Here is a 66,497-nt window from a genome sequence, read left to right as displayed (position 1 = left end):
TCTTATTCTTATTCTTATTCTTATTCTTACTCTGTTTGACACACAAGCTTTTCTAGCAGAAGGACTGCCTCTGGGTTGCACTATAGCAAAGTCTCGCCCTTTTTGTTTTGCGCCACAACGGTAGCTTAGCACTCTTTCGTACAAAAATAGCAATGCGCCTCTGCTGTTTGAACAATCTTTTCTACATTATCAGCCTGTTTTCAACCCCTGTGAAGGAAAGTTGGGTAGTTAAAGGGTGGGTGTCTGGTGCTAACGAGAAAGACTTCCCTAGAGCTCTTCTTCAGTAGGTGTGCTATGGCAAAGATTGCAATTTCAGGTTCCTTAACTCCCATGGGATTTTTTCCATGATCTGAATTATTTGTCTACCTTTCCAATGACTTTCTGTCCCGCCCCGCCTGACATATTACATATCTCAGCCACACGTTACACCGGCATCATTAGAAAATAGTCTCCAACTTCATATTTACAGAATATATTACATATGTTAAACAGAAATGTTCAACCTACAAGTCGCTCCGCTGCAGCCGGTAGAATTACGCCACGGGCGAACGTAGCCTGCCGATGCTTTCGCCTCGTGACTGCCATGTATCGAAGTACTTGTCCTGTGGATTAACTCATTAGTATTTACTATGAATAGCTGACTGAACTATGGAAAATACCAGTTCTCTCTACTTCTGTGCAATAGCAATTTTTCATTTCAGGGTTTTTCCAAAGACACACCCTATTTACTAGTCATCATCTCTTAACTATTAGCAACATTTTCCTTCCATGGCACATGAATAATAAGTATATCGCAATGGTAGGAAGGCATTATTATATACCTTAAACTCACGACTGGGCAGGAACTGGGTAGCACATTGTGATCAAGCTTGACTGGCATCTCTCCTTAAATTCTACTTTTCTGTGGGAGTGCTCTTAGACAAATTATTTTTGAGATTAAATTGCCCCCATGCTCATTCTGGAAGATTTTTACGTACAGAACGTTTTAGTCACATCTTTTCAGTGACAGATGAGTTGTTTTATCTGAAAGTACAAGTACCGCCCCCCCCCCCAATAATGCTGTGGTTAGATGAAAAATGAGAAGGACTGAAATGAACAGTATCAGAGCTGGCACACCTTAAAAACCTACTTAGGAAAAAAAGCAACTTAGCGAGGAGATGGATCGGGGAAATGAAGATGACAAATAATTGCCATTTGAGATAAAAGGTTCCAAATATCCTGAAACAGTTCCTCGAGTAAATGCCATTTTCAGAAATGACTGAAGCACGTAAATGTCTAAGTCAGACTGGAAGCCAGTGGAATCTATGTGGCTAAGAGAGTTCATAGGTTATGAATTTAAGATATGAGTAGTATTTGGTGGTAAAACTTGCCGAGGGCATTTATTCTGAAATACGAATGACTTGTTCCAGCTCATCCTTACCACTTTGCAAGTGAGAAAAGGCCAGTGTTCACATCTCTTGTAACACCGGTACAATTATTAATATTACAGTCATACCATTCTAGTTTGGCTTCACGTTTCCCTGTTCAGACAAGCAAAGCGTCACTTTCAAAAAAGTAATGTTTTTACAGGACTATTAGATGTGGACATTAAAGTTTAGCATCTTTTTGGAACTTTGGGAGATCTACTAACTGCACCATCAAAATCTTAGGTTGGCTCAGCATTTGAGGGTGCTGCTGCCTGAAGCTTTAGATAATCCTCTCGAAGGGTACCGTTCAAAGAGGGCCAGATTCATTAAAATTCTACGTAATGGCTAACAGCTTAGAGAAATAGTTATCATCTCATGCCTGAGCACCTACAGAGAATTAAAAACCTATGAATATATTTTTAGAACTCAAGTACAAACAATAAATGAAACCAATTTTTTTTATTCCCTCGCAGAGGGGACCAGGGCACCCCATGCACTAAAGACAGGGCCAGGAACGAGACTGGGGACGTGACGTAACGATGCACAAGGCTGCTGTACTGACACAGCGCGTATGCTTCAAATTCAGGAAAAAAACATCATGTTGTAAATATCTCATGGTTTCAGACATTAAGAATGTGTTTCCTGTCTGGCTAAGTTCATGCAGAGCAGAATAAATCACACCAATATTAGTCTTATCTTTACAGCTGCCTAAAACCCTTTGCCTGACATTCGGGTCAGCTGAAGCAGCTGCAATTCAGATTGATTTCCTTCATACCGCTAAAACATAGATAAGAGAGCGGCATAAAAAATCTTAAGGTTTTAACCATATAAGGAAGGGGAAAAGACTTTTTCCCCATAACAGCAAACATTAAGTTGTGTCTATATTCAGAACGGTAAAAAAATGTTAAGTCGTCGTGTAACTCAAATTGTAACGTGAAAGCAGATTTTTTAAAAAGCATTCTTTCTCCCAAGACAGCTTATTTTATACTGGGAACTGTCTAAGACAAGGAACCCTGTGTCGTCAGGGAAAGTTGCAGCTTTGATGAAGGGTTCACTGGAGCAAGCCGCAGCAAAGAGCACAGATCCGCAAGGAGCGGTTTTTTTTCTGCCAGCACATCTATCTCACTTACTGGAAGCCCTCTAGTTAAAAGCTTGTCTGCATGTTAGAGCTTATGCCCCCCATAATTATCCTGCTAGAACTGACTCGCGGTGCAGTTGTGTCTGCCCTTGCCTTCTCCAAAGGAAAACAAAAGGATTTTGCAAGTACCTTTGACAGCCCATTCTTCAAAGCTGTGCCACTACCAAAAAACCGATTTAAGGTGATTTAAAGGTGATTTAAAATAATACCGCTAGTGTAACCTGAAGTAGATTAAAAGAGCTACCGTACCGTCTGCTGGCAGAGCTATTGGGCGATGACATTCTCAGCTGCTCTTTGAGACCCAGAACGCCGGCACAGGTTGGAAGGAAGGCTGAGGTAGGAACGAGAACAGGCGCGGCAATGCTGTTGCCCCCCTGGCTAACACGGGTATGCCATCTAACCCCCCAGGCAATGACACGGCTGGAGCCACCTTCATGAGTTTCTAGGGACAGGGGTCAACTGTTATTGATATTCTTAAACAGCTTAATCAGTGTGACCTGAATATTTTTTTTCTGCAATCTGTCAGGAAATTAGAAATAAAATCGAATGGCGAATTCTTACCTAACTAGCTCGTAGGGTAGCTATTCTAAATAAGCCCAAGTTTGCTGTTGCACGTTAATGGTTTAAACCCGTATCAGACGCACGCACTGAACGGAGAACACAGATGCTCAGGGTCAAAGTCACGGATAACAAAACAAACAAGTTTTCGAACATTAAGAAAAGCGCACCCAGTTATAGCACAGCTGGCTGGAGCTGAACATGGTTTAGGTGATCGATACCTGTGTTTTTTGGAAATACCCACTGTGGTCAGACTGTGGTCAGTAATTTCAGAATGTTTCTAATTCATTCTCAGAAGGGATTTAAAATAAATGGGTCATGTTATAAACAGTTCTCTCCACAAGTGATATTTTTAAACCACACAGAGAACGCACACCCATGTCAATGTGCCTGTTCATTATTTTTTACGCAAACTTATTAACCTTTATGAATATGAATTCCACTGAGTTTAGTTAATCTACCCCAACATACAACCTTGCCCCGAATTTACCGTTACAGCTCATATTTCGTAGTGTCGCCGGGCCTCAATTCTGACAAGCCGAGCGCTTTGTGTTTAAGCCCACAAATGGCACCAAATCACATGGTTGACCCTAATAGTAAAGATAACTCTTTCCCTGTATGGCAGCACAGTCTTAAAGGAGCTCAGCCAGTCTCCACAGCAAATTCCCCGCTGTGTTTCATGGATTATTCGCACTCACACAAGCCAGTAACCACGCACAGCAAAAGAAAAGATTCACATAACTGCTTACGTCCAAATACGGTCCAATAATTTGTCGATATTCCTTGTAATAATAAAAAAAAATATCCAAAATTCTATTTTCCACCTCACACCGAGACTCAAACTTAGAAAACAGAATACGCTAACACGACTTATGTTCCCAGCTTTTGCCTCAACAACCGTCTTTATCCTTGACATTCGTACTTCCTAAGTTTGTAGCAGCGACAAAGTATCCTGGCATAAGTTTTATGCATCATCCCACAAATCTTTCTTCGTACACAGGCAGTAGTTAAGTGAATAGCAACGTACAGTTCCCATATTTCAGCATCAGCTGCCTACTGAATGGCATCTAATAATAACATTGTCAGATTACAGGCTGCCATTGATTAGGAAATCATTATTTAAATAAAACCATGACAGTATATATTCAGAACTACAGCTTTATTACCCTTTCTGCTCCAGCTGCACCTACAACACCGAGGTGAGGATGGAGGTACGGTCCTAGAGTACACAATCGGGTCCCATGAATAACACCAATGTTTTGCAAAGAGCTGAGCACCCATCAGTTCTTTCCAAAGTCATAAGAATCACGTGAGAGCTAACATTCAGGCGCGTCACTTCAAACCTTGGCTGAAGTGACAAACCCTCTTGAAAGTTTGACAGGCCCTCTGCATTTTGAACCTCCTTCAGAGAGAAAATCAGGACTGGATGAGCATTAAGGAAAGTTCCTGACAAATACAGCCATACAGAAACAATTACGAAATAAAATATATGCTCCTACTCTTTGTGTATCTTGCTATTTACTTATTTCTCATTTGGTTTGCCCTTGACTGGTTTGCTTGAAAGTATTTGGGGTGTAATACAGATCAGTTTTTCCGCACGGATACGCTATGATAGGGGCTCCACAGGGCACGCCAGAGGGATGAATGTCCTCTTGGTTTATCGCGTGAGGGGCAGAAAGGCCCAAAATCCAGCACTTTAGGTTAGAGTTACAAATAAGGCTCTCCTAAGAGAGCACTGGGACACTCCTAAGAGACCCGAGAAGGAAGTGCATCCTATTTAGAGCAATGCTACATGAAGATATTTATACTGAAAAGCCGCTGTACCAAGTGACCCACGTTTAATCTCTTGTGCGCTAATGCTTCAGGATTGTACAGACATAGTCAACTGCCCGACTGCAGCGAACGGACTGGACGCCAAAGGAAGACGGTTAATCACGTAACTTGTAGCTAAGTCATAGCGAAGGATGTTGTCAATATTAGGAGCTTACAAGAATCTCCTATGGATAGTGTGCAGACATAAGGCAAAAAAACCCCAAGACCGCTGCCTAGCTCAGGCAGTCCGTGAAACACAAATCATTGGCAGTACAGGAGCAATTCTGGGAAACCACTGCCACATCCCGAGTCTGTTCCTGTCTTTCCTAGAAGTAAGTTTTTGGCTACCGTCCGGGACAGAAAGCTGGGCTAGATGGATCTTCAGTCTCATCCGGGGCAGCTGCTCTTATGAAAACCACGTGTACTTCACTCTGTAGTCTACCGCTATTAGGAGAAGTTGGATTTATCCCTTACCTTCCTCATCTCTCTTGTGGAAAACAGGCACATGGATAGGCGGTGTCTTACTGCGCTGCAATGACAAAGCACCCTGCGTTTTGATGAACCAGGACAGAGCAAACTAAGGTATACGAAAAACCGTCTCCTTCACCAGCACGAGGGAATTGCTGTAGGTAAGCAACCTCTGTCCCCGACCTTGGCACTGCCAAAACACACCCACGGATAGACCGTATGAAACGTGTTCTTCCCTTCCTGCCATTCACAGGTGACCTGAAATTACCGCTCCCTCTCCACAACCTTGAGAAGGTCCTGCCTGCACTGGCCACCACTCAAGGGACTTCAGTGCATCTGCACACACGACAGTTTTCCTCCAGGGGACGGTGTCTGTCCGAAACCACTGTCAGCACATTGTCCGGTTGCAACACGTCCGTCTCGGGAATAGCATGGATTCCAGAGAGAGCTACATCTGGCTTCACTTGACCACAGCAGCAGATAATTGCAAAATCCCAAGGGTCCAAGGCAGAATTTTCACTTTCACTTGCCGGTGCACACCAAGGACTGGGACTAGAAGATGGACAACAACCAGTTTCCCTCATGAGCCGAAAGATGTAATTTACCGCCTGGAATAGATGCTTATCTTTTATATCATTTTTGAAAACTGTGGATCAGTGAAGACTGCACAATTCTTCCCTCCCGCTCCATGTCATATGTTTTCCTTCAGATGCAAGTTAATCTACTAAAACAGCAATGGAAATATCTTCTTGTGCAACTCTGGATTTTTGCCTCCCACCCAATTTCCAGCATGGAAGTATATTGCCCAACAAGAAATGCTAGTAAAACAAGACACATCAAAAGCCTCTCATTTTTTTAAAGTCCTCATGGGACTTAGGACTTTTTGTCATCGGTTCTTTGAAATTCACAAAATACTAAGCATGAAGAAAGCTAAGCTTGACAGTACCCCAAGAGCTTCAGATAAATGCCTATAGACAGTCAAATGTACACAGTCACTTTAAGCCTACACTTGCAACTTAAAACTGGATGTAACCCTTGCAACTGTTTTTCTTGGTGTAAAAAGCGGAACCGCAAAGAGGGTTTCCGTGCAAAGTTCCAGCTTCGAGTGATTAGCATAATTGCCTTTGCGCCGCATTGTAATAGACTTGATGAACAGGAAGCAGAACGCTTTCATGAAGAAATTAGAAGTTGCTTATTCTACAAGAGTACTCAAAGATGACGACTATTACCATCTGAATAACATGTCAGTCGTTTGCAATGACCTCTGTGGGAAGCCAGGAAAATTTCTTGAAAAGTGTACTCTATTTAGCATTAAAAATAGAGGAACACCTACTTCAGCAAAGACACAGCCAAGCGTCTCGCTCCATGGATACGAATTCACCGTCTTCTTCCACACAGAAAGAGCGCACTCAGAAACTCACTTGCCAAGCTAGCAACAATTATTACAGGGTTTGGGGTTTTTTTTTGCCAGTACTATTTGAATGAAGTAGCCGAACACATTGTCAGCGAAGGCGCTGTATTTCAAGGGGTTTCCACAGTCAGGCTAAATAAAAAGCAGGTTCTTACGCCCTGAGCAGAAAGGCTTTGCGCAAAAAAGAAACAGCATTCGGGTTTTCTACGTGAAACATCTGGTATCGTAAATAAAGCTCACCTACTGACTTAAGAGATTTATCCCGAGGATAAATTTGTCCTTATCATTCCTGACTTGCGCGTCAGCATAAATCTGACTTTTCACCTCAGCCCAGAATTTCCTTCGTACTCTTACCTGCTAGCAGCACAGCTTCGCTTCTGATACCCACACTAAATATGTAATCTCAGTTAAGACGCTGTACCTCGTACCTACATTTGATGCCTCTCTTCAATGGCTTGTCAATATCTCCAACATCTGTTTTTAGGATGTCTTGCATATGTACTTCTGTAACTTTTGTTATATGAGTGACCTTTCAATGAAGTGCTGATTTCCTGTCGGTTTCCAGAACGACACTGTTTCTGTACTATCCCGACAAGAAATAGAATACACCCCGCAGCAATTATTTTTATTTCAACGAGCTTGCAAGTCCTCTCTTCCTCATTCAATATTACCTTTAAATTCCATCTATAATTAAATCCAAATTAAAGTCAGAAAGTGTCCGGTTTGCACAGCAAGGAAAATATAATTATGGTAACGAAGTTTTTAAAAACTACAGGGAAAGCAAAAAATTCAGATTCAGAGAAATGCAATGAACATGAGCTTGCTTTTTAAAGGCCTATTTATTCTTTGTCAAACCGTATTCATTCAACATACCAGATTTTTCTAACTTGCACTTGCACTTTCATTTTGACCAGCATCTTCTGCTTTCCAGGAACACTGCACTGCTCATCATAAGCGCATTAAACTAGATTTTTACTACTACACCATCATGTAAAATGGACCCTTTTTCTTTCTACACTTAGAACAAACTTAGAACATTTTGAGACATTTCTGTGTAAGTTTTCTCCCACGCCCTCCTCTCCAGGGGACAAGACCCAAAATCAACTACGCATTTTCATAGATTCATTTAAGCGTTTTTTCTCTAATTCTCCTGCTGATCCTAGACGGCTGCCAGCACACAGGCTCTCCAACAGTGACACACCCAAATCCCTTAGACCCTGGATACCAAATTACCAACCCTCATCAGCACATAAAGGTGTCTTCGAAAAAAGAAGAGTGCTCAGAGCAACCTCACGCAAATCTATCTCTGTCTTTCGCCAAGCCCAGCCCATCACGGTATTTGTAGGTTCTCTCCAGGTGATTTTCAGCCCTTTACAGCTCTGCTCGTAACATTCAATCAGCTGCTCACCTCAGCCATAAACGCCAGCATTCCGCTGTTCACTCGAAACGAAACACCTCTTCAGGCCCAGATGAAAAATTGGAGTAGGAACCATCTGTCCCTGCCTGAAAGAAAAAACATAGAACAAAAAGTCAGCGATGGAAAGGTAGAGAATTTCAGCTCTCTGTCGGACAGAAGCTTTGTGCCATAAAAAAAAAAAAACCAAACGAACCGATAGGAAGAGTTGGGAACTTTGCACCGGTGGCACATTTCTGCTGCTATGTCTCTAATTTCCCGCAAAGAAGGATGGTGAAATTGTGAAGATATATAAGGGAACAGCAACTGTAATATGTAGATGACAGCTATTTTGGAGTCGACATAATTTTCGGGAAGATTTGGGGCAATGCACATGTTTTCAATGAAGAAAATGCCACGAGCTTAGGGAGTCCCACATAGATAACACTAGCAATACAACATCTTTTCTGAATTTTTAACATGAAAACCACATTGAGAATTGTGACCTGACTTTATATAATTTCCAGGTTTTTCAGTTATGTGACTGAACTGGAGAGAAGTTACTTTCTGGGATTGTCTACAAAGGAGCGTTTTACCGAAAATTTTACTCATCTAGTCAGTAGATCTATCAAAAACAAAGACAGCCGAAGAACGGTTTGGCAAGCGACAAGAACGAAGATAACTAGCATGGGTTTGTTGGGAACTTCAGTGTGGATGTGCTTTGTTTTAATCTCATAAAGACATCTTCTGACTTCAGTAGCAGTGCTCGTTGTATCTGCATACCAAAGTAAAAGCAACATAAAATGCTGGTTTTATATTTTGCTGATATATGTTATCAGAAAAACACTTTTCATTCGTGGTTTTCTTTTTGTAATAGAATAAGCTTTAACCTAAGATCCACAGGAAGATCCCTTTATCAGTCATAATTTGTAGCGTGTGGTTAAATGGCATGCTAAACGTATTGGCAATGTTTATAATTCTTAATGATTATTTTAGAATATCCGAAAAGGGAATATAAATGCAATTAAGATATGTCAACCAAGCTTAAGAGAAGCTTCCCAATGCTGAAAATCCACGTTCCCTGCTGTTGTACTCGTAGCAGAGAGCTCAAACACCAACCGGATACCTCGTTTTCGTTTGTGCAGAGTTCTCGCACGAGTCACAGTATTCAAAAAGAGTTGTGGCAGAGCAAATATACCTGACTATCACAAATTTAACTTATCTAAACTCGACTGGGAAATGACACAGTTTGAGTAGAAGCGGCCTCAACTCACAGCACATTTTACATTCCTTGCAATTCAAATAGGCTACTTGGTTTGTCTGACTAATAACGAAAAACAATGTAAAAGTGACAATATTACATACTTACGCAAATATATTACAGAATTTGGAGCTTGTTACTATTTAGGAATAGCTGTTACTATTAATAATAGTAAGAGCCATTACTGTCTACCAATGATTTTGTAACGACACAAACCGTTGTTTCATTTGAAATCAAATCAAAATAATTTCCTTGTTTCTCCATGGAAACATGCATTTAAAAGATCCAATAATATTTGTGAAAGGCATTATAAATGTTGCTCTCTGTGGTTAATGATTCCTATTTTATTTACTTTTTAAAAATAATTCCAGAACCTTTGCTCCAAATTTGATCCCACACCAAATGCTAGAATTTTCCTTTTTCACATAAAAAGGTACTTTTCTATTGTTTCCACTGTAAGGTTCCTTAGAATGCAATCGTAACACAGGGTGCAGAGAAAAGGAAAACCTTAATTTATTTTAATCGTGTTAGAGAAAGCCGAGAAAAAAACCACGTTCAATATTTAGGACCTATGTAGAAATACAACGCGCTGTTACAGCATGACACAATCTACCTAACTCGCATCAGTGCTTCCAATACTGTGCTCGCTTAAGAAGACATTTCAGAGTCAGGCCGTGCCAGACAAGAAATGCTAGTTATTAATCAAAAATGCATCTACCCGTAAACCGTAGCACTCTGAGAGCACTCGTTTACTGCCTTGACATCTGTAGAAAGGGATGCCAAAATAACTAAAATTAAAAACTCTCATTAAAACAGACTTGGCTGGGTATTTACTTCTTCAGTTCCTGCCTTACAACTGAGTATTTGAGCCAAGATTTTTCTAAACCGACAGTGTCGACTGGTAGCCTGAGGACTCCTAATAGTTGCATGAAAAGCATAGGAAAAGAGTTTTTAAAAGATTGCCTGTGCTTTGATGTCTATATTTCACTTCAAGATGCCTAATACGAATTTCCGTCTTGAATCTAGTTCTCTTTCATTCCCTACAGAACAATTTAATACGTGTTTTCTATTTCAGCTGACAGCTATGGTGAACAGAATTAGTGCTCCTGTTTGTTTCCCTGCCACCATCATCCGGGAGCTGGTCCTAAGGGAAAATAAGATATTAAAACAAGGGAAGTGACTGGAGGCTCTTATTTTACGTCTCAGAACAATGAGTACATAGCAATAGATGTAGTTAAGGCCATTACTCAGGATCGTCGTGACGTTCAAACCACCTTTGGCCTCCCGAGGAGTAGGAGGGATGGGCGGAAGGCGCGACTAGCGCGTGGGCTGAGTGCCTCCTGGTGGCCAGCTTCCCACAGGGCGTCGCCAACCAGGGAAGGCAAGCGCTTGCCTCGGCGTTACCCTGATACAGTCACAGGCTTTCTATAGAAACGCAAGGTGCCGGCAGGGTCCGCGTTACTGACGCGCACCTTGAGACAGTCGCGGCACACAGTAAGACGCATGCACACACGCGGCTGAGGAAGGAGAACCCTTCAGGCCCCAGGCAACGTTCTGTACTGCCGCCTCTTCCCCTGGCCAACCAGCGCTGCTGAACAGAAGTTGAGTGATGTTGGAGCGAGGTGCGAAATACGTATCTGCTAAATAAATCGGTCACGCATCTTTTTCCTTGAGTATCTCTTCCGGCTCCAGCAATAGCCGAGACTCTCGCTTTTGCTCACAGTCCAAAAATTCCCGGTATTCTGCTGCCGGGGCCCAGGTTTTATACACAGTTTCTTGCTGCAGAAAGCAGAGTCTGCAGCAGGTGCGGAAAGTGCCAGATCATGGGATCTCGAGCAGGGTTTCTTAAAATACAGTTACACGTTAATCCCAAATACTGTGTTCATCCCCAATACTGGTGTCCTTCGAAAACAGAGGCTGCGGGTGGGGATAGAACTGCTACAAAGTAAAAAAAGGCCAGCAACTAAATTTTCTTGAAATACAAAGCTTCCCAAGGGTAAAAGTTTTTTTCTTAAACTAAATTTTTCTCGAATTATTTTTTTTCCTAAACTAAGATTCATTTTTTCCTTAAACTAAGACTGCAAAATACGAGGTGGTTCAATTCTCTTCTCAGCCTCTTTGTCTCATACAAATGTACACCTTCCAGCAGCGGGGAAGGAAAAACAGAGAGGAAAAAAGTGGAGGAGTGGACAGAAAGACATAACAGTCTCCCAGGATATAAAAAGAAACTGCTCACACAAGTTTTTGTCAAGCAACATTTCCCGATACAGGTTTTGACAGGATGAGAGAACAATGCTTCTTACCAAACGACCACGTGTGACTTCCTCTTCACACACAAAAAATTATTATGAGATTACTTTCAATTGCTGGGATTGTTAATGCCCAAGACAGTATATTATAACCATAGTCCTTAACCATATGCGCATAAAAATACTCCGAGTATAACAGACTCTGAAACAACCTGTGAAGAACACCCACCTTCCTCACAGCTGTCGATGCCTAACTCTGCCTCAACCGTTACGCAAACCAAATTGCATCTTTTCAGCTTTATCCTTTGTACCGATTTCATCAGTGCGTTTTTGTGGATCATATGCATACTGTTATTTATTACTGGAGCATTTTCAAAAGATTTCCTCTATAATTTATTCAGCAGATCTTCAGCAATAGTCATGTGCTCACTTTTTGTAGGCTATGCTCCGTAAACTGTTAATTATAAATATTGTTATTGTAGCAGTAGTGAGCTTTCAGATTTTTTTTTCCCGGGAATGATACGAAAAGGCAGTATGTTATTTTGGTGTGAATGACTGATACTGGTAGCATTTTTTTATATGTGCATTACGACGCATAGCTTCAAGGCCAAACCTGAGGTTGCCAGTATCGCGCAATTTGATTGGTGTGACAGTTAATTGAAAATGTTGTGGCGTTTTGCTTTTTTTAAAATTTGTGATATTTAAGTTCCACACTCGAACGGGATCTAAAACCTAAGCAGGTAACTCAGGTCAAGAAAAAAGGTTTCATCCTCATATTACTGAAAATCTACTTTTATTTGTCTGTAGGGGTGAGTATGAATAGCAGGATTCCGATTGGTGCAAAAGGTGAGTTTGCATAAAGGATAACGGGTAACTTTTTTTTTGTTGTTGCGTTCAGCATCACTGAGTGTAAGAATATGCTCGCCTACCTTTGTCCAAGATTTTGTTACTGATGTACTTTTGAAGTAAAGCAATTCTTCAGTCACAATTTGCATAGCGAATTTTATCAACAACATTTATAATATAACTACTCTTTTCTAGTGTACTAACTTGGTAGAAAAATATGTGGTGGACCTTCCATTTGAGAAAATTTTAACAACAGCAATTCAAAGTTTTGTAGTCAAGTATACAAACCTTGCATAAAAAAAAAAAAAAGCGTGGACAGCCTTTTTCATCCTAGATAAAAAGAAACTTTTAACAGAATTCTCTTCTCTGTAATATGAATTTTTAGGATTACTGATATTTTTTTCATTTCCCCATCGTGTTTTATGTTATCCTCTTCAGCTTTTCTTTCTTTTAATATCTCGCCTATTCTTTGAGATACATCTACACCTCCTTCACGTAACCTACTCCCTTTTTTAGGATTACTTGCAATTCCTTTTCCCACCACCACATAAAGTGTCGGTCTATCCGTAGTTGAACCTCTCTGTTTTTATGGAGCCATCGATATGACAGTCCTAAAAAAAACATCATTCCAAAAATAGCTAGATTTTATATAAATGAGCTTAAATATTCAATTTACCTTTGTAATCTTCAGTTCTTTAGAAGCTGGATGGGATTGATTAGCATTAGAAGATCTTTGTTCTATCTTAAAGATCTACTATCTGTTCAGGACCGTAATTTTTCACAGGACTCCCTATATCCTCACACGTTCATTTTTCTCCAAACAGGACAGTAACAAGAAATAATCACGGGAGTAAGTGTATGTAACTGTGTCAATGAATCTCGGACACGTGTCCTTTTTTAAAAAAGCTTTATAATTAATGCGGTACGTACATGCTAGATGGTGTGTAAAGTTCGGCGTCGGTACGGTTTGTAAAATAAGAGATGGCAACCTAGAGGGGAAGATTTACATAGTATCTACAATACTGGAAGAGAGTAAGATTCTAGGAGGACAAGTCTTTAAAAATCAGCACGCACACTGTCTGTGGAAGCACCTGAGCCACGTTCCTTACGCAAGCACCTAACCGATTAAAAAATTTGCCAGTACTGTAGCAGAAACTGCAGCCTCAGTAGTCTGTTGCATCTTTTCAAAGCTTTCGCCAGCTTCATAAAAGACTTTGCCAACTGTCAGCAGGCTCAAGATTGCAGGTAAGGTTGCCGTTATGATTTTGGCATGCTTTGCATATGCCATTTCAGATCCCAGTTTTGCTTTTTCCCCTCTGCACCGAGGAATTTTTCCACACTTTTTACTGAAAAATCTGGCATACAACATGACAGAAAGCACTAATATGTGAATCGCAAGAGGGTCCACAAGACCTCCCCGGGAAAACACGAGGCTGCAGCTGAGAATTACGGGGGGCATCGATGCTTGTCGGTGTGGCTCTGACTCGGCGTCGGCTGTCCCCGTACCGCATTTCGGCGGGAACCGAAGTTCACACGAATCGAAGGACGCAAACGAAGGCCGCCTTTTGCACCACCACCCGCAGAGGTTCCCGCCGCAATCCGCCGAGGCACCGCAGGGTGGCATGGGCTGGGGAGGTCTCTCAGCACACAAACCCGCAGGGTTTCCCCGCCCCGGGCACGGTTTGCCAGCCCCCCGCCATCACACGGGTGATGGCCCGCCCACAGGGCTGCCTGCACCGGAGGCGCTGCCGCCTCGCCCCGCTGTTCCTGTCAGGGCCACCGGCAGCTCCGCCCGGCCCGCAGCAACGCGCCCCGCCCCGCCCCGCCCCGCCGCAGCCCCGGGCCCGCTACTTACCCTGGCTCCTCCCCTCGTCGCTTGGTTGCGGCGGTGTTTCCGTCCGTCGGGGCCGCCATGGCGGCGGCGGCTGCGACCGCCTTCCTCTGCTCCTCCGTGCTACGCCCGGGCTTGGCGCCGCTGAGGAGATGGCGAACCCTCTCGCGCCCGGCGCCCCGGGCCGCCAGCAGCACCAGCAGCTCCCCTCGTCGCGCCGCCAGGTACGCCGCACCCCTCGGGGCATCTTCGTCTTCATCCTCCATCCTCCTCCTCCTCCTCCTCCTCCTCGTCCCAGTGCGGCGGGGGGCGTTCTGAGGCCCGGCGGCCGCCGCGCGCCGCCGCCGTTTAACGGTCGCGCTGGCAGCCCGCGAGCGCGCGGCGGGCAGAGCGGGCGGCAAGCGCCTGAGGGGAGAGCGCGGGGCAGAGCCTCCCGCCTCGGTGGGCTCCGGGCGGCCGCCCCTGGACCCCGGCTGCCTTGCGGTTCGCCCCGGGAAAAGGGGGCTCTGCGGGGTCTGTGCCAGCGGGCAGAGGTACCGGGACGGACGGACGGCGGGCGGGCGGGCGGGCTGCGGCGCTGGCGTTGTGGATCCAGTGGTGCGCTGAAATGGGGGAGACCTTGCGCTGTGGCCTTCTCGCCTCCTCCCCGACGGGAGTCTGGCTGTTAAGCGTTTGCTCCTGGTACGTTAAAGAGCCTCGTAGTTGATTTACACGGAGTTACTATATGTATTAATTTTTTTTTGCATCTCTGATTATCTTTGTTAGTGGCTTGTAGTGGGGTCTTTTAATCTTTGCCAAAGAATATTAGTCTGTATGAAGGGACGTGTGATAGCGACAGCCCGTCCCATTGCATCTTGCTTTCCTCAGCAAGGCAGGTGGTGTGATATTGTTGTTTTGAAAAAATAATTAAAATAAAAATAAATTTAAATAATAGAAATAAATAAACCCCGTGTGGTGCTGCTGTATCTCACGTAGCGTTGCAGCAGGCAGGGGTCTGCCAGGGTTAACTGAAGCCCGGATCCCTGGGGTGAGCAGGGGGCACTGGTAAGGCAGCGAGGACCAGTCTGCTGACCCCCTTACCCCCTGTTTTGTTTAGTGTCCTGGCTGGACCGAGCCTCTGTGTTGGTGTTGTGGCACGGCAACTACGAGTGCCTGTCTGGGTATGGATGGGATGTTTCTAGCTGAGCTCTTGCTTGTCAGCCTTTTTATTTTTATTGGAGTTGTCCTAAATACTGACCCGAAAGTTTCCTCACTTCAGCAGGTCACGGGTAGCCTGTGCTGAAAGCATTGTCTTTGCCTTGTGTTTTCAAACATGAAAAGATCAGTAAGCTCTACAGTGACAATTAAAAGAGGCGCCTGACCTCCTAGATACTCGGTACATCCTGTGTAACAGGGGATTCGATTCTGCCGCTTTTGGCACAGATAGATAGCTGTATTTCTGGAACAGTGCGTGCTTACTTCCGTTCGTTGCTGCTAGTGACTGTTTTTTCCACATCTGCAAAAAGCAGATGCTTCTGTAATAATTATCTTACCAAGGTTTTCCTGTGGTATGTATGGGACTGAGAAGATGGCATTGTGATGCCCCGTATGATTTGGGGCTTCTAGTGTATAGGTTGATTGAAAATAGCAGCTGACATCTTTCTTTCTGTAATGTCCTGCAAGTCACTGGATACGCTAACAAGAAAGATTCAGTAAGTAAATTGTTCTGTTGTAAACTCACACAGGGTTCAGAATAAGAGCATCTGTGAGCGGGTAGGATGATAGCGGGACAGGATCGCATAGTAACACGTATTAAGTCTGTTGTTGTACCTGGTCGAGTTTTTCATCTGGATAAAATTTAAAATCATAATTCCCTTCTTGATGTCTGTGTCTTGAATAGCTTGCGGCAGTGTAACCTTCCTGTACAGCTGATGCTTTACTTTTCGTGTAGTTCTTGTATAATATTTATATCCAAGGACTTAATCTAGATTCTAAACCTAAGAAGCATTGTTATATTTTCTATTTTTATATTTCACAGTTGTGAAAAACTTTATTTACTTGAGAATGTTGTATACACAGTCTTTTTAACAAGTAAATTAAGAACTTGGAAGAGCATTACAGTGCAACTAATGAAAATGGCAAGGTATTGGAAATTACTCCTTAGCTATATATTTAAAGCTTGCTTTTTTTTTTTTTTGTCCCGTGAGAGTTCATTTTATAACCGGGTGTTTTTGCTAAGACAGAGTTCTGAAGGTCCGAATGACAAATGTGATAGTATTTACTGAGTTGTAGTAAAGTATTCTTTTTGATATGTATGTTGTGTATGAAAATACTAGTTAATGCATAGAAGGCAAATGGCAGTTGAGTTCAGGAAGTCACAGGTGTTTTCAAGGTGACCTTTGTTTTAATTAAACCGGGTGCTCCGCAGGTTGCTGCAATTGGAAGGTGAGCTGATTTTAAGTATATTCAGGTGTGTGTGTGGTGGTACTTCATCTGTCCCTGATGAAGTCTGACCACTTTACGTATCACACCTGGAGAAAGGCTCAAAGCTTTAATGGCTGTTGAAAATATCCAGAGACTTTAATAATGTGATGTTGAATAAATGGTGACTATGTAGCAGAAAGTAGGTTCTTGATGAAATTTACATCATAGAAAATAGATCAGCTATGTTCCATCAAAAGTGATGTTAGTGCAACTGTTTTTTTTTGTTTTTTTTTTACTTTTGGGAAGGTAATTTCTGGAGTCATGAAGGATAGAGAATAATCTTGGAAAGAAGAGAACTAAAAACTTCTTCATTTGGAATGATAAATGACAACGCATTGCCATCTGTTTCCTTTTTAGTATTTGCATCTGAACCCAGTAATGGTTTCTGCTTTTTAGCCACTGGCATTTATACAAGCTTCTTACAGTAACTTGGTAGGTGGTAGCAAGAAGCCTGTGGTGGTGTTTTGGGTGCAGTTAAAATGTGTAGACAGTTGGGTTTTTTTTCCAAAAGTGCTGGCAGCAGCTGTCTGTTTCCAAATATTATCTTAGTTAAGCCAAGAGTTCCTTGCAAGGAATGGATGAACTATGTTATGAGTGGGATGCTGCTCCTGGCAGTTTGTTCTTAGAAGAACAAAAAAAAAAAAGAGTGTTTTTTGTGGTTTTTTTGTTTTGTTTTGTTTTTTTTCCCCATCTTGAAGACTAGCAGAGGAAAGAAGTTGTTTCAGAACTCACCACTCTGCATTTCTTCCATATGCTGTTAGGGTAATATTTTAAAACCCTTAATGTTGTACAATGCATGTGCCTATGAAGTTTAAACAAGTGTCTTCGAATAAATAGGGTGTCTGCTGGCTTTTACATGTTTTCCCCACGTGCTGAATTGTTAAACAGTTCTCATGTTTGAGTATGCCAATGAACAGACATATAGGCATCTTATTAAATTAATAACAAAACATTAATCATGTTATTTTAGTCCAGTTGTGTAGTTTCTTATAGTAGAGACAAGTGCAAAACTGGCTTTAGATCGTCTCAGAAAGCATAGTGGGTTTTTTGTTGTTGGTTTTATTTTATTTTTTTTCTTCCCCTGAATATTTTTCTAGGTGCTGACTTGTTCATCCCTCAGAGTATGGTACAGAAAAAAAACCCAGCTGATGAGGCTTGCAGCACCTTGAAAACCAGTCCAATATTAATATAAAACCAAATGCTTTCTTGTTTTTGCAAATGACTATGAACTTTTTCATGGCAAAGTAACTCAGCATATATTAAACATCAATGTTAAACGTGTTTGTGTGCAGATATACATTAAAGCTCCAAGCATACGTATCTGCAGAGAGTGTTGAAATGTTTTAGTTCTGGATGTACAGGGTAGTCAGGCAAAGAAATAGATTACTGCTGAAGGATGTCAGGCTTTTATTCTCTTACTACCTAATCAAACATCTTTTAATCTACTAGGGCTTGTAGCTGAACACTAGGTGTAAGAATAAAGTTATTTATTATGGTGATTTATTTATTAAAATCTTTCGTAGGAAAAACAGTATGTTGTCTTGCTGTAATGCTGACCAGCTGAGATAGATCATCATTGAGACTGAAGTAATTCATTTTAGGACATTTCTGGATAGTCTTCACTTGTACCACCTATTGTACCACCTGTTGAAGTGTTGAGGTTAAAATTGGTGTGACTCAAATGTGTGTAGTTAAGTGCAAACACTAAGTATTTGTGTTCTTTTTTTTAATGTAATAAAGTGGACCAGCAGAATAGTAATGCATGAATAGGTGCTAGTTGTGGAATATCCAACCATGTAAAAGAAGAACATAATAATCTTTATTTTTTAAGTTGTGTAGTGTTTGTTTTACCCTTGGTTTTGGCCTTGGACTTGTGAAAATTGAGGTGCTGGCTGATTTAGGGCAAAGCTGTTTGTTATATATGAAGGTGACATAAGCTTTCAAATCTATTTGAAAACTTCTGCTAGGAAATATATAACAAATGATGAATGCTTCAACCTAAGTGGTGGTTCTGCAGTAGCGATATTAACAGCTTGGTTACAGCGGTGGCCTTTTTAATAGAGTTAACCTCGTGGATATGTGGAGTGCTTTTAATAGCTTGAGACTTGTGACAACTGGGACACTTAGTCTCTCAACCACTATAAAAATTGTGAGCTGCCCTCCAAATAAGATTTGTGTTAGTGACATTGCAGTGATATTGGTAAACTAGGGGTGGTTTGAGCCCATGTGGCTCAATGCAGGTGTATGATCATCAGCTATGAGCAGGTGATGGGGGGTGCTCCCTTGGCTTAAACAAAGAGTAAAATTTACAGCAGGGGAAAAAAAAGTCAAGAGATTGGCTGTTCTTTCTTTGCTTATAAGAGAAAACTGTGTGTCTGTAACTTGACAGGCTTTTTATCTGTAACTCTGTAAGATACGAAGCTGATGTTTCACACACTCCATTTTCCGATTAGTTGGTCATTTCAGTTGCACTGTGGTTCATGGTCAGTCTCCAAAGCGAAGGCCAAAAGCTTTATTGAAACATTTCTTTTCCCTGTACTTGGTCTTCATTCAGATTCTTCTTGAGACCTGGAGTCACTTTCATAAACATTAGTTACAAATATACATGCTATTTACCATCTCTCTTCCCAGCATCTTTAAGTTACGAATATGAAAAATAGAATTACTTTTTGCAGTGATACCTTTCTTAATTTCTTCAAAGTATCCATTTAGCTGTTGGAATGACAGAAAAAGGGTAGTTCTTGTAAAGTACGGCCATCCCGGAACTTCTTGCTGAGGTATAATTGTACTTATTTTCTTCCGCATATGAAACTAACCTGGAATCATTTTGATCTTCTTTACCTGGGCAGCCCCAGCATATTAATTTTTCTGAGTAGTCTTAACTCGAAACATTTCTGTTATCAGGCCAGTTATTGTCTTTTACAATTGAATTTTGCTGAGGCTTGTAACCTACTGTTTGTTGTCTTCAAAAAGATCCAGGTGTTGAAGAGCCTTACCACAGGGCTTCCTTGGTAGGATGCATGACAGGCATTTTGTCCTAGCTTACAATGTGTATGTGTGCGAGGGTGTTTTACTTCTATATGTGTGTGTGTATATGGTTTTGCGTTTCTAGCACTGTTTTTCTGTTAATTTGGTTTGGGTTTGATCCTTGGACGACTGAGAAGATTGAATGTAATGGGGTGAGCATGGTCAGATTTAAGTGAGGACAGATCTTGAAAACTTAATGAGTCTGTGGCTAGATTTTAACTAAGAGGCATGCATTTAAAATTGTTTGCTTGAAGATGAGGAAAATTTATCTTTTGGCAGTGCATTTCGAGTAAAAATAACATAGAAATGAGGTACACATATGTATTGAAAATAGGTTTTGGTACTAAAATATGGTTAAGTCCTTTCGTTCTTAAATGTTTATGGCATTGCTACACAGGTGAGCATTAATTATGTACTTGACATAAGGAGTACATGGAAAGAAGTGTCTTGTGCCAAAGGCAAGTGTAGCTAGAACATAAATAATGAAGTCGAGAGAGAGACATCTATGAAAATCAGCACATATAGAGCAAGCCATAGAGGAAAAAAATGAAACTAATCTGTTGGCTTAATTATTTTTCTTTATACATATATATATGTATTTATATAAATATAGATATATTTTTTAAGTTAAACAGTATAGAAACTTGTGTTTGGGAAGTAGCTAAGGCTGGTGTAAAATTGAAGGAAACAAGCTATTAATGTTTTTTATGTGCTTAGTATGTTTCTAATACTTTGCTTTCCTGACATTGGTGTCATTATGACTCATCTGGAGTCCTTGCTAAACTATGTCAGTTACAAATGGTAGTCAGGTTGAATTAATTACTTGAATTCAAAGCAGGGGTTACAATCTGTGTGTGTGTACATGTAAAGCTCTTGATCTCAAAGAAGGAAGCGAAGGATGTTTGCAGAGGGGAAACCCTCTCCTACTCAGGCTTACTTTCTAGGAAGTAAGATGAAGTAATCAGTCGATGGTCTCTGGTTAGGAGGTGATGAACCAGCAGCGTGTTTTTTCTTACGGTGCTGCACAGTTGCGCTCATTGGGAGAGGTGTGAACTTGTCGACTAGTAACTTGAACTTTGTGTCTGTCTCGGTAGTTCTGCTTCTGGGCAGTTGCTGATATTTTACTGCATTTTTACAGATACAATAGTATTTAATTTTTTACTATAATATCCAATTGTGCCAAGAAATGCTGTTAACTACATGTATGTATCACATTAGAATTCTTGGAGTTTCATTGAGAAGATGAGAGATTCAGTTAGTGAAGGAGATGGTGTAGGTGAAAGCTTGAACTGTGGTGGAATATGTTCCGTGGGCATGTACAAGGTGAGGAGCACTGACGGTCGCTCACTGTGAGCAGGCAGGAGGATGGAGAAGACTCCAGAGGCCAGGGGAACAGCCAGGGTAAGGTGAAGCTGGCACTTGGAAGATACGAAGGAAGTAGTACTTAAGTGCTGTTCAGTTGAGAGGCAATTGATCTCTGAGCAGTTATCTGGTGAGGTGAGCATGGGAAGCTGACAAAAGACATGAAGAGGTTTACCAAAGGCCAAGTGTTTAATATTACTGTCACCAAAGTGTCATTAAAGGATGAGGGTAGGGCTCGTAAGATTAAGCAAGGAATTTGACTTGCGTTCTATTCTGCGGCGCCTCTGGAGTGCTGTTAAGGTTTACCTCGCGTGCCGTTTGAAATGAAGTTTATTTTAAAATACATTTTGGGGGTTGTCATGTTATTGCTTAGAAGCTGTTCATTTATTTGAAGGGGTTGAGTAGTAGTACAAGAGTTGGATGCTATTATTTCCAATCGAGAAAAATATGTTTTCTGTTATCTTGCTCTTCCCAATGTAGCAGAGTGCTCATAGAACCGTTCTTCGGTAACCTAAAATGTACACTGGATTTCTTATCAGTCAGATTGAGAAGTTAGGTTTGGATGATGTCTTTCTGTAAGACCATAGATAGTCTGTGATTTTCGATAGTCTTGTGGTTGTCGTGTCCTATGTGGGGTCATTGTCACTGCTGCTGTTGCCCGGCAACCTTCCTTCTTCTACACCCTTGTGCATTTAGCTTCTTTGGTTATGTCTCAAAGACATTAACAACGTTTGAAACTGCACAAATTTCTGAAATACGTACAATGCAACTTACTCTTTTTGGCTGCTCTAAGTTATGGTTTGGAATCTTAAACAAGATCAGTGATGGAATTTCTTGTTCTGTAGCTCTCTGTTGCACCACCAGCACCAAGCAATGAAGTTAGCATTTAAAGGCTGCTGATCTGATACAAAAGGAATTAACATCTTAACATCTGAAAGTTACACATGCTGGAGGCTTCTCGTTTGTTGCGGGTTGGTGGGGGGGGTGTGGGGGGGTTCCACATCTTTGGTTGGGGCGATGATCGCGGCAGTAACACAAGGAAAGAGGGAGGCTGAGGAGTTGTGGGCCAAGTTCAAGGCAGAAGACTCGATCAGTTTTCCTCTGCTTTTCTGCGTGGGTAGGGCAATGGTTGTGGGCCCTTCACCCAAGGAGGATGTTTGTCTGCTGTAGCACAGGTTGAGGGGCAGAGGGACGTTGCTGGAAGGACAGGGAATTGAAATGACAAAAGTGGGGAGGGTGTGACAGAAGATCCGGAGGTAGTCACCACTGGCTTATGGGAGTTACATCATAAGAAAGCTGAGAAATAGTATCATCGAGGCTGGAACAAAAGAATAATGTGAATAATCTCATGTCAAATAGATTTGTGAAGGAAATTTGGGAAGGGAGGTGGGTAAAATACCATAAAACAGAAAAACTTAAGGGCATAACAAGGTTCTCATGTTCTGTGCCCAAATGCAGGACTTAATAGGTATATTCAACCTGGCTGGCTATGTGTCTTGGGAAGGTGGGGTGTGGCAGGTGAACTCCTCTTCTGTATGCACTGATGGCACATTGCTGCTCTTCAAAGAAGAGAGTGGGGGAGCACTGCTTTCCCTGTGTGGATTTGTAGCGCCTTAGTGTTTTCCAAATAATATTTGAAATACTAGCAAATGAACTCATGAAAGCATTTGCAGGTGTTTAACATGTTAGATTGCTGCACATTCAAGTGTCTTGTTTATGAAATATTAGACCTCAATGTTGTGTATCTTTTTGTCTTTATAGTGATGAAGCAACCATTATCTCAGGGACAAAGCTTGCGAAACAAGTTTTGAAAGAAGTTCAAAGGGATGTAGAATCGTGGATATCCTTTGGAAACAAGAGACCTCATCTCACTGTCATATTAGTAGGAGACAATCCAGCTAGTCATATCTATGTCAGAAACAAGACAAAAGCAGCTGCTGCTGTAGGTATGTGGTATGTAACATAAATGATCCTTTGGTAAGCACAAGATGCTGTTGTTTAAAAATAAAAAAAAAAGGGGGGGGGCAACATCTTTGTGTCTTAATTCAATTTTGCATTGTATTCTTCTTCATCTTCTCTGATGAACCCAAAGTTGCATTGACATGTGAAGAAAGTAGTGATAGCGGCACATGAGCGGTAGCTATAAGTTTAATTCCGTATCCTAAAATGCTGTTAGGAAGCAGTTTGCACCCTTACCCTTAGGAACTGGGAACTGAAGGACAATACTGGCGAAGTTTTTTGACAGTTGAATGTCTTAACTGGCTTTGAGAGGCTTGGTGAATAAAGATAGTGAGAGAGAAATTAGGTCAGTTTTCAGTTGTTTCTGCAAGGTGCTTTGATTATTTTTGAATGTGAAATATTTGCTTAACAGCCTGCCTTCTCAGTACCTGTTAGATGCCTTCTTTTATATGTGGTTTTTTCAACCTACCTCCAACTGCGATAGCAAACCCTACTACCCCAGAATTGATGGGAACAGTGCTCAAGTAATCAGTTTCACAGGAAGATATGGAGAGGAGCCTTTTTCTTCATGATGTCGTTAATTTCTTCATAATGCCAAACTTGACGTGCATCTGCTGTATCTCATGGAATACCTGTCCTGTTGAGTGCTTTAGGTCCACAGTAGAGCCAGGCAATCCAGTCTAAAACCAAGGCTTCACAGCTCTGAATGTGAAGGGCAAAATTTCAGACTTAAGGAAATGAAACAGTGAAGCCAAGTGACTGATTACCTGGGATAAAGCCCAGTCACCACAACATCTCATGTCCAAATGAAAAAGTATCGTAGCCTAAACAGGGAACTTGAGTGCTGTTGCTATCGGGGCAACTGCAATCTTTTGGAGTAACTGAAATTTTCTTTTCTAATAATGAGTTTTGTCCCACAGAAGTAGAAAAGCTATGAGATAAACTGCCGGTCATGCTAGTGTAGCTTTATTTGTTCAGTTTTAGTTGTAATTCTCAAGAGCGCGTTTGTCGGAAAGTTAAATGCTTTATTTTACAAATATTTCTAAACTCTTGTTGAGTTTTGGAGTTACTGTGTCCAACTATAGATCCTCCTTGCCCTCCTCGCACCGTATGTTCAGTTGTACGATAGAACCGGACGTGTAGAAATACAGCATTAAAGAGCAGACGTCGAAAACAGAATTTTCAGCAAGTTGTCCGTGGTTATTGAAGACAGTTGTTAAGCATTGGACAGACTTTTAGACCAAATTACTAAGCTGTCTGTAGATAAATTTCCACACTAACATGTGTCTTCTGTTTTTGGTTTTTATCAGGCATTTCTAGTGAGATCATACTGAGGCCTAAAGACATTTCTCAGGAAGAACTCTTAGATCTGACGGTGAAACTCAACAAGGATTCAGCGGTTAGTGGTGTATTAGTTCAGCTGCCTCTCCCAGGTAGGTGACATCTTCTGTCCATTCCTCGTATACTGTCAATGTAAGAGGAAAGAGTTGGTCAGTTCTGGGTCGCAGGTGAGTCTTAGTGACAGTATAAGCTCTTGAAAGAGGACATGCATAACGAAGGATTAGTTGAGGCGTTAAGTCTCTGGTTGTATACTAGCCTGCAGGTCATTATAAACAAAAAAGCAAATGAAATTGAGAGTCATTTTGTATTGTCAGCCTTGCCTTTTTTTAAAGTTGGGTCAGAATGCTAGTTCAAGGAATTTCCCTGTACACACACACTTATTTCATTCAGTTTATTACTTTTTTTGGTTTTCTTTTTTCTTGTTGTTTTTTTTTAACGTGTTGCACTGTTTTGCCTTGAACTCCAAGGCCTTTGCTGTATTTTCAGCCCCTATATCATGCCAAGTTATGCTATCTAGGAGATGATGCTACGTCCTTTCTCACAGTGATGCTAGATTTTCCCTTAAACATCTGTTATTGTTGTCTGTGCTGTCCCTAATGTTTCAAATGAGTTTTGTGCTAACATCCTGAAAGCCTCTACTATATTTTTTCTTTTTAATTTCCCTTCTCCTAATTTGTAATAAAATCTCGCTAAAATATCATTTGGCAGTAGCTGGCAAAATGGTATTTTGGCAGCGATAAAACTAGCACTTTTAATCTAAATCTACCTAAGTCAATTCAGTTAAAGCGCTGTACGCTTCCTAGCGGAGAGGTACTTAAATTACTAGCATCATTGTAATAAATTGATTGCCATGTTGCGTTTCCCCGTCTCTGTGTTTCCAAGTATTGTATTTTATCGTACCTTTATACTGTATGCTCTGAAGGGCAGGAGCTGTCTTTCTGGCATGAGTAGGCATGATTTCTAGCACTAGGTGGGATGCCGGGGATTATTCTTTGTGAGTATCTCCGGAGAAGTTGAAGCTTTGTTTCTAGATAAGCTCTTCGTTGCCACTCTTACTCCTAGTCTCGGTCTTCACTTTGAGATAGTTCTCGCTGCCTTTATTTCATATCTAAGAAACAGGAAAAATTGGGACAGGTGCTGAATGTTACAGAGGAAGAGATGCTTTGTTTGTATTGGTAGGAAACATCAGTGTCTGTGATGAGGAAGTTTCAGGCTTGGTATTAGGTGAAAGCTAACTGAAATAGACCACTTGTTGTTGCAAGAAGTTGGCCACAAGGTGGAAGTATAACACAATTAAGGAGATGTAATTTTAGACACCAAGTGAGCAACTCTGGGAGGTGATGGAATCTGGTAGGTTTACTTTGAACAAACATCTCTCCCCCTGAGAACAGATGACGGGAAACGGGTCATGTAACAAATTATTATTTCAGTAGTAAGAACTTATGCAAAAGATGGAGCGCTGGCAGCCTAGGGGTGGAAATCTTTGTCGGCAGCGTGTAGCAAAGGAAACCGTCATCCACTGGACTCCCAATCCACTGTTGTGTTCCCCAGAAATGTGCGGTGTCATGTGTCACTTGTCTTACTTGTGTGGGTACTCGGTGAAATTGTTAGGTACTGCTTGCAGAAATGCCTTTTTCTCTGAGGAAGATGCAGAGATATCGCTGTCTGCCGTCATTGGTACATGGCTCAACGACAGACTTAAGTCTTGAAACTTAGTGAATTTAAGCCCGTTCAACATTTGAAAAGAAAAAAACCTGAAGATAATTCTAACTGTGTCAATTCAAATGTCTGATGCTAGTACACTTAAATGTTTCAGCCCAGAAGTAATTGGTTGAAGATCCCTCTCAAGAACTACAGTAAGTCTGTCACAGTAACTACATGAAGACTAATTAACCTTCCTCTGACCTATAGAACAGGCTAGTTTGAGGCCTGGCTGTTTCCTGCCTTAGTAAAACCTTGGCGTGATTTAATCTATAGCAGAACTTTTTCAATATTGCATTGTCTTTATAGTAAAGTTAAATATGCAAGTTACCATGAACTGAAAACGTTCAGGAAATTCTTTCCGTAATAGATGTCAGATATAACTCTGATTATTGAATTACTTTTTTTCTCCCAAAGGAACTTCAGAAACAGAAGAGCAGAAAGTTTAGGTTAGCTCATTTTCCAAAAGTCTCTTGTTTTTGCATTCTTATGGAAGGAGACAAAGCCTAGAAGTTGAGAAAACTTTATCAGTGGAGGCTGCTTATTACAGAGTTGAGGTTGCTGTGTGGGGTTTTGGGTTTTTTGCAGTAAACCACACGCGGGTGTGGCTTTTGATCAACATTGGGATAAAAATAGTAGCAGAAAATAGCTTTGTTCTCTTTCGCTTTTGTGAGCTAGAGCAACTTAACTTTGAGGATTGTCATCTTTGCCCGAGGAAAACTTCCATTCTGTGCACCTTTTGAGTGCTGTACTACTGATGCGGTAATGGTTTTGTGGCGAGTTGCCTGTATCTTCTCAAAATTGCCTGGAAGATGGCTATGAACTGTTAGATATTCATTTGAGATAGAATATGGAAAACTCAAAATTTTCATAGTTGTAAGCAGCGAAGAAGTATGAGACAAATGAGTAGAAACGTGATGTCGCTCTGCTGTGAAAGACTCTGCAAGCCTAAGTGTGGCCTGCTCTGGTGGAACTGCCTGTTAAAAGCATAGCAGTGTCTCAGTATAGCTTTCCCAGTTATTTCCAGGGAGCTCATTGCTGCTGCTGAACAGCTTCCTCCTTGCTCCGTGTCTGTGTTTCTTGAGCCATATGGTATGTTTTCGGGTCTCTTCTTTGCTGTGTTTTTATATTCATCAGTCTTCCCTTTTGAAAACTAGTCTTTATTTTTCGTATGTCAATATTAGAGGCACATGTTGTTCACTGTGTAGATAAGACACAAAAATTTTTTAAGTACTGTGTAAATAAGACACTGGTTTACAGAACAAGTCTTACCAAGAGCGGCTGAGGGAGCTGGGGTTGTTGAGTCGGGAGAAGAGGAGGTTCAGGAGAGACCTGATCGCTCTTTGCAACTGCTTGAAAGGAGGCTGTAGCCAAGTGGGAGTCAGTCTCTTTTCCCAGGTAACAAGCGATAGGACGAGAGGAAATGTTTTTAAAGTGTCACTGATGAGGAAGGGAAGGTGTTTGCATCCTTTCTTCTCAGACCTATGTCAGCGTACTTGTTCCCAGCCGTGCAGCTATACTTCTTCCTAGTACTATGTGCCCTGTTCTGAAAATCTGCAAATCAGTTTTGATTGGGGGGAAAAAAATTCCATGTAAAGCATGTTTTTTTTTCCCTTTTACGTGAACATATCTATTATCTGTGTGTTCCTGGGAAGCTGAAGACAGGCAGCAATGAGGAGGTGTTTGTCAAGCAGGGTTCTGTCCTATCCCAGGTGCGAGGAGAAGCACGGCTGCCAAGTTTTGGTTAGATGAACAGCTAAATTGCCTAAGGTTAACAAGTTTTCTTTTGCAAAAACCGTTTGATAGGTTACTCCAAATTTTTCTTTGGTTTTTTTTTTTTTGTTCCCAAAGTTGACATAAAAACAAGATTATGGTTAGCTTCAATCTGGATTAGGCTGGTTTGATTTCTCTGAGGCTCTTTCATCACTGCACTTGACATCTTAATTTCCACAGATCTTTCTCATTAGGATTCAGAAAGAAAGTTCCTCCCATCAGAAAATGGAGAATTAAATTTTAAATTGTAACAGTTTGGTTTAACTCTAGGGTTTTTTTTAATTGGATATCTTTTAACAAGAGATTACCACGTTTTAAGTGTTCTAACATGCGTGATACCTTTTAATTAGCTAGCTCCTTTTAAGGCAAAATCACAAAATACCTCAGTAGAGCCAGTTAACTCCTAAACCCAAACATCCTGTTTATGTTTATAAAATATTTTTACTGGCTGTGTCTGAATTTTATAATCAACACTCATTTGCCTTTATTTGGCTTTTTTAAACATCCCATTGTGCTCCCCGAATTGGACATTGGGATATATTGCCTCACAATCACAGCATTCTGTTCGGGATCTAGCCTAGAATGGGTATTGTATCATTGTATAAAAGATCAAAAAAATAATCATTCTGAGATGGAAATAAAGCTAGAAGTGTAATCCTGGAAGGTGTTTAGGACGTTATTAAACAATGAAGCAATAGACTAAAATGTACCTGTTTATTGCAGGGGGAGTTCGACTAGATGACCTTTAAAGGTCCCTTCTAACCCAAATTATTCTATGATTCTAAAATTGTGACTGAGGTACCACTGGGTAAAAAGATCTATGAAACAAAGTTTGCTTTCTGGGACAGTATGGGGACGTTTTGTATAGCTGTTTCTTTGGAGCGTCTTTACCTATGCAAGCTTTATGCTTGGGTTTGTAACTTTGCGGAGGTAGGACTGGGTAACGGGTATTTTGATCATCAGTGCCAATGTTTAAGCAGTATTAGCTTTAAGCATTTGCAGACCTATCCCATATCAATAGTGCACATGAATGATGTTCACCATGAAGACACTGGAATAATAAATTTTGTGCGGGTATTGTTACTTCAGCCATACTTAGTGTTCTGAGCTCATGAATATCAATTTTATGTGTTAGCACAGTTTTCCAATGTAGTAGGGTATGTTTTGGTCCTGGTGATGAGCAAATTACTAAAAACAGTTGCATTGTTGTAAAATGGAAAATGAAAGCTAGACCTGCCAAGTTATTTCAGCTTAGGGTTTCGAAAGATTTGTTGAAACTTAGGTCGTGTATTCTTTGTGATCTTAGAGACAGGTAACAGGCACAATAACTTTTCTTCTATGTTGGTGGTTTGGTTTTTTTGGTGTTTTTTTTTTTTTTTTTGAGCCACTTGTTAGTTCATACTTCCAGAATGCAGAAGTGACTCTGAAGTGTTTTCCTTAAACATGTATTTTGGTAGTTACTAAGTCGTCTTTCTCAGCTGACTATTGGCCTCTCATATTTTGACTGAATCTGTTGTATTAGCAGTGTCACAAACTGAATCTTTTAATTTTCAGTAGATGACTTTAAAAGATGAAGTTGGAACTGCTGCCTTTCGAAGGGGAGTGTAGTTTATTCATAATGAGTAATAATAATTGCCCTAGCTAGACCAAACTCGTGTGTTTCTCTGTGTAATGATTCAGATAGTATTGATGACACCTGACGAGTGAAAGACCTGTGATTTGAAAGCGATGTGTTTCCTAGATCACATAGATGAACGAACAGTTTGTAACGCTATTGCGCCTGAAAAGGATGTGGATGGATTTCATATTATGAATATTGGACGTCTGTGTCTTGATCAGCCTTCTATAATACCTGCCACTGCTGCTGCCGTGTGGGAAATTATAAAACGGACAGGTAAGAAACTGAACTGTATTGAAACTCTTGTTATCTCGGAAGATGAATGAAGGATCAAGTCAGGTGTGAGTTAAAAGGTGTAGGTTATCTAAATGCATTGGGCTGATGGAGGAACAAATGTTTGGAGGATTCATCTGAATAATGAGGAGGTGCCAAATAGATGAGATCTTTTGCTAGTAGCATAACTATTAATTAAGTGTAGACAGTAGTCCGTGTAGAATACTCGGTGAAACACTTTGGTAATTTATTTTCTGCGTTTTAGAATGCTGCGATGAACTTTGTCTGATATTGCTGGCATCCTGATTATTTATCACATAGAAGATTTGAATGCCTAAGTTCTTGTTTCTTGCCTACGGATTCAATAGTTGTCATGTTATAAGTATAGTATACATTTTCTTCTTGGTAGACATAAGAGCTTCCATTTCGCTTTGTGGTCAGAGAAGAGAAATTAAGTCCCTCCAAAGGGGGATTCAGATCCCGTTAGAAAAACAAAACTGGCAACCTGTCCGGGTTAAAGCCGCAAGTTGTTTTGTGGACTCATCCCTCAGGTTCAGCCTTTCGTGGATTTTCAAGTCACGTTGATGTCAGCAGTCCCCAACAGCAAATAATTATATTTTGGGGATTGAGGAGAAGGGTTTAGGTATATCGAAGTAGTAGAATGCAATTTTTTGGTAATTTTTTTTTTTTCCCCCTGAATAAGGAATACAAACATTTGGAAAAAATGTTGTTGTAGCTGGAAGATCGAAGAATGTTGGAATGCCTATTTCAATGCTTTTACATACCGATGGAGAGCACGAGAGGCCTGGAGGTAAGTCCATGAATGTTGTTTTCATGTTTCCATTTGTGAAACGATTAAAATAAAGCTGACCAGAGGATTTGGATAAAAAGAGAAAGCTTTTGTCTCTTGTACGATATTTGCAACCAGAGCAAGAAAAGAAATTTGCGAATATATTTCCGGACATGTTCTCGGGAGAGAAGTTTCTTGACTCGACGTTTTCTGGTGTTACATCATCACTTTGTCTTCCTTTTGAAACAGCTACTGTTGAAACATGGTTAGCACTGAATGCCATAATAGCTGGTGGTGTGGCCTTAAGGCACTGCAGAGGTTTGTGTGATGTTCGTGCAAAGTAATAGAGCTATATGCCTTATCCTCATGCTTATGTGATATTAATTTCGAGTTTTTCATAACCACACGTATATACGCATACATGCATATACGTGTGTGTGTATATATATAAAAAAATATGACATCATTTCTGTGTTCTGCTACGTTAGTTCCGTGGTGATTATGAAAATATCCAAATGACCAATAAAGTAACTTCTCGGTGTGAGCTCTATGATATTACACGTTGGCCTGGGGGGATTTTTCTGCAGTGCAGGTTATATCCCTCTGGACATTGGGGGTTGTAATGGAAATAGTTTTAGGTAATTCTAATTACAGAAGCATGCGTGTGCTGGTATAATTGTGCTGTAGAAAGAAAACCAAATATGATTTAAATAGAATACTGTCCTTCTGCAGCTTCATTTTGATGTTAGGAACTGCTACGGTGGTGTGCGCATGCGAGGTAAACGTGGATGTTTAATCCCAGGCCTATTTAATAGGAGTGGAGTGAGATCTGTTATTAATATAATAAAACACTAAAAGCGTCTTAGTAATCATAGAGTTGTTTTTTTCCATTCGGCCTCTGTGGGAAAGTTGCTATTTGAAACTTCTCTCAGTGTTGGGATTGTAATTACCATCGGCGCGTAGTTCTGATCTCATCCTCGTTCCCATGAAAATCAGTAGCGTTTTTGCCCTTTGCTGCAAATATTGGTGTACGTATATGTTACTGGCAGTGCAGTTCGGTGCTTGAAATAAGCTTTATACAACACAGAGTTACGTTGCAAACCGCTTGCATGTTCCTCATTTGGAAAGGAGGAGACTCGGTGACCTGTTATTCTTTGAGCAACTTGTTACAAAACCCACAGTAGTTGCCTGGGTGCTTTTTAGCTGTAACGAAATGCTGTTTTGTAGCTTTCAGCTTTTGAGGTGGTTGGATCTGTGGCTCAGTTATGTTGGCTTGTATCCTGCGTTTGTAGTTCTTATTTGACTGCCTGATAGTATGACTTGTTTTGGGGGACTAGTCCATGCCTGTGGCCTGTGAATGGACTTTGTGTTTCACGGTCACTTGCCTACGTTCTGACTCCTGACATATTACACGTTACTTCACTGGCAGCCCTAGTTACTGGCATGGTCATTGATGCTATCTATGTCAAGTATTCTGTGTAGGGACAGAAAAACATTCCGATATTCCCTTACAGACAATGACACTGGAATCTAGATGTAGAAAGAGTTAACTCGTTGAAGTTACCTCTGCTTATTCTGAAGAAAATGGATTTACTTTTTAAGGTAGTTTTTCTTGTTATCCGACCTGCCGAGTGGTAGCATACAGTATAAAGCAGCTGGCGATGAGAAAACAAAGGAACATTTGTACTTCTTCCACAATAAATTAGCATTAAGTATGTATTTGTTGTGTCCGTGGAGATAAATGCTTTCGCGGTTGGGGTAGTCTAGTGTAGTTTTCATTCCTGACGCACAGATTGGGCTGTCCTTGAAGATGTGGTTGGTCTTCTGCAGTTAGCTTTCTTGTCTGCTACTGCTCTGAGCAACAAGAGGCCAGCCTGGACGGCGTGTAGCAGGGAAGGCAGGCTAGGCGGTGATTTCGGCTTTACCTCAATGGCTGTCAGAACTTTGGATCTATTCTGACAGAGAAGAAACTGAAAGCAGTTGAGATCAAGCTGAGATAGACCGTGAAAGAGAATGTATAAAGCTGAAGTATAATGAGATGAAGGAGATGGAGCTAAAGGAAAGATGGGAAAGGTGAATGTAATGAAAAGAGCTTGAACGGAATAATCCTTTCCACCCGTTTTCTTAGCGGCTTATAGCAGGGCAAAATTCGTGCAGAGATGTCTGTCAGGATACAACATGAGGGAGCTTTAGCAAGTGTGTTAAGTTTCTAGCTGAAGTGTGTTTTAGAGTTGAAAATGACACGTCGGAGTTGCTCATTTTATTTTTTACGGAACAAAGGCAGGCTTTCTTTTTCAGCACATATTTAGAACAATTTTAACCTGCTTAATATAAATGAAGTGGAAGGTTTCTTTCTTTTTTTTTTTTTAATTCAGGAGGTTGGGGACCAGTGAAGACCTGCAGTTAAGTGCTGAAAAAGAAGTTTCTCTGTTTATCAGTTAAGACAGCGTTGTATCAGCAATTGGACTGACTTGGTTAAATAATTTTTTATTGAGAAGTGATGCAAGGGGGGTGTGTGTGTGTGATAGTGTCGTCTTCTGTTTTTTGTAGGTTTCAGTTGTTGTTTGTTACAGATAAAATGAACAAAACTGAAAAGCTGGGGTCTGTCTTCATCTGTCATGTTTTGTATGTAGAAACGGGAATGTCCTGCAGGTGGCAATATCTGATCAGATGGGCAAACTGTCTGAACCCTTACAAAACTAATTGTGCTTTCTGTAAGCAGGTCAACAGACTATCTCTATTTTATAAGCTAGTGAATTGACTCATGTGGAATCTTAATTGCTTAATATATGCCTGTTGTTTAGCAGAAGCAGCAGGGTAAAAGTAGTCCTTTATTTTCTGTTTTGGCCCGATCACGAATAAATGGAAAACCTGCCATTTCTGAGGTGTCGGTAAGCTTCTGGACTGTTATTCTGTAGGTAGGAAGGTAGGGGTGTTTCCCCCCCCCCGTGTTTTTTCTCCTTTCCTTTTTGGTAGTGAGAGCAATTACTTGGTTTCAGGAGCTGACTACAAACACATTCCTCACGAATATTTTAACGGGAAAATAGCGCTGATTTTACTTTTGAGAAGGTGTGAATATTTGTAACTTTGGATTTTATCCATCGGTTTTCCTCAGCGCCTCTGCTGAGTACAGGATGAGAGGTCAAAATAATCTTATTATGTATGTATTTTTTGGAAGTAATGATGGTGATTTTGGACAAGCCATCCTTCTTTTGCTTAAAACAGATATCAAGAGACTCCTCTATTTTATTCAAGCCTTTTTGTCTAGAATCCAGTAGGAAGTCTATTTGCCTTTCTAGTGTGAAGGATGACCCTTCAGAGAATCCGTACGTTCTAGTGTGACTGATAGAGCGTTAGCCAAGAAAAGGGCGATGTGTCACATCAAAGCATAGGCACGGTTCTTCTGCAGGGGGCTCAGTGATTTGTTATTAATATGTTTGGAGAATGAGACCTCCAAAGAAGGAAAACTCCAACCATCTGTACAGCGTGTCTGCTGCTCGCTCAAAAGAGTATGTGCGTGGCCTACGTACGAAGGAATCGGCGGCCGCAGACATGCTGCTTTAGACTAGCAACATGAGGAGTATCAGTGAGTAATAGTTCGGTCCTGTTCCAATTGTTTTGTCTGTATGAGTTGTTATTTCATGATCCCAAAGGTATTCAAGGAAGAAAGCCGAAGGAATCTCGACACGCAGGCTTTATGTACCAGCTGAGATCTTGCTATCGCACGAAGGGTTCCTGCGGAGGTGTTTCTAAGATGATTAGCTGTCTGAGCCCTCGATGCACTTAAATTCATGGGAAGTTATAGAAAGTTGGTGAGAGACTTCCAACTGCTGGCAATTCCCCTTATTTAATGGAATTGCTTATGCCTATGTGTACTTTTCTGTTCTCATTATCTGAAAATGTCTCAATCTGCTTCTCTTTGAGGAGACGATAGGCAATACGGAGGCTGAAGGAGAAGAGGGATCAAAGATGAGGGGAAAGAGCAGAGAAGTCGGCGCACAGACAGGTTGAAGATGGAAGAGAGTTAATGAGATGACAGGCACAGATTAGATCAGTCAGACACATTCCAGAGGAAGCAGATGTGGTGGTAATGTCTGAGATGGCAAAAGCTTCTAGTTTAATGGTTAATGATGTGGCTTAGGAGTCCGCGATGAGCGGAAGGTGGAGACGGGGGGATGCGACACCTGAACGCTGTGCTGTACAGATAGTTGACAGGGAGAGCGCTGGGAGGAGTCTCCTTTGATAGCTGCTATCTTTGCTGTTTTCTTGGGCGGTCCTTGAGGGATCGCCACGCTTGCTGTCGGATGCAGTGTGAGACTTCAGTCCCTATCCCCGTGACCACGTGTTTCACGTGTAGTAGTCTTTCCTTAGCATCTCCATTGAACGGCATAAAGTTTTTCATGTGTTACTAGGCGGGTAGCTGTCCGTAGCTTCTTGCCAAGAAATACGGATACATGCAGGAGCAGGCCCCAGATCTTTGGAGTTTGCCCAAAAGGAGGTGTGCTTCTATTTGTGATAACTTCAAACACTTCCTACTCTGGTGTGAGGTAAGGGTTCAGCTGTTAGTGTTTTATCAGGAGATAGAAGAGATGGAAGGACACCTGGAAAAATCTGAGCACCTTTTTGTCCAGTCTTGTCCTTTCCTGTCGTTGCACTTGAGCTACAAGAAATGGTGACTGGGAATGCTTTGAGGGTGTGGAAAAATACATGCATTGGATGTATTGATTTCTTAAGTGGTTATGGTGATAAACCTTCTCAGTTCCATCCAGCTGGAATTTTGTAAATGCTGGTGCTGCTGTTGATTGTGTTCCGCATGTATGTTGAAGAATGCCTCTCCTTGATGAAGTGGGGTAGTGTTCCAGTCAGAGGGATTTTGCTGGTTGACCCTTGCACGTGGTTATTGGTCGGCAGGGTTTCTGAGAAAGGCCCTTGGCCCAGGAGTGTCCTTGTTGTCATAGCTGCTAGGCTCTGTCCCTATGCAGTCGGGCCCTACAAAGAGGAGCGCCTCACTTGTCGTCTCCTGTTGTTGGCCGGATTATTAGCCGTGTTACTTCTTGAGAGAGGGAATATCGGTAAGAAATAGTGCCACTTTACTGAACTTGAATTACCGATTATTCCTTGAGCACTCAAAATCTGCCGAAAACACGGGCCAGAGATGAAACTGTGACTCGAGGGAAAAGCGGTTATGAAGTTCAGTCACAGGTGCAGGCAAGACTTTGGTCTTCCTTCCTCTCTAGACAACGGAACGGCAAGGGCAGCACCTAGGGAGCTTGAGGACATGGATGACAAATGTGGCTGAGGACAGAGATCTGAGCTGGTGACCTCATAGTTGAAGCTTTAGTTTGTGACAGACAGCCGAGTTTTACGGCACGCTGTAGAAACTGCGCTTAGTAAGGTAGGCACCGGATTCCGTGCTGGGTTTGCTCTGTGTAATTCCACTAAACGTAATGAGGCTGATGAAGCAATAAGCTAGTCCACAGTGTATAAATGAATTCATCCTGTGAGAATTTTTAAGAATCAATGTTTTTTAATATGCGTGAACAGCAAGTATTGTGAGCGTTCTGGCGATGCTGAAATAAATCATGCAACCCAAGGCAAATCTGATGAACACGGGTACTGTTGTTCATGTACCAAAGTTAGTCATTTGCACGTGAAAGTGAAAGCTTTACAGGCATTACATACGTGACAATTAATTGATGATCTTTTACATTTCAGGTGATGCTACAGTGACCATTGCTCACAGACACACACCAAAAGAGCAGCTCAAGATCCATACACAGCTCGCTGACATTGTAATAGTAGCTGCAGGTAACACTAGTTGTTGTTAATACTTGAATCGCAATGTTTAAAACGTAAAAAGTAGACTTTGGTGTCTGTGTTGGTGGCACTACGAGTTATTTCACATTTTAGCGAATAATTGGGGCTTGTGCTTGCTGAAGGGTGTTGCAGTAGGGAGGATGTCTTGTTTTAAGGAGGGCAAGTGATTTGGCTCTTTGTTCTTGCCCTTCACGTTTGCAGACTCATAAACTGTTTCTCGTCACATGTGACACCTTTCCCTTAGGGAGACTTTAGAGTGAACTCAAGATTGGGAACCAGTCAGTGCATAGTTTATACAGGTATAATTATGTAAATTAAAACATTCTCTGTGCAGTGCAAAAATCATGAGTCATTTAAATTTTGACAGGAGGGTTTTTTTAAATCAGTTGGAGGCTGCATTCATGAAACAGTGGTATCATTCCATTGCTGTTAGAATTAAGGGCAACCTTGCCAAATTAGCTGCTAGTTTTGGTAAAGTTTGTTATTAATGGCTGAATTTTTATTTTTTTTTTTCTTTTGCAATTGCCATGTAAAGAGGAAGAGAATGGTAATTGCCTAGAGGAAGGGGTCTGAAAGATCAGTGTGTGTGTTCTTAAAGCAATGTAGAGTGAAATACTTGCAGCTTAACGAATCTGGAAGAAAGAAACAAGCAGAACTGTGCTTCTGAGCAAGCTCTGGTTTTTGTTTAAGGGGATTAAAAATAGAAAAATAAATGAATAAAAAAAACCCCAAACCCAGACAATCCAACTTAGTAAGAACCGTGGTAAAAGTCTGTGCCCTCCTCGCAGCTCAGGATATCCTCCTTCTCTCGTACCTTTTGAGAGGACTACAAGAGGGTTGTGTCTTCCCTCTTTTCTCCTCCCTTCCTCCCTCTTCATCATCCTCAAGACCAAAGTTTTACTTGTTTATTTTCTAGGTGGAGACAGATAGGTACCTGTCTAAAGCTCATCACTTCCTACTGAAGTGAGAGGTCCTTTGCTTCAGGGCGTAACTGCATTCTCTTTTTCATGCCAGGTCCGGAACAAGAAACAGCTCAGTAGTCCCGCATGTGATTACTCAGCTGTGGGCCTGACCGGAATTCATGCACTGAGAATGAAGGATAATATTGCGTGTGCTAGCTGGAAATAACCTAGTAACTTTGCATCCAAATTCACTGCTGCCAATTTAATGGTCACTTCTGACTCTAAATGCTGAACATAATTTGTCATCGGTTATGCTTGTAGTTAAACGGTTCAGTAGCAATTCAGCCGTGTTGGTTCTTCGCGTTGTTTTCCTCGTGTCATTTTTAACAGGAGTACGATAGAACATTCATTATGCAACATGAGATAAAAGTGGAGTGATGAAAAAAAACCTAGGGCTAGATTGTGCAAACAGCATGCAGCCCTGCCCCAGCGGATGCTCTGGGGAAGACTACGCTTTAGAAAGGTGGAATCTCGCCGAGGTTGCTCTTGGTACTTGGGAACCGCGCACATCGTACCTTTCGTGCGCTCTCTGGAAATGCGTGACCTGTTCGGTGACCGTTTCAAAAAAGGTATTTTCTACCCTGCCAGGTAGAAACAGCTGCTATTACAGGCCACTGTGCAAGGTGTGCAAATGGATAAACAGCTTTTTGTGTGTGCAAATAAGCGCAAGATTGCTGTTCTCATTCTCCTCTTCCCATGTAGTGCTTTTGGGAGAGCCATGTGCGTTCTGGCTCCCGGTTTGCTGACTTGCTGCAGTGAGTCTGTTCGTTCTGACACGGTGCTCTATCTCCGAGGAGTTTTCTGTTTGCTTGCATTCGCAGCTTTCGTAATGCTTCGTGTCACATGCTTCTGTTTTTACTCCGGAGTTTGAAAACACCCGTCCTCATATGGTGTCTCTCATTCACTCCCAGCCTTGGGACCCCAGTTTTCCTGCTTAGTAACTATCCATGCAGTTTACTACTTCCCTCTGGTTGCCTCCCAACTCCTTGTGTCATAAGTTCTAACAATGCTGCCCTTGTCCAGCCTACCCCTCCCTAAAATCTGTGTCTGTGCTTCCAGGTGGAGCTTCCTAAACTCTTCCAATACGACTCGACTTCTGCATTTCTAGCCAAAGCATAATATTTCCTCCTAAGCACATGCAGCATTTCGTATCCCACCGTAGCTTTTCTGATCTTTGTCCGCTATCCCTGCCTATACAGACATCCCACGGAGTCTGTTCTTTTTGCTATTGGCCCAGACCCGTAGTAGAAGAATAAGTGCAGCTTTACTTGTGGTGCTTAGATAGCCACCGCGGTATTTCCAGGGCAGTGATGGAGGCATGAGACAGTCTTTGACTAGTCAGCCTGCTGCTTCTCCTGTCTTGGCTTACTAGTCTGCCTTGAGAGAGAAGGCTTGTCTGCCTGCGAGGTTTGCAGAGGGGGGCAATGAGGAGAAGGAATGGGGATGCCAAATGCCAGATGAAATTCTTCTGGGACTACTTGTGCTGTCCCTTGGGACACGATCTGTGGTCCTCTTGTGTAGAAATCGCTGATTTGTCAGACCCTTCTATTCAGGTAGTGGCTGGTTAGCTTCCCAGGAGTTGGCTGTTTTGTAGTCTTTGTACCTAAGCTGGAATTAGGTAGGGCTTTGTTTCTCTTTTGTTGAAACCGTGATTTACGGATGAGATATTGTCCCCCGTTCTTCGGTCAGGGTATTTTAGGAATAGCTGCTCTAACACTTACCTCTTCCTACTTGGTATGTAAAGTAGGCTTAAGCAAATAGATCTGCTCATTTGGTTTGAGGGTTAGTTTATTTGTTGCTACTAAGTATTTGGCCTATTATCAAGCCATTTTACAAAGGGTGTAACTGTGCAGCTTCCGTTAATATGCTTCCATCCCTATCGCAGAGAGATCACTTACCCCCATAAGGCTGAGGCATTACCCAGTTAGCAGGCAGCTTGCAACGGAGGATTGCGTAAGAGCGCGATGAAGTAGACGCAGCCCGATGTTATCGAATGGCATAGGAAAGAATTTGAGGTCTTGGCTTGCTCAACATCAGAAGCAGAGTTTCAAGCTTGTGTCCTATGGGGGAGTGAGAAAGGGAGAGCCAAGAAGGTTCTTGTATTGCCTGTATCTAAATGAGTAATTGGCTGTGATCCAGCACTTTGTAAATGAAGCCAAAGCCCTTGGATACCAGCACTTGCCTCAATAAAATCCCGGTCAATACATACGGATTTGCTTTCTTTTCCTTTTTTTTTCTCATCTCTGCCTGAGAGAAAGCTGCTTTCATGGTGAGAGGGGAGGTTAGACTCCCCCTTTGGTGATACTCTTACTAGAATAAACGTTCCTCACAGAACATGGAACGGATGGAATTGCTCATAAGCAAGGTGGATTGTAATTTTTACGTTGGAATTTCCCATCGCTCCGAGTCGGAGGTTGCATGGTAGGAAAGAAATGTAGGAGGTCATTTGAAGTGAATACAGAGAAAACATTGCCACTGTTGCAATTAAGGTATGATAGGCTAATGCAGGTGACTTGTCAGGACTTGATATTCTTGGCTCTCGGTCAGCATGCAGCGACTTTGGTCTCAGATAATGCTTTGCCTTAACATTCCAGGAGAAGCTTCATTTGTTGTGACTGTCCGGGCATAAACTTTCAGATGTCTGGTTGCACACGATGCTGGCGTTGGTAAAGCAGTGCAAGTACCTTTGTTCTAAGATAGCCTTTCCTGTGATTAAAATTGCCCTCTGCAAAGAGGGATCCTTCTGAACTCCTGTTCTTGAAAGGGAGTTTTTTTTTTCTGTGTGAGGCGAGATGTTGGCATGCCATAGAAGTCTTAGCTCTAGCTTCAGCACGTGGGGGAAGCTAGATGACATTGATCTCCTCAAAGTAAACGCGTGGTGCTACCCGCAGTTTGAAATCCCATGCGGTGGTGATTTGTACAAGGTGGAAGACGTTGACTGTCCAGGACTACTGCTGTAGAAAATGATGTTTTGCCTCCCCTTTCGGTAGGACCCAGGTCAGATGTTGTGTGCAATTCAGTTGTCACATGGGTACTTAAGTTGTTTGAACACCTACATAACTGTCTTGGTGTCTCTTGCTGTGTATATAGATAGCTCAGCTGTGCTGACGGGAAACATACAGCCCTTGGCTCAGCTCTTTATCTGGACTTCGAAGTGACTTTTTAGGTGTCGTGGGTCCTGACTGTTGAACGTGGTTGTGATGGATATTGAGATGCTTTACGTTTAAATGCGCTGAAGGAATATGGTGCGTATCGAAGGGCTGAGGCGGCTTGTTGCAGCACTCTGTTTTAGCTGGAGTTTGTTAATGGCAAAAAAATTGTACCCCAGGACGCTACGCTGATGTAGCCCGCTGAGAGATGACGATGGTGTGTAGTGCTGAGGCCAGGCCCTGGAAATAGTAGAAAAGCAGAGTGAGAACAGTCTTTAGAAAGTCCATCTAGTCCATACGAGTGCACCAAAAGTGATATGTTGTACATACTAGTTCAGTCTGCTTTTTCAGATCTCCAGCGATAGAGACATTCTCGTTCTCTCCTCAGATTAATTGCTCGAGTGTTCCTCTGTTCTTGCGGTAAGAAAGTTCTGGGCAGTGCAGCAAAGGAAACAAACCTAGGTCTGTTGTTTTGTGTCACGTAGGTCATGGATATGGGCAGAAAAGCGTATTTCCTCTTGTGCCAAAAGTTTTTAATATCTTTGAAGGCTGTCATGAGATCGAAAAGGTTAATTCTTTGCAGCGTTTCTTCATAATCCTCATTGTTCTTGGTGTTTTATAGAGATGTGAACAGACAGATCAGAGAAGTTAAGCACCCACAGGGAGAACATGGTATCCCAGCTCATGTCATCTGTTGAAGAGATTAGGGTTTCTGTGCATGTCTTGAAGTAGCATGATGGCGTCTGTCTGTGTTGAGTTGATCTAATCCCAAATTCTTTCTTTGGAAAATCACTCCTTAACCAGTTGTTTGCTGTCTTACCTTTGTGAGGGGTATTTATTTGTGTGTAAATGTGGTTGTCTTTCCTTCCTCCCTGTGGAATGTCAAATGGGTTTCGATGCTTGGGTCCTTTTTTTCAGTGGCACTTGAAATCTAAGCTCATCTGTTTGAAGTTCTTTCCAGCTTTGTGTCATCTGCCCCTTGTGCCACTACTAAATAATAAGTGTTCTCTACCACGGTGCTAGTGACATTATAAATAGACACCTGGCCCTTCTAGTGCTCCCTCTGCACACGCTGTCATTTTCGCTAAGTACCATCGGAGCCCCTTCCTTGGGTACAATTAACTAACTTGGTTTTCCATCCAGTACATTTTGCTTGCTCGCTTGTGAAAAGATCAGGTGGAGAAAGTTTTACTTGAAAGGCAGTTTCTTCTCTCCTACAGATTGAACTGATGCTCTTTAATATTGGTAAATCTGAGCTGGCTGTTTTATTTTTTTCTTGTTGTTTATCTGTTGCTTATAAATGACAGGAATTAAAAATAATTTGTGAGGATAGATCAGATTTTCTCACTAAGTGAGCATTTGTTTTTGTGGCAGTGGTATTTCATGTAGTTCATGATGGAAGTAACTGCTTGAGATGTCACACAGCGAACAAGTAAAGTATACGAGAAGTCGGACAAGTCAAGAGTAACACAAATCCAATCCAAATATGAAAAAAGCAAAGAGTAAAGAAAATGCTGTGGAGATAAGATACGTGGCTTGCTTCAGCAGTTGACAAGGCTTCTGGATCAGCAGACCTCCGTCAATACTAACGGTTTCTTGTGGCTCACAGAGCATCTTCATAGTTCGGCGTTTCTTTGGAAAGGCTATGAAAGGGACTTAGTGCCACAAACCAGCGACTACTTCCTTCGAGGAGATCACGTTGACTATGTTTGTGACGGCAGGTTTAGCTGAAAACATTTAGTCAAAATGAATGAATACGACCTTTTCTTCTCGTAATAATAAACTGTGAGAAACTGAGGAATAAGGGCGTTCTGTGTGTGATGTATCAAGAAAAATTCAAGTGAAACGATAATCTTCTTTTTTTGTACCTACAGACGCGTGCTTGCATGCCCCTTGATATAATTTGAAACTGACGTCCTAAGCCTACCTGGCCGTGTTAATCAAATATACCTTGATGATTCCAGGTATCCCAAAGTTGATTACAACTGATATGGTCAAAGAAGGTGCAGCTGTGATTGATGTAGGCATCAACCATATCCACGATCCTGTTACGGGAAAGGTCAAATTAGTTGGCGATGTGGACTTTGAAGGTCAGTGAAACACTCTTTATACGAAACCTGGTGGGTAAATATATTGAAGTTTGTGGGATTCGTTTGTGATAAATAGTTGGAATAGCCAGTGTCTCAAATGAGATGACACTTGCAGGGATTTTTTTTTTTAAATTTATTTGCTTAAATAGTAAAACAAAGCATACATTCGTCTATCTGCTCTTAAGAACCGGTATGTTATTTAAGAGAGGAAGTGTTATTTTTAATTACACATACCAGCAACCTTGAAGAGATGCAGATGAGCTCTTGGGGCAGTGTGGTGGCAGAAGATGCTTGTCTCTGGGTTTCTTTAATCCCATGTGAGTCTGTGAAGCGTTTCAAGAGTAAGCAATAAAAACAGTTTCTGCTCTTTCACAAGTATAGGGTCTCTTGCTGTTCATAGCAAATACTATTATACCACAGCTTCTCGAGCTTCATTTTACGCTGTCGCTCTACGCTTGTGTGTGAAAATATTAATTTCTGCTTTAGAAAGATCTTTTGTGCGAAGGTTTAATGTGGGTTCGTCTTAAGCTGTTGAAAATCAGGGTCCAGGCAAGCTCAACAGATAAAAATTGGGGTTACATATTGATCTTTTCATGTTTAATGTGTTGCAGAGCAAGTTCACAGTGTAACTTGATTAAATATCTCTGCTCTGGAGGAGCTCCAGACTGGAATAGCAGGATTGTTGCAGCTGAAAATTAAAGCTTATTGGCAGAGTTGAGTGTGGGAAGCTTAGACAGCATTTACCCACATTATTAATGGTTCTCAACAGTTCCTTATTTTGATAAGTATGAAAATCACCCACAGGTTTTTTTTTTTTTCAGTTATTAACATCTTGGCTGGCATAATGTCTTAAAGCTTAATTATATTCAAAATGTTTCTCGCCAGCTGTATGTATTTGTAATTACATCACTCCCTTAGTTCCTGCTTCTTTCACTCATCGTACATGATACCTGTCTGCTAAAGTCAATGAAATTGCCCGCACGAGTGTAGATAAGCGATTGTCTCGGTGTGCATTTGGAAATGTATAACTGTATGCGTACAATAGAGCTCCAGTAGAAAAATACTTCCAGAGTACGACTTAAATATTTTTGGTTTTGCTATACTGCTTGTACTATCCCAAGTTAAAGGTTATATTTTCCGTTTTCAGAACGGAACTGAAGTACAGAGAGTTTTTAGGATTTTTTGTTTGCTTGAGCAGGTACGGGAGGAGAAAAAAGCTATGACTTAGAGAAATGTGAAAATGTATCCTTTTCGTTTGTTTTCCATTAAACGCGAGACCTTCTGAATGTAATGTATAGGTGTAGATTCAATGGCGAGGCCGTGATTCAGAGTTTCAGCAATGCACTGTATATGTCTCGTCATGTCTGCTGTGGGTTGTTCTCAGGATTTTACCTGGGGGGAGGGAAGATCCAAAAACGAGGGAGGAACTTGAACTTGGATTATGCCGCTACAGTTGCAAGTAGTATTTCACTGTGCATTGCCAAAGGGAAATTGTTGTTGGTTCATTGGTATCGGTGAAAGTTTCACTAAATCTCGAACAACAAAAAAACCCATCCCAGTGTATACAGTTCTAAACACTAAAAAGTAAATCACCCTTGCCAAGTATTTGATTTGTCAGTTAGGAAACGGAACATGCTAGTGTGTTCATGTGGCAAGTCATTTTATCCTTTTCCTCCATTTGATCACTTGACTGAATTAATATTTAAGCCTAAGTGAAAATTTTTTTTTTTTTTTAGGTTAAGGCCAGGTACATAAATGGCTGGCATGACATAAAGCACCTGTTTAATGTCATGTAGCCCACTAATGTCTGTTGTCTCATCATCCACTTCAAGTAAAAAAATGTGGCCGTGGGGAGAGCAGAGATTTAACTGGACCATCGGAGGTTAAATTTGATTTATAAGAAATAGATGGAAAGGACTGGCTTCACCAGGTCATCTGACTGAACATCTCCCGTCGTGGAAATGAAGTTAATTAGATGGGTGAAAACTGTTTTGATTCAGTTGTCGTATCCTAGCAATATTAGGATGCCATCCTCTAATCCCTAGGGGGTAGGCTAGACACTCAAGTTGATTTTTACATCTTCGACAATGACAGGATGCCATTTGAATTTTTTTTTTCCATGTTGTTCATTATGAAATTCTACGTAAGAAATGCCTGGAGGAAAAAATTCCTGCCACAGGGCAAGAGAATTTGATAGCTGCTCAAAAAATGACTTTGGAAGTTTGGACATCTGTCCTAAAGTCTGCATTTGTTCGAGTCGTGTCCGCTGCTGCTGTAGGCAGCAGAGTTGCATGCAGGCACCCGCAGCCAGAGACTGTGGCCTTGACGGCGCTTCCCGCAGCAGGCTGACGACCGGCCGCTGGCATGCGCTGGCGTACGTGTGTACGCACTCTCAAGCCAACGAAAGGACTTTGCCTGTCCTTTTAAACTCCAGTAGATGAGGAGGAGCGACAAGATGGTTTAGTTTACTTAATAATTTGAACAATATTAGACTTGTGTGTAGGGCTCTTAAAGCTGCTATAATGGTTGGCTTGGTAATGATGCCATCGGGGTACCTCTGTGCTTGTCAAGCTTAACCGTTTATTTTGGGCAAATATCCCAGGCTGTTTCCTGGAATGTCTCTAAACAGAATTTGTGATTTTTCCCCATCGCCATATACCCTCTTCATTTTGACTCTCCAAAATGTGTCCACATCAAAAAAGGGATTTTATTTTTTTTTTTGTGCAGAATAGTTTACTGTGCAGTTCCAAGGTGTCTAAAAGAGCAAAGCAGGAAAATACTGTGCACGGGGAGGTCGACTGCGAAGCACTGAGGTACCTAGCCTGATGTTACTAGGTTATTTTAAACTGCGTGTGCGTCTCTGTGTATATAACCGGCACAGGACTCTGAGCGTACCCCTGTTTATGTTAAAAATTTGCTGAAATGCAAGGTCCAGGGAGGGGGTGTTGTGTAGCTTCTGGGAGCCACCGGAGGGAGGGTGAAGGCACAGGGAGGAGGAGAAGCGGCGGCATCCTTAGCTGATCGCCAGTGCCGTTTTAGTTATTTCTGGGCAGCAAGTTTTAGTCCCGGGAGGGGAGACATGTTTCTGTGAGCAGGGTAGCGCATGTGTGGGTGTACTTGGCCATGTTTTATAGGGCTTTTGTTGCCGCAGCACTAATGGGAAGCCGGTAGGAGGGCTACAAGGCCCAGGAACACGAAATGAAGCTACAACTTACACAGAGCATTTAACTGGAATGGCTTTTTTGGGTGGAGCACCGTTTCCAGGAGTGACTGGTAGAGCAGGGTAGTAATCTTTGGAACTGGAACTGGAAATGCCAATGAAACCAAAGCGCACAGAACTCGAGTGGGATTTGCTTTATATGCTGCCTATGTTTGTTAATGATTCTTCCCATATGTTTGACAAGCAGATGGTCGTGGCGTTTTTTGAGTCTTGATCGGATGCTTATATAGAGAAGAAATGCGTTATTTAAGACCTTTGTAAGTGATGGAGTTGTGATATCAGTGGAGGAGTTTATAAAGGAGAACTGTTCTCCCAACTCGTCTGTTTTGCACGGACTAGGCGATGTCGAAGAGATTCTGGAAAACCGGTGCCACCAGGAGCAGGGAGGCGTTCCCAGTCCTGAATAGCAGAAAAGGGTGCCTCAAGAAATGATGGGTAGGGTGAAGGGTGATGGGCCTATATCGTGAATTTCCTTTGAATGAGGGGTAGTTGTACATACGGAATGTAGGCAAATCAGGGAAATGGTGTGTCGAATGCGATTAAGGTGGAGAACGAACCCAAGTGACGTACCGCTTGTGGATAGACAAAGCGTACCAAGAAGAAAGAATCGGTTGAAAGAAAAGCAGGGAACTGTATCCTGTCCTCATCAGCTACAGGACTAAGGACTGCAAAGCAATCGGGCAAGTGGACAAGTTTCTTGAAACGTGTTCATGCAGTTTAAGAGATTGACCACAGTAATCTTCTAATCCAGTTTCTTAATGGAAATGGTGGTCCTGCAGTCATGCCTTAGGTACGGTTTGTGGGAAGCCCAGGCTTTGCGACCGCGGTCGCTTCCGACGGTTGTTTGCTGCCGCTTTGCGTTGGTTGAGTTACCTTCCAGGCTGTAGGCTTCTCTTCAGATTATTGAATCCTTTCCAAATTACCTTTCTCTGCAGCTTTTCCAAACAGGGGTCGTGAACATAGAACGTGGCTGTTGGAGCTGCTCTTGCTAGTTAATTTCTCAGTTGATTTTGAAGACCTGGCGTTCATTTTGCAATTAATCAAAGCGCAGTCTGTGTCATCTCGTCACTGTATTGCGGCTCTGCAAAAATCGGAGGGAGCATTGCCTGTAGTTATGCTCCGTTAGCGCAAGAAATAAGTAAGAATGCTAGCGTTAGGCTATGAGTGCCAGGAGGGCAGGCTGGCTGATTGCTAACCGGTGGCAGTAAGCTGCCGGATGGCCGAGTCTAGGTGGTCCTCTGCAGAAGAACAGGTCGTGCAGGGGTTGAACTCAGTCATCTTTGAGATCTTGTGTTTCTGCTGCCACTGCTTATTATCCCAAGGCTACAGTGATACCCCATCCACCTGTTGGTGCTAATGAGCTGAAGGAGAAGGAGCTGTTGTGCATAATTTCACGCTGGATTTTTCTGCCCGAGGTGCCTCTGTTGCTTGGCTTTCGGAGGTACTGGAGGAGGAAAGGTGCGTGCGCTGCTAGAAGAACAGCACTGGGCCCTAATTCCTTGCTGTTCTTCCATATTGCTGTTAAAATAGCTGCAGTAAGAGAAACAGGGATAACAGTTTAGTAAGCAAGAAGAAGGAACTATGAGAAAGGGGGTAGTTGCTTGCTGGTCGGTACCCCCCAGTGCATAGCAAGAAGGATCCCATAACGTCTAGAGCAGAAGATGGGAAATGTACTGTGATTGCCGAGCACGTGATTCGCTCTTAGGCAGCGCTGCAGGGACGGAGTGATCCAGAGTAGCTTTACAGGGACTAATAAAGCTTGGTGGAAACAGTGCTTAGGCAGGAATTACTCTGCATCCCTTAATGCAGATGCACAAGACCCAGAACTGCCTTCAGGTTGAGACTTGCCCTTGGTTTGTGTGATTAACCCTATTAGGTGTCTGATGTCCGTAGCTTTAAAGGAACCTAGGAACGAAGGGCTGTTTCCAAAGCAGTGGATCCTGTTTTTCAAGGAAACAATCTACATTTCATTTCTTCTGAAGAATCAAAGGAAGGTTTTAAGGTTCTACAGAAGCTGCAAATTAGCAGCTCCTCCCCCATAGGCACCTAATTTACATACCAGCGTTTTCCAGATGGGCAGAGAAATGCCTGGGCGAACAGCGCGCCCCTCGAGAAAGCAGAGTTAAAGCTAGGGACGTAGTTAGGCTACTGCTGAGAAGCAGAAACAAGGCCTTCTGAAGGAACCGACAGGGCAGCACCTGACTTGCCGACATGAGATCGGACAAGCTCGAGTGCTGTCTTGGAACTGTGCTTCGGCCTACTGCGCTTCATGAGGAAAGGAAAAGCTTTTTACTTTTTTGAGGGTCAGGTTATTTTTCCCCTTTCGGTCGCTGGCATTCGTCTTGGAAAATTGCATTTACCATATCTGTATTTACTCTTACAGATGGCAACTGATCAGATGGTAGTTTCCCCACCATAGACACCTGTTGTGCCTTTAAAAATCTGGATCGGCTTTTGTGAATAAGCTACTCGGGTGGTTTTATGCTAACTGATACAAAATATGTCTTCTGCCACAGTGACCCACAGGGATTTCCATAATGATAGAGTACGGGTAGAGGAATTCCTCGGCACCTTGTGAAAACAGTGTGCTGTGTGTTTGCTGCGGAGTATGGTTGCTAACGCTGGAGGCGATGTCTGTTGTACATGATATTCGTTAGAAGGCTTCCTTTAGGAAAGGCATGGTCCGGTTGTGGATCGTACCTCTTCGAAAGTAAGATAGGAGCGGTTTGAATGATAGCACACCAAGAGGTATGTAACATTGTCATGGAAACCAACTTATTGCCATTTAGGATGCCTAAAATATTTTCTATGTTAATTACTGTGTCTGCTTCAGATGTGGGTACATTTCAATAATTATGAGATTCGTTTGGGAATTCGTAGTAACTATATTAACCGTAAACACCAATCTCCAATGGCAGGGAGTTCAAAATAGTGTAACTATTAAAAAGACAAATTATTTGTGTTTGAGACTATTAAGAATAACTCTCATACGAGGTGTTAATTCATTTGTTACAATTTACATCTAGAAAAGCCCGCATTGCAATTTGTTTACCTTTTCAGCTATTTTAACAGGATATCTGGTGGTACTAGTCAACTGAGGAATTAAAACCCTCCCAGTTGTAATGACTGTCTGTCCTCAATGAGGCTGCATCTTCTGTTCTTCAGTTCAGCGAGATACTCGCCGTTAACTTCTGCGAATGCTTTGGTTAGGTGCCTGCCTTGGGGAGTTCAGGCAGTGGTTCTTTTTATTTCATTTACCCCGCCCTTAAAAATCTAGTAAATATTCTGTCCGAAAGAAACAGTGTCCGGCTTTTCAAATTCTCGTGGTATTTCTTTTCGTGAGACCTTGTTACTCTCAACAGTAAAAGCACCACGTGCATTCAAGATAAATACACTTAAAGCAGAAGCAAGTTAGCTTGTTTGTTCCGAAATCAAGGTGCCTGGTTCTCCATCCATCGATCCCTCCTCATAGCCGGGTGTAGGTTCTGCCCTGTAGTGACTTCAGTGGAAATGTATGTGTTTGTGTCAGTTCTGCCTCCTTGGTTTTGTCCTGTGTCTGTCTGTATGCCTTTTCAAAAGCCATGCTTTTGAAAGTGGGGTGTGAGTTTAGAATAAATTATTTGGAAGTAAGCAAAAAAACCCCAAACTAACAAGCAAAAAAACTTCTCGTGGTGGCGCTTGAGAAAAAAACCCTCTGTAGTAATCAGGTTAGTAATAAGCCATTTGGACTAAACATTATTAGCAAGTAACTGCTCATTACAGTTTATGTGATGCATTCCCAGCCAGTTGCATCTAATTCTTTGGCAAGTAACCTGCGATTCCAGTTGATTGCGTTTTGCACAGTAGATAAGAATACCAAGTCAGGATTTACTGCTATGTTCTATTAATTCCTCCTGCAAAGAGGTTAACTTGACAGGTGTTAACTTACATGGTTAAAAAAATTAATCCTTTTGTATTTGCCTCTTAACACGAGCATTCAAGCTGTATACTAACTTTGGATCGTCTGACGTGGTTTGTGGTTGGAGCTCGTTCAGCTGTAAGAGTTTGCGTTCTGTTTGAGACTCGGAGAAGATCCGCGCCTCTGGATCCTAGTTCCATATAGGCATCCTAGTAACACTGGTTACAAAAAAAAGTCTTCTCTGGAGGAGCTGAGTGTTTATGGCTCAAGTTGCAATGGGAATTTTGCCACTAGAATCTATTTTTTGCTTGAAGAGAATTCGGTTTTTCATTTTTTGTCCGTACCGTGACGCAGAAAAACAAATCGACTGGGGAAACCGTGCTTTATCCTTCTGCGGTTTTAAGTTCCCTTTTGTGATTGTAGAATGTCTCTATTAGAAAGCGCAAGCCAGAGTGGGGGAAAGAGGCTGAATTGGTGGCTTAACTGCTGCCCGTGCTCCGCTGGCGATTCTGTTAGAGCAGACTCCTGCTCTGCATGCCGCTCCTCAGGAACGCCCGCGGTTTGGGGGGTCATCTCTTCACCTACAGAAGGAGATCCCCAGCTTCCATAGCTCTCCTAGGTATTGAAGGTGCAGTGTCAGAGTTGGCAGATGGGGGTGATGCAAGCCCGCGCTGCCCTCCTGGGGTCGTGCTGCCCTCCTGGGGTAGCTGCTCAGCCAGGTCAAACAGTTCAAAACTGCCTCTTGCCAAAAAGATATGTTGGCTTAACTTTCCCTCTGCCTGACCACAGGCTGCGTGCGTACGCGTTGCTCCCATGAGGAGAGGGCAGCTTGCTGCAGGTAGATCAGCTCGAACAGGTTGTGAAACCGTGCCCCAGACCTAGCCCCTGGGTAATAATATTCGGATGAAGAGAACTACCTTGCAGCCCCGGTCCTGACTGTATTCTGTCACTACCATGGCTGTAGTAAGACTTCTGCCTTAACTTTTCCCGTGTTCTCCAGTACTTGCCGAGTCGCAGTCCTTTATGCTCCTTGCCAGTTAGGCGTATGTGGGCAATTGAAGGGAGAAAAAAAAAAAAAAGCTTTTTGAAACATTCTTAGTCAATACCTTTTTCTCTTTTCTCTTAGAAGTGAAGAAGAAGGCTGGCTTTATCACTCCAGTGCCAGGAGGGGTAGGACCTATGACTGTTGCAATGCTTCTGAAGAACACGCTCATAGTTGCTAAAAAGCTCATTTACTAGAGCGAGCGGGCTGCCTTGGAAGAAGAATCCAAGTTGTTCTATTTATTGGTACACAAAACATTTATTTTTTGCTACAAAGATATTTATTTCTACGTGGTATTTATTTTTTCATGTCAAGTACGCCAAACTTGAAGGTTTACAAAATGTCAAAATATTTCGTGTTACCTCCGACTGACTGATTGTGAGCGAAAACGAATTGGAGAATGCAGCCTATACAGATGCGTTGGCAGCGGTCGATTACGTGTGTGAAAATGAAGAGCGAAGCAAAAGTTATAAATATACCTGTGTGTCTGGGGATGGGGTGCAGTTACCCATATCTTATAAACACTTGGGACCCTCGGTTTTGATCAAACAGTATGAAAACTAAGTTTCAGCATGCTAGAGGTCTACTAAAAATACGGTTTGGGTTCTGAGGTCATGAAGCACTCCGGGTGTAGTTCCAAGTCTTGAAATATATATTTTTTTTTTTTTTAAACACCGGGAGATAGCAGCAGCAATCTTGAATCTGAAAGGAGTGAAAGACTGAAATTTTTGTTCTAGCTGCCAGGCAGTAATGTTGACATAAATGCAAATGCTCAGTACCTGTTTTCAAGTAGTCAAGTTAACTTGAATGCTGGTCAAATTCTGACCTTGAATGTATGCAAGAGGTATGCATGAATAAGAAGCTAGAATTGAGGCCAGAATATTTTTCTTCCCATGTCCGGATTTGTTTGACAAAATGTTTTGGTGCATAACGCGCTCATGCAACACAAAAAACCTGAATAGATGGCTCTGCTGGATTGGACTTGAATTAGGTAGAATGTAGTAACAGCTACTATGCATGTACATTATATAAAAGGGGGGGGGGGGGGGGGGAGAAGAAAATAAAAGCAAAGTTTTATCCCTGATGAAACGTTTGTGTTGGAACTACAAGCCATTTAATTTTTTTTCTTACTTTCTGAAACTGCACGAAGGGGGTTTTTTTTAGTCCATGATGTGAGGCTCAGCCCTGTGACTCCTTGGCTACGATGTTTTGCTGCTTGGAGAGGACTACGTGGAATAATAAGATCAGTATGTTTCTATTCCCAAAAGTTGTAGTTCCAAGATGGATCTAGAATCGTTTCATGCATTGCAGAAGTTGGAGCGGAGTTACTGCTAAGGTGCCGGTTGAACTGAGTGTGTGCGCTATTGACGTGAAGAGTCTACCCCAGTTCCCACGGAAGTCAGTGGGAGCCAGTTTGGACTTCTCTCTTCATGTTTTTATCTCAGCTGGGATAACTTTGATTTAGTCTTATCTAGAGCCTGAGGTGTTTGCCAGGAGACTATAGATAACTTGGAAGGGGAAGAAAAAAAAAAAAAATGCGGCTAAATACTGCTACCGTTAAACAAAAAAAAAGCACTGACTGTAATAAAAGAAACAAGATGGAGCATTGCTTCTGTGCTGATGGTTCTTGGGGTGGACCAAAACTCAGAGTTTTGCTTAATGCGGTGTTTACCAAGGAGGTTGACAGAACCATTAAGAAAAATATAGTGGCAATAATGGAGACGCTTGCTTATCTGTTGAAATGTAAGCGGTAGTAGAAGTGTTAGGAGGATCGAGGTGCCTGTGGAGATACACTTAGACCGATCAACCCATCGTTGACTAAGATGGAATTGAACTTGTTCATTGTTACGTTAGTCTTGGTGAAAAATGTTAATACAGTTTTGGGGGTGGTTGTATTTTTTCTTTGATCGGTGTGTTAAGAGTGGAGCGAACGCAGGTTTTTTGCATGTTCAGTCGTTACTTTTCTTTTTTTCATCTTTTTACATTGCTGTTGTAGACTCACGTTTGTTTTCTTCGATTTAACTGTGATCATCTCTGCGTTTTTTTGGCAGAAAAACAATTCGTGGCGTTGCGCTGATGTCACTTGACTGAGTCTGCCTCTTTCATGTCCTACAAGCAGTTTATTGTGCATCTGAAGCTCTTTGTCTTTTCACCTACGGTGGATGGGTGGGCACTACACAAAAGACGGTGAGACCGAGGTTTCAGTCAATGGCATGCTGTTTTCAGAGCTGCCAGACGCATCTGTGAGAGTACTCTCCACTGGGAGAACAATCCAGACGGAGCATCCAGAGGGAAGGGCCTATTAACCAACCCCAAAAGCAGGCTCGTGTGCCAGACCTGGTCAAGTCCGGTCCAAGCATGAACGCCCTGTGGCGGACAGAGGCACGGCCTTATCCGCCGAAGCCTTCTCACAGGCCTACCGCGCCCAGCTGTGTTGCCTAATGACGAAGCTACCTCTCGGATTGAAGCCGGATTAAGCTCCCTTTGTGTAGATGTGTGTTGAAAGCAAGGCTCATGAGACTTAGCTCTCCTTGGGACTGATAGCAGAGGTATCCAGGGAGTCATAAACACTCCCGTCGATCCAGGGAGCGCGCAAGCTGCACTCGATCAGTGTGCAGGCATGCAGCCGTTCAGGATAGCGAAGGAAGGGAAAAGCCTCCTGGAATGCAGTCCGTGAGCAGGAGAACGCGTAATTAAAATGTGCATAACTAGCTTCTGTTTTGCCCTTAACATGTGAAGTGGTTAGATTTAATCCCGCAGGTCCCTGAGGAGAGTGCAGCATAGAGGGAGAACTTGAGGTGACCGGAGTTATTAGAGCATGTATCGGAGGACTTCTGGTTTTAAAATGTAAAAATCCTGAAACGTTTTGTTGCTCGGAGTTCACAGCTGAGAAAGAGCAAGTTGTTGCTGGGGTCAAGTGTGCAGCTCTCTTTCGGTGAGAGTCGGGTTGTTGGTGTGTGTGTGTGTGTGTGTGTGTGTACACGTTATTGAACCGGCCCTTGCTGATGAGCTCCTCGAGTATGTTTGGCTACGTAAGTACCCTTCAGAGAGACCAGTCCTACTTGTTCCGAGCTGCCTGGGACCAAGGAAGTTGGACAGCATTTGGGGCTGTGGAGAGTGGTTTGGTGTAAGAAAGGTGTGTGACGGGTACGTCTGAGAGACCTACAAACGCTGTACGGAAGAAGCGTGATTGTTCTTGTGATGCCTACCCACTTCCGTGAGAAGGCGGAGATGGGCTTATATGGCAGCGTAGCAGCAGGAGACATGATGGGGTCGCCTGCTATAGGTGCCAACAGCTTAACTCGCTCTTTCAGTCTGTGTTTTCAGGCGCCGCTGCTTTGCCAGCTTTCAACTTCTGCCCCGTACACCCGTGCGTAGCGCCAGCCGGCAGTCCCAGGTCTTGCGCGGGGCTGGTGGCCTGCCTCGCTTCGGAGCGTTGTGCACATGGAGAGGCTGAAGGAGAAGCGGTTAGCGTGACCTTCGGGCTCTCCAGAGCCCGTGATCAAAGGCTTTTTGCTGGCAGTCACTGATGGAGAGCATTGTCCGTTATCTTTGTGTCTGATCACCTCCTAGTCTGGGCACTAGCTGTTTTCGCGGTGCCCCTTCTGGATGGCAGGGAACTGAGGTACAGGGAGGACCAAGGAAGGAACGCCAGCGAAGCAGGGGCTGGTCCCTGGACTGCAGAGCAGCATCCCGGATCCTGACTTTCCTCCTGGAAGTAACGCAAGACCTACATGGCTACGGGAAAGAAAGATCACGTTTTTCACAATACGTCACTTTTAATTTTGCTCACTTCTGTTTTGCTGTATTTCGTTGATTTGCTCTGGCAGATAGCAAGTCTCTCTTTAAAAATGTATCTTTGCATGCACAATTGTGCCCACAGGTAATAGGAAACCGGGGTTTCAAAAGAAAACCTGATCCCATTGCTAGATAATAGCAGTTTCCTAAATAAATGTGTGGTTGCCCTGGGGGTTGAGGTTGTTGCCAGATGCACTTTTTTTTGATTGGTGAGAAGAGCAGATGACGCTTCGTGGCATATAAGTGCAAGAGAAAACACGGGAGCACAGATAAGCAGAGCAAGCGAGCCATCGGGGAAGAAGAGTTGAGACGGTGTTAAAGCAGCTGCTTGCCATGGCATTCGGAATGCTAATCTATATTTTGCTGAAAGGTAGGTTTGGAGGAGGCTTTCCTATGTCGTAGATACAAGGCTTTGTCGAACAATAGTTCGTTCTTTCTGAAATACGCGGTAGGGGTGGGAAGCACGCAAAGACATTGTGAAGCAGAACGACTTTAAGAATTTTAAACCCGGATGAAATTTTAACTGATCGGGTATATTTTAAACTCTTGGAAAAGAAGCTACTTAGACGGGTAAATAGGTGTGACACGGTGGTATGTTACAGGTATCTGTGTTGTAAATTGCGTAAGGTAATAGACGGGAGAACAGAAGGGAGAAGTGTTTTGGAAATTTCCCCACAATAGTTTGTTTCCCCACAATAGTAATTATCCTGTGGCAAAAGGAAGTTTGAGGCAAGCATGTTTAAAATGAATTGTTGTTCTGTTGCTGCATGCTATCAGAATTGTGTTAAGTGGGTGCATGTTTTCTGGATGAAATGAACCTTGAATAGATATACTGAGTTTTTCTGTTACAGTAAGCATCTATTTGCATTACACAGCAATGGGGGCGCTGAGTGAAGAGTCAGCTATTACTGTTTCATCCCTCAGCACAGACTTATGGAATAATTGGACAAAAAACAGCGCTGAAGGTATTTCTTTCTTTTGTTTTGTTTGTCTCTATTCATCTGTCACTCAAAAAAAAAAAAAAGTAAAAACCCACAAAACCCAAATGGAAAGAAACCCAAAACAAAAAACCTCAACAAAATCTGTTACGATGATGATTAGCTGCTATAATGCTCCTGTCAGTTGGACACTGTTGAGTTTTCTGTGTGTTTTATTTGCGAGGTGAGCTGCTCTCCTGATGGAGCCTTAAAAACCTCTCTGAAGTAATAGCTGCCGCTCAGCTGGGGTAGGCTCAGCGTTGACCAGCTAAAGGGTTATTTTTATCCCAAGTCAGTTATAATTTCACGAAGATATTTTGAGGCTAATTGGGATAGATGATCTGGGTTTCTGATGGCCATTTCTGTTACTTTTCATTAGCGCTTGGTTTCTCGCTGTCTTCGGCATGAATCTTGACGCACACGAGCGAGAATGCAGCAAGCGTAATTTCGAGTGATGCCTCTCATTACTGTTACTCAGTAGTTTCTTTCTTGGTTGCCGTTTTGCTTTTGGCTACCGCAGCTTCCAGAGTCCTCTTCAGAGTGCTAGCTCTGTCTTTTCTTTCTTTTTCTTTTCTGACTGAAATGTGAACTCAAGCTGTTTACCTGCCAACATCTGAGACCAGAGTGCTGTGTTTATCCTGCAAGCGGCATTCTTGATGTTACTTCAGGTGCTAGTGATGTCATTGCTTTGGGAGAACTGTGCGATCTGGAGCTGAGGTTTTGGCAGGTCAGTAAAGGAGGAAAGGATTTGAACTGTGATACTTACGAATGTCTTTGTACTTAAAAAAGAACATAAACATGCATACAGATCGTTTTCTGTTAATTGTAAGTCATTACAGGATGTCTTTAAAGCTTTTTTTTGTAGATCCGTAAGCTTTTTATTTTTCTCATACAAGTTGAAATATTGGGTTTTTGGTCTGATTTGTCATAGTGGTACAGTGTTACATATATACACATCCATACATACATATACTATATATCTGGGTTTCATAGATGTCTTTTACGTGTGTGTATATATGTGTGTGTGTGTGTGTGTAGTCGAGATGATGTTGTTTGCCTGCAGTAGTTTGATCAATGCAGCACTGTGGTCCGGTTTAGTGGATTTGTCTGGGACACGGTTCCTCCAGAGTTGCATACAGCAAGCAGGAGTATAATGAAGTAGAAATATGTTGTGACTCGTGAAGTACCTTGCTTGTATTATTTCTAGAAAGCAGGAATTATGGGTCATGTTTGAACAAATAGGAGGCTTATTTACAGCGACACAGCCGTGTCTGCAATTGTCCCGTGTACCTTTATGCTAGCTGTGGCTGTGCAAGTCAAGGAGATAACCGTGCTTTTAGTTGAGGGTGTCTTCACCTCGAAGCTAGAAGCAAGTTCACGAGTGTACAAGCACACGTTTACGTGGGTAGTTAAAAGTGTATTTCGGTGGACCTTTTACAAAGCCACTGTAAAGTCAGAAAACAGCATTGACAGGAAGAAGATAGGAAATAAATGTTTCAAGTGTCCCCAAAGGAACTGGCTGTATCTCTCGGAAGTTTTCTTCTGGCTCCTGTTCCTGTGTGAGTAAAGTTTATAGTTTAGAAGCAAGGTTCAGCCATACTAGGTCCTAAGAAAGTGAATTCCTGGTTAAGTTTCACTGGAGGAACTGGCAGTTTCTTGTGGGATCGCGAGTTCTCTGGGCACTGAGGTGCAGTTTGTGGAAAACCATCAATTTCTGCTCAATCCATTTGCTTCCAATTTACAAGATCACATTCTGATTCCTTATTGGATGTTACATAGCCTTTACTTGTCACCAGTGCTGGGGCTAGGAAGCACGAGGCTTGGTGATCAGCCGGGGGCGAAGAAGGCAGTGGAGAGGATCCCTGGCTGGGAGCTGACAGGGCAGGGATCAAGGACTTGTGATGCTGTTGGGGCCGAAGGGGAGCCTTCGTAGCGAAATGGGGAGCCTTCGTAGCAAAATGGGCAGCCAGGAGTAGGGAAGGGCTTCGTTTTACTAGGGGAAAAAATGAGATCCCTTCGTCGCTGTGAGCTGCTGCTTGGGTGCAGCCTGTAAGGGAGGCCCTGAACCTGGGCCTGACCCCTTCCCTCCCTCCCCTTTCTGACTCTCCCGTTCCTCCCTGACGCACCATACTTGAAGGCTGAGCTGTCGTGGTCTTAGTGGCTGACTCTTTGTTGCCGGTCTGTCAGTTTTGGCATGCCCAGGCTTCCAAGTACCTGTAGTTTTGATTTCATGTCAGATCTTGCCAAGTGTATCTGTTTGAGTGACTCACTTGCAGCCAACTGTCAAGTGCTTACACAGCATGCTTTTCCTTCCTCACGTGACATGAAAGGGCACATGGATGTGTTTATTCAACAGCTTATTTAGTATCTAGGTGGATAATATGATTGAATTAGCATAATGCTCTGGGATGGGTTAGAAAATCATTCTTTTAGTTTTTAAGAGTCATCATTCTTTCAGAGGTAATTTGTACTTTTGCCATGTCAAAATAATTAGCACTTGGAATTTTGGTGTATACATTTAAGATCTGGCCTTGCAACCCACAGTGGACAAAGCTCTTGCGCCTGACAACGAGGGAGGGGGATGTATTGTTTGTTTGTCGCCTGCGCGGCAAGATGTTGGTCTCCGACGCTTTCTAGGCAGGCTTCTGCTCTAGGCTGACCTTTGTTTCTAATGAGGGTACTAACTTTCACGGCACTCGGGGGAAGAGGTTTGACGAACCTGCGGGAAGGAAGGGTTCTTCCAGATGTGATGGAAGACTGGATGGTAGATGGAAGGCTGCCACCTCTCGGCAGCGGTGGGGCAAAGGAGGAGGGGTGTTCTGGCTGCGTGAATCCATCTGGTGGAAGCTTGCGTAGAAGTGGCTGGGCATTTCATGCCTCTGGTGTATAAATTGGTACCTTCCTAATTGTTTTGGTTTGGTTTGTTTGGGTTTTTTTTTTTGTGTGTGTGTGTCCCCGTCCCCCCCCCCCCCCCCCCCCCCCCGTATGGCAGAGACAGCAGTGAACTGTTAAATCTGTGCAGTAGACATCTTCTCAGGGTCTGGCAGAAGAGCTGTACTTAGGCCGCCAGGAACCGCACATGACAGTGTCCTATTGAGCGGTTATGTTTAGCGGTTGGGTAGTGCACTGTTCAACTCCCTTTGTGCTGGAAGTGTTATACAAAACAGTTTGTGTTTAAGTCTTTGAGGAGAGGCACGAGGGAAGCGTGAAGGTGCTGTTGCCTCTTCCCCGAAACTCTTCCCTGCAGAGCTTGGGTAGCTGGTCTGCAGGTACGTTAGGCCTAAGTGAAAACGGGCTTTTGCGGGTCTCCTGTGTCCCAGATCTCCTTGGCATGCTGAGCCCCGCAGCTGTGTTTACCACGTGCTTTGTTTTCCATTGTGCTTTCCCCAGCGGTGAGCATCAAACAGTCCTCTAGTGCAGAAAATAGCATTGTCCATCTCTTGGCATAAAATCTGTCTTTTCTCCCTGAAATCTGTTCTTCCTGAAGCTGCTCTTCTCCTCCTTAAATCTGTCCCTCCAAGGCCTGGTCCTGTGCTGACTGTGCTCTCAGCCAACAAGCCTGTCCTTGGAGCTTGTCGGCAGCGTTCCCGGAGCCAGCCGGAAAAGAGCCAGAGCTCGATAGCAGCGCTCGCGCGTAGCCAGCGCCAGCATCTTCCCTTGCAGAGCGTGTGGTTCAAGGCTATGGGTGTGTCTGCCCTACACGGGGCTTCCTATAGCAGAGATGCTGTTCTGGTTTCAGTGTATGGGGACGACCTAGCTGTGGAAGCGTGGAGCTCGCTGCTAGGTGATGCTGCACGCATGTCAGGTCTGCAGGCCGCTTCAGGTGCTCCCCCGCTGCATCGTAGCGTGCGACGGAGGTAGGGCCTCGGTCTCGGCACATCCTGCGGTGTGTGTGTATTGTCACTTGATTGCTAGGCCCAAACTGTGCATTTGGTTTATAGTTCCTAGCGCTGTGTTTCTAGCTTTAGGTCTGTCATCTCCACGGTGGAAAGTTTTTTTTTTTTTTTTTTTTTCTTTTTTTCCTTGCAAGAATGGAAAAGAAGCCCTTTTCTCAGCCCAAAGAAGTTCATTTTGAAGCAAGACCTGGCTTTTTCCGTTTCTCCAGCTTTTCCTGAGAAAGCGTAGTCAACCAAAATTTTCTTTTTCAAGCAGACTTGAATTGTTACTTGTTCTCCCTAAGTCTCTTGATAAGCTGGAAGTCTGATTACTCTGTCAGGTTTGAGAGGGCACTATTTTCAAAGTAGCGTTGTTTGATCTGAGTAGCAGCGATAGCATCGTGCCTCTTGGGTGTCCAAACTACATGATTCACAGCCCAAGTTGTGAATCGCTCTAACGTGCGGGCGTAGAGTAGAGCAGCTGTTTACCATCGCTTGTCATCTCTGTGATGAAGCCGCATAAAGGATGAAGAAAAAAAAAAATTGCTTAGTTGAGCGCGCGGGGGGGATGACTGCTGTTAAATGACTCAAACTGGAATTCGATAGGGAATTCAGGGGGTTGGTGCTCTTACTGCTCAAAAATTTGTCGTGGATCTCGAGCTGCCTGCAGGATGGCTGGAGGCTTACTTCTGTGCCGGTGCTTCCATCAGCGTAACATCTCCAGACCTTGATTCAGCACTTAGTCAGAAAGGAGGGTTTCTGCTTGCCGTACCGTTGTTTAGTCACTCTGAGCAGACCTTGTCACCTTCCTGCCTGATGTTGTTTTTCTTGTGGTCATAACTGAAAGCTGCTGTTGACATACTCGGTTAGGAAATCGCCTTCAGCCATCAGGAGAACAGTCCCCTGAAATAGCAAGACATGGCTTGGACACGCCACCCCACCAGCGATTCCTGTAACTGGATAGAGAGACCTGTTCAAACAGATGCTTGCTTGGATGGGGAAGCTTTTGAGCTTTCTCTTCATTTGCCGCACCGCTGCTCCCGTGTTAGAGATTGCTGCCGGCCTCTGCACTCCTGCGGAGCGGGGGGCCTCGATCCTGGGCTCAGGTGCTCTTCTGTCGGGATGTAATACTGATGTAAGATCCCCAAGAACAGTTTTGGCTTTGCCTTTATTCCCATTTGAGCCACCGTGGTTGGGAATAAGGTAGTCATTTTCTGTGCTTTCAAAGCAGAAGCATGCTTACTGGCCTGGACGCATATTATTTTACGCGAGTTGAGAAACTTCACGGTCGTGGATCATGCTTTTGCAGAGGAAGACCATCCGGGCAGTCTTGGGTGCTGAGAAGCATAATGGGACGCTCTGCTGACATGAGATGATGGAGAAGGGATGGAGGGAGCAATCCCACCGTTCACCACTGACTCATAGCTGTAGAGCTGACAGGCAGCAGTGTTAGCCATGCAATAGTTTCCTTTGTGACGGGGAGAAGAAAATAGGAATTAATGAATAATTTGAGTTCAGACTGGGAAGCATACTGAGAACAGTTCAACGCTCTCATTGTGTCCTAAACCCCTGATATTCCTGGGGTGGCTTTTCTGATGGATTGCAGGTTGGATAGTGCTGATGTTACCCCGGGTTAATCTTCCATAATCATTTTTATATACACTTGTCAAGAGCAAGTAATGTATTTACAGTTTGTTTTTTCTCTAAAGCTGCGCTGGAATGTCTTTGAAGCTTGTTCTGCTTAGCGGTGTTTGAATCCGTTCATGAGATGTACCGCAGTAACTCTTAGGTATTAAGTGTCCTCTGCAGGCAATGTCTGTTCAAGTTGAGTTGTGAAAATATATTCAAATGATTTTTTTCCCTAAATATAACGTGACTTCTTTTTTTCCCTTTGACTGTAGACTACACAGAGCAGCCAAAGCTCTTGAAGCTTATGCAGACCTGTCTCGAAGAACACCACAGCTATTGTATCAATGGGCTCTGCGCTTTCCACAGCGAACTGAGGAAGCCCATATGCAAGTAAAGAATTCTGCTTATAAGTATCCTTCTTAGAAAATAACAACAGTAGCATTGTTACTTTGTCTGCTAGATGTTAGTAATGTAATGTGACTAATTTTCAGTGGAGCGCGGCTTTCAGGTGCCAGTGAAGTATTTGCGGGCTTAAAGTTTGGCACAGGCTTGAGTGCTGCGGTGGCTCAGGACTGTTAATGAGGCAGTAGTGCTGTGCTAGCGTAATCTGAAGGAAGGGAGAGGGAAGATTCACAGCTTTGCAGGTCACTGCCGTGATGACATCTCAAATCACAACTGGTGCTACAGTAACTAGTAGAGGAATAAGTAGATTTTCACAGTGCGCACAATGAAGGGGGCAGGATCTTCCAAGATGTCAGCTGCAACTCCCTTATTCTGCAGCTGCTTACACACCAATCGGGACTATGGTGTCTTTAAAATTTTCTAGGGTCCATACTGGGCAGCTCTGGCCTTTGGAGACTTAACAACTCCTAAGCATCAGCAGAGCATGGTGCTCTTTGTCCACACCCTCTGCGATGAGGGTACGTTTCGACGGTGTTTGCTGCTGTGCCTGCGGTGCTTGAGCTAGCTTTAAACTAGATAGACTGGGGCAACTGGTAGTCTTGGTGGAGCGAAGAAGTTCTGACTGAGCACTGGATTCAGCCCATCCTCGTTCAGACTTGTTCTAAATGCCTTAAAACTGATTAGAACTAGCATGTGTTTCTCAAATACAAAGCGTAACAAGTTCTGAATAATTTTTGCATGGTGTATATTTATTTTCTAGGTGCCTTGCAGGTTATAACGGAGAGAGGTGTGAACATCTCACGCTAAATTCGTACGCGCATAATTCTTACGAACGCTACATTGCTGTGGGAATTGGCGTAGGAATACTGACAAGCGGGATACTTGCTATCATCTACTGCTACGTAAGAAAGAGGTACGGGAGATAAGTAACCTTCTGATGACATTCATCTGAATTACAGTGTGCAGAGTTTTGAGGGCACTGGGTGCATGTTCTTGCCTGCCATCGATCTGCTGTGTGATCTTAAAGGAGCTGACGCTCTATAGCTCTGCTTTCCGATCCGCCGGTCGGGTCAAATGGTGCGATGGTCTGAAACGTGGGTTTCTTTGGGGTGCCTAAATGAATTAGGCAATTAGATTTAGGTTCTGTTCAGACTGCTGTGGTTTTAGGTTCGTCTGATGAAAATCACATGATGTTGTCCATTTTAGATGCAGGAAATTGAAATCGCCCTACAAAGTCTGCACGGGCGAGACGGCGTTGTGAAGATCTGGCGTTGGGACTCCTACCAATTTGCCTGTAAACGAGAGGAAGTTCTGCCGGGAAGGCCACCCCGCGCCATCTGGCAGGTACCCCAGCCTCGCTGATGAGACGAAATAAAGGGAATGGCAGAGCAAGTACATAAAAGGAACTCCCGCAGAACTGACGGGCTCCATTCACTTTTGAAGAAAGACTTCCTCTTTTTAGTAAAGGTGCTTAGATGAGCAGGTCCAAACAGCTAAGGATACTTGCAGCCCTCTCGATGCGCTCCTGTGGTTGGTATTTGCTGAGGGGAGGACTGGTTGGTTTTAGCTGTTTTCAGTCATTTCAAGCCCTAATACAGTGTTCTGCCCTGGTCTTTTCTGGTTTTTGGGTTTTTTTCTTCTTTTTTTTCTCCTCTGGAGGAAAAGTACAACCTGTCTCACAATGGAGTTGTATTCTGAACATCACGTGCTGACAAGAAACCGTTTGGGTTTTGATTTCAGTGTCCGCTGCCTATGTGTGTGGATAAAGAGCCCTCCTCCAACACAGCAGTTAAGTTCAGCGTGCTAAGCAAAGCCTAGGCTTCTGTTGCCGTAAAGGACAAAATCATAAAATGCATTGGACTGAGGAAAATGGATGGTTCTCAAAAGCTTACTTAAACTTAGGAATAGAGAGTAAGCAATTCTTCGAAAATTAGATCATGACACCTCTGGGCATGGCAAGTTCTTGCTGCTTTCGTAAGCAAAGGAATCTGACATCTTGCTCAAAATGGATTATTGACTGTGCTCGTGACAAAGAACTCTACTCTTGCCTGACATCATAGAGCAGCTCGTCAGATTCACAGAACTGTGGGCAGAACGTGACCTTGCTGCACCACGATTTCAGCACAAGGCTTGGGTTGCCAGAGAAGCTGGAATTTTGTTACGAAAATTCAGTACAGCTTTCCCCAGGAAACAGACTCTGTGTAATCCGTTGTCACTTTCTGTGCCCGATGTGACCACTCAAATAAGAAAGAAATGACCGCATGGATTTTGTTCCACCCTGCGCAAACAGATTACATATCAGATGCTTGTTTTTCTTCATCTTGTCTATGAAAAATCACAAAGGTAAAGAGATTCTGTTCACGGAAAAGGGAAGAAAATTGGTTCTGAAGACGGCGGCACTAACTGTGACTTCTCGCTGACAGTCGGACTGTTTGCCAGTGCCGATGAGACTGGAGATGGCTCTAGGAGATTTTTATTTCAGCTGTTGCACGTTGTAGACGCATCCGCTGTGCTTAGTCATCTACGAGAAAAAGGCAGTTAGGTACTTTGTGGTTTTTATGGGGTGATACAGGCTCCTAAATTTAGGTGCCTTGCTGGAAAGCTCAATTTCTTTATGTGAGTTTATTTTCACAGCAGGATGCGTGTCATGTGTTGGGGGGAAAAAAAAAACCAACTGTGTATTTGTGAGACTACACTGATAATGCTGACATGTGTATGAAAGACTGGGTTTTGAAAGGGTAAATGTACTTTTGGCACACAAGTGGTCTGAAGTTCAGTGGGGTTCTCGCACGGGGGATCCCGGTCAGGACCTGAGTTACCTTGGCTCTCCATTTGATACCAATAAATAAAACAGCACTTCACACACTGTTTGGTTGGAGTCCCCTTGCAACAGACTGGAGCAAGTGACACGTGCGTACACAGAAAGGATTGTTGGTGAGGAGCTGGATGGGGACAGACACCAGTCCTTTCCTCTACACATTGACATGAGCGTTTCGTTGGAGGCACATTTTCCAACTCTCAGCCTTTTTTTTTTTCCTCATCTCAAGTTAAATCTTCACATCTCTGTATTGTTTGTTCCTTTCCATTCTTATGACCCTTTTTTAGCATCCACTGAGAGACAACTTCTGTTCTTCCTGATTTTTCAGTCAGCACTCAATACTTGCCCTAGCGTTTTCTGTGTGACATGTATGTAGTGAGAGGGTGATTAGATGTGAATTACCATCTGCGCATCCACACACGGACACACACAAAAACACCCTTCAGCCCTCGCACGTGCTGGACAGACCGAATGGAAATGCCGATATAGAAACATGCATGTCCTCAGGAAAACACAGGTGAGAGATCTTTCTCATTGATCTCGGAGAAAATTTTAGAGCTAGATGGGCCAAAGGATGAAAAGCCTCAAAGCTTTTGTCATGTGGGTGAATCTCCGTCTCCGCAGGGGCTTGTCTCGTCCTGTGTGCACAGGGCGAGTGTTGCATTCCCTTCTAGAGGACCGACGCCTCAGCGTCACAGAGGCGATGTCTTGGAGCAAACGTGCGCAAGAACACAACTTGCCCAGGGTGTACCTGCGGTGGTTACAGGAGTTGCACGGGCGGAAGTTTGAATAACTGGACTTCCACTTGTCCAAAGGTGGCTGTCGGGGAGAGACGGATTTGGTTTGCTTTGAAGCATTTGCATGTTCTCTTGCTGAATTTTTAGACACCCTTTACATACCAGTGGCCAAGCAGGTGCCTTGCAGGATGTGCAAGTGCTTCTTCAAGAGTATTGACTCATTGCAGTGAGACACTCTGTACCTATAGAAGCACACGCTGACTTCCTTTTTTTCATGTTTGGTTTAACATAACTGGCAAGGAAGGTTTATTGCAAGGCCACAATATAGCAGGAGACTAAATGGTGAAATATTTTTTTCTAGTTTGCCTTCTAGTCCGAGGCAGCTTTGGAAGGGGCTGCCAGTGCAAGTTTGCTGAGATTTTTCTGCTAGTGGAGGAAACGCTGAAGGGGGAAACACCATATGAGTCTGGGCCGTGCGAAATGAGACGTTGTGTAAGGGCAGCATGAGAATGAAAGGGAAAGATGAAGATGGGAAGAAGGAAGGACAAGGAAGTGTTTGCTTCATTTTATTTTTCCTTTTCCAAGTGGTATTGAGGCTTCTGGAAATGGATTCCTCTCCACCTGGGTGCTGTACGCCCTTGGTGCTGAAGCACAGCCTCGGAGCAGGCTACCTGCTTCTCGGACATCCGAGGCTGGTGGCACCAACACAGATGACGGCTTTCTCCATCAGTCTGCAGCGTCTATAGGCTGTAGCCCCTGTGGGAGAGGAGTGTTGTCATTGCAGTTGTAAGGGATTTCATCAGGCCCAAGCTGTGTTTGAGGCATCACTGCAGGAATGAATCACTCTGCTGTTTAATGCAGTGACCCAGCTGAGGAAGTCTGCATTGCCTCAGATCGCTTCGTGGAGTCAGCGGGGCCGAGCCCTGCCTTGATAAGTGACAGATGCTCCTGGGCTAGTGTGGTGTGTTGCTGCTTACGGTGCTGAATTTCCTGCAGAACTGGCCTGGCAGAGGATCAGGACCGTCTCTCTTGGCTCATTTATCAGGCTCAGACTCCTTCTGTAATGGCATAATTAACCGAGTCGTAAGCTTCTGCTTCCTATTAGCTGCATGTGCCAAAAACTGTCATGTCAAGAGGAGACCCTGTGTTTGTGTGGCGTTTTGGCAGTCCTGCATCAGCTTGGTTGGGGCACCAGCTCAGCAGGGCCAAGAGGGAGACGGCAAAGACCGGGACCCGCCTTTTCGAAGGGCAGAGCCCTTGCCCTGTGTTTCATCCTGGCTGGGGGAACAACACTGGCTTTTCCGGCAGCGCATCTCTCGAGCCTAGCTGCCCTTAAGCCACCTGGCCCTCTACCTGCTTCACTGGCACCTGCAGTCACCAAGCAGGCCTACTTGGTTGCTCAT

The 66,497-nt window shown here is 43.0% G+C and overlaps 1 protein-coding gene across 5 annotated transcripts; it reads left to right on the top strand.

The window, feature by feature from the left end:
* The first annotated feature begins 14,448 nt into the window (after positions 1–14,448).
* On the top strand, positions 14,449–64,390 carry MTHFD2L (methylenetetrahydrofolate dehydrogenase (NADP+ dependent) 2 like). Of its 5 annotated transcripts, XR_014228588.1 has the most exons (12): positions 14,449–14,597; positions 22,987–23,171; positions 24,495–24,617; positions 29,741–29,893; positions 30,594–30,701; positions 36,396–36,488; positions 42,573–42,698; positions 55,508–55,621; positions 61,410–61,527; positions 62,300–62,452; positions 62,746–62,883; positions 63,280–64,390. XR_014228588.1 is itself a non-coding variant. In XM_082315878.1 (11 exons), the coding sequence occupies exons 1-11, from the start codon at positions 14,455–14,457 to the stop codon at positions 62,798–62,800; spliced, it is 1,371 nt and encodes a 456-aa protein (XP_082172004.1). In that variant the 5' UTR covers positions 14,449–14,454; the 3' UTR covers positions 62,801–64,390. The 5 variants fall into 5 exon arrangements, 4 of the variants coding, with proteins under 4 accessions (XP_082172004.1, XP_082172006.1, XP_082172005.1 ...); XM_082315878.1 differs by having other exon boundaries at positions 62,746–64,390; XM_082315880.1 differs by lacking the exons at positions 55,508–55,621; positions 61,410–61,527; positions 62,300–62,452; positions 62,746–62,883; positions 63,280–64,390 and adding an exon at positions 52,910–54,970.
* The last annotated feature ends 2,107 nt before the right edge of the window (positions 64,391–66,497 follow it).

Source organism: Platalea leucorodia, assembly GCF_965183815.1.
Source record: "Platalea leucorodia genome assembly, chromosome: 6".
Lineage (NCBI taxonomy): Eukaryota > Metazoa > Chordata > Aves > Pelecaniformes > Threskiornithidae > Platalea > Platalea leucorodia.
The sequence above is the reverse complement of the archived record's forward strand: the minus strand, read 5'-3'. Positions and strand labels throughout refer to the sequence as shown.

Bases quoted from the DNA above. Each gene is read 5' to 3' on its own strand.
- MTHFD2L (XM_082315878.1), top strand. From the start codon at position 14,455: ATGGCGGCGGCGGCTGCGACCGCCTTCCTCTGCTCCTCCGTGCTACGC. The intron at 55,622-61,409 runs GTATTTCTTTCT...CTTTGACTGTAG, and splicing joins GACAAAAAACAGCGCTGAAG to ACTACACAGAGCAGCCAAAG. The intron at 62,453-62,745 runs GTACGGGAGATA...TGTCCATTTTAG, and splicing joins TACTGCTACGTAAGAAAGAG to ATGCAGGAAATTGAAATCGC.